Raw genomic sequence first — 60,948 nt, forward strand, 5'->3', positions numbered from 1 at the left:
TCTTTTTGGTTCACTAGATGTCACCAGGTTTGTCTGTCAGTCCCAGGTGCTGGGTGGCATGGCAATGCACCAGGGAGGGAGGTGGGAGAGCTGACACGGGCAGCTGTGTCACCCACAGCCCCGCATCGGCACCCGCACACGTCCCCACTGGAGAGGAGCTGGCTGGTGGCACCAGGCTGTGCAGCCAGCGGGGGCTGGACGGGGAGCAGCCGGACACAGTCAGCTCCTGCCAGTGTCACTCCCACTGGGTGGCAGAGGTCGGCAGCTGGATCGCCTTTAAAGGAAAGGCATGTGCCATCACCCCGTGCTCCCATGTGGGCTGGTCTGTGGGGACATGCAGGCGGCAGAGCCAGGTCCTCGTTCAGCCCACCCTGTGCTGGCTGTGCCTTGGTGCCGAGACACCAGGTAGCAGTTGGAGTCACTCCCGTAAGACCAGAAACGAGTCCCCAGGCTGGAGCCCACTTCACTTTTTAACCTGTTTTACCTGTGCTCTTCTGCTCACAGGGCTGGAAATCAGGTTTGCTAAAGTCTTTTGTAAAGCTGCATGTAAAATCATAGACAATGGATCATCCCCGCGCCATCTCCAGTGGGTCCAGTGGTCTGGAAGTGGCACGGGACTTTCCCACCATGAACAAACCCACCTCCCTCCCAATTCTGCACAAAAGCTGCGCAAGGAGCGGGGTGCCAGTGCTGCAGGAGTGTAATGTCTCGCTGCCCAAGGAAAGCTCGGCAAAAGCAAAAGCATGTAGCAGTGCGAGCACAGCGTGATTTGGCTTGGCCGGGAGGCAGGGAGCCGCAGCCACTCGCCGTCTCCCTGGGAAGACAATTATACCTCTCCAATCAACACACAAATTTGCTGCTGTTAGAGAAATGTCAAGCCTCTGCCTCGTGCCTGCTGCTGAAGATGTGGTTCATCCTCCCTCCTGCTCTCCCTGGAACTCTGCTTTTTTAGCTGGTGACACCTGCCTAGAGCTGTATCCATTAAAAATTCTTAATATAATACATAGCTGCCCATCCGCCTGAGTGCACGGCAGCAGGAGGGGCACACGCTGTACCTGCACTTGCTGCTTTCTCAAAGAGCTGGGGGAGCTGTACCCGGGGTTGAAACGCAGCCGGTGCTGGGGTGGTGTGAGGAACTGCCTGACACTTCCCATCAAAAACCAGTTTAGTACAGCTCTTTAAAAAACAGTGTCTAGCTGAGATTGCAGGGGGAGTGAGGGGGCTGAGTGCAACTGCCCACATTAGACCCTGGCCAGGACACACATCAGCTTGGTCCTGTTTGTCCTGCAGTAGATGTCTTGCCGGTCATGCTCCAGGGCTCACCCAGCACCAATTTAGCCTGGAGAAATGGAGGCTGAGGGGAGACCTTATCGCTCTCTACAGCTACCTGAAAGGAGGTTGTAGCGAGGTGGGGGTTGGTCTCTTCCCGAGTAATAGGCAATAGGACACGAGGAATGGCCTCAAGTTGTGCCAGGGGAGGTTTAGATTGGATATTAGGAAAAATGTCTTCACTGAAAGTGTTGTCAAGCATTGGAACAGGCTGCCCGGGGAAGCGGTGGAGTCGCCATCCCTGGAGGTATTTAAAAGACACGTAGATGCGGTGCTGAGGGACATGGTTTAATGGTAACTTGGCAGTGGTTGGACTTGATGATCTTAAAAGGTCTCTTCCAAGGATAGTGATTCCATTCGTAATGATTCTATGACTTGCAAGCGGTTGTGCTTTTATCACACCGCACAGTTGCTCCCAAACAGCACCTTGCAAACCTGCCATCGGTACCCGAGCGGGGACCCCCGGAGCGGCGGTGCCGGGGGGTGCCCCTGCCCCGGGCTGGCTCCGGAGGGGCTCCCGCGGGTGCCCCGCGGCCGCTGCGCGCTAGAGGGAGACTGTCCCTTCCCGTCCCCTCCCGACCCTCCCGTCGGGGGTGGGGGCTCGGCCGCTGGAATCGGGGCCGCCCCTCTGCTTCCCCACCTTCCTCTGAACTTCGCGGTTCTCCAGCAAGAGCCCGCCGAGCGGCTGCACCCCGCGGGTACCAGGCTGTGTGTCCCCCCGCCTCACCCCCGGCAGGAGCATCCCGGGACGGGGAAGGGGTTAACGGCGGGGGCGGAGGGCCCGCACCGCCCGGCCCGGCCCGGCCCGGCCCTTCCCGCCCCTACTTAAGGCGGCGGCGGTGGCGGGGCGGCTCCGTGCGATGGCGGCTCCGCGCCGGCCGAGCGGCGGGGGGCTGCGGCGGGCCCCGCAGGACGGGCGGCTGGAGGAGATCAACAAGGTGGGGCTGGGGCCGCCTTCCCCCCCACCCCCTTCGTTCCCCACCGGACCCGACCTCTGCGGGGGCGGCCCCGCGGGGAGCGGGCGGAGGGCTCCGAGGGGCGGGATGGGGATGGGGGCGGCCGCGGCGGGGCTGACCCGCCGCCCGGTGGGGATCGGGGCTGGGGTGGAGGAGAGGGGGGAGAAGGTAGGGTCAGGTGGAGCTGCCCCCCTGCTTGTCTCTGCCCCCCTCCGAGGGGAAGGCGGGTGGAGGAGGCAGGCGGTGACTCTGGGGGGGAGGCTGCTCTGCATCCCCTTTGCCCGTGGGGTTGCTTCCCCCCCCAGGCGGCTCGTCCTCCTTCAGCGCCCCGCAGCCCGGGCAGGTCCCGGGGCTGTGGATGCTCAGTGGCCGGCTGCCACGAACGGCCCGTGGGGAACGTGGTCCAGCAAGAGCAGGAGCTATTGTTCTCCTGGAGGGCATCGAGCTCCACTCTGCCTTACCCGAGTGCTTCAGCCTCTTCTTCCAGGAGCATGGAGTGTCTGCTGCTAAGGAGACCTGAATGAAGCCTTTCTAGTTTTTAATTGTAGTAGTTGAATGGGAAGTCCAGGGTGGTTGGATGTCTTGCAAGCCTTCGGCAGGGGGGATGGCAGCTCCTGGATTAGTGCAAAGTACGCTGGGCTTTGTGCCCTTCATGCCAGGGTCAGGCAAGGTCCTCTCGCTGGAGCTGCGGGCTTGCCCCGTCCCTTGCTTGGCATGGCCTGTGGGGGCAGCTCTGTTGGCATCCTTCCCGGCCAAAGGCAGTTCTGAGGGTGGAAAGAAGGTTTTAACCTTGAAATAATCAACCATGGGATTTCTAGGTGTGTTTGGTGGTCACTTGCAGATACAGCCAGAGGCACCTTGGTGTTACAGGTGGAGAAATCAAAGAGCTGCGCAAGATGAGAGCCTGTAGGAGATGGTCGTCTTGCCTTTCCCTTGCATCGACTGGGCAGTAAAAAGTGCCAATATATTCTTCCAGGCAGGGGTGAGGTAGCAGAGGTGAGGTTTATGTAGGTCACTGGAGAGGGAATTACGTGATTAGAAACCAGGTGGTGCTGGGGAATGAGAGTGGAAAAAGAGGTGCTGTGGAATAAGGTGTAGAATGAGAAGACTTGGCTTAAAAAGGACCCTTTGAAACCTGCCATGGAGGCGCATAGGTGGGTCTAAAGTGTCCCCCACAGCCAAGGCAATGTTGACCCTTGGGTTGGGGAGGAAGGGAGTGTTGTACCTATTGCTGCAGCTTCTGCAGAGTTGTCTCCAGCATCACTCGGGCACAGGATGGATACGTGATCCTTCAGCTGGTTGGAGCTGTGGACACTGCTGAGGTGCCAGTGCTGTGCCCTAGTGCTGGGAGCTGTTCTTCCTCCCCTACAGGGGAGAGGCTCCCATCTCTCCCCTAAGTAGCCATCACTTCTGGCAGGCTTTTTCTCTGGGTGAGGTTTGGTTGATAAAAATGAAACGAGCTACATCCTGCTAATGGAGGTGGAAGCTGCTTGTTCGTGTTCTTGCTGCCCTGTGGGCTGGCTCAGTGCTGGGAGAAGGGATTTGAGCAGTTAGAAATCAAGCCGCAGATTGCACGGGTAGCGGCTGCCCACGGATCCTGAGCAGCCGTTGCGCTGTAGCAGCTCTGGGCAGCAAACCCAGTGCTGCTGCGCTTCTATTCCTCCACCAGCTCTGCACGGTGATGGTGGGGGAGTTTGCTGTGAGAGGGCACGCAGTGAAGTGGCTCATGCTTCCCTCTGACACGCAGCTGATACTTAAACCTGGGCTGATACTGTGACCGGAGCCAGGGAGGGGGTTTCCCAAGCCCTGAAGAGTCCCAGGGCTGCAAAGCAGTAAAGTGCTTCTGATAAAACCTATCAGGCCAAATTCCTATCAGACTTAATCTCATTGTCTCATCCTAACAATTAGGTCCCTCCCAGCCCTGTTTTCCTGGCTGGTTTCTACCCCAGAGCTCTCAATGGGATAAGGGTCTTTGGCAGGCAGTGTCCTGAGTGCACACGTGCTGCTGAAGGACAGCTGAGTCCTACCATTGAATTCTCTCTTCCAGCCTGAAATGCTCCTCTGGGATCCCCTCTTGGCCGCTCCCCTCATTCTGGGGAACGGCAATCACATTGTTCAGCCTCGTGCATCAAGGTGGCAAGTCTAATCCAGCGCAGATTAGTTTCAACCTAGTTTTACCCTCTAATGCGCTGGGCTGTGGGGAAGGAATTCTTGCTGCCGGAGAGCAGGTGCCTGATTGTCCATCCAGGGCAGGCACGAGCATCCCTCAGCCCCTTCCCAGACCATCTATGCAGGGAGGCTGGAGTTAGGCACCTAAACAGCCCGGTGAGAGCTTGGCCTGCTAGCTGGAGCTGCCTTTTTTGGGGAGCAAGGAAGGATTTGGCTTTGCTCACGTTGTCTTGCAGGTAGCTGGGACTCGCGGGGCTGAATTTATTGGCTTAGAAAAGTCTCTCTGCCCAAGAAAGGCTGTTCAGGGCAGGAGCGGGGGAGAGGCTGGGGCTTATTAAGCAGTTCTTATTAATAGAACATGCCCCTTCAAATGGGAGCTTTAGCAAAGGACTCTAAGAGGAACTTCAGCCACTCAGGCTGAGTCTGAGTCACTGGCCCTGGGGACTGAATTCCTGTGCACCATTGTGAGTGTTTGCCTTATCGCAGTCACAGCCGGGCTTGCATACAATGTGGAGGGTGGAATGCCTTTGAAATGTGCCCCCCTGTTGCTTCCTTCAGTCTGGAGCAGAGCTGTGACACTGGTGGGTTGTCCAGCTCCCCTCCAGTTGAAATGCAAGGGGACTGGATGGTGGGGGCGTGTGTGTGCACAGCATCACCCACCCTGCACCCCTGGACGCACGTCCCTTAGCCACCCTGTATGTATGTAGCATTTGGTCTTCACCATTTCTGTGCTGCTTCTTGTTTCTGGAGAAATACAGCACTCTGCTTTCACATCCCCTGTCCTGTTGGTAGGAGGAAGCTGCCTGCTCTTCCTGCAGCACAGGAATGAAGCTGTGACTCGGTGGTAGGAGATGCCCCAGCCCTGTTTTGGTTCTCGCTAATGTTCGACAAGTTCCTTCTACGGCAGCTCTTCAGTGGCAATGGCAGTAGGTAACACTACTCTGTTCTCTGGTGACTTCTGCTGCTGCCTGAGCCCAGGTCTCAAAGCTGAATTGGGCCCTTTGTGTTGTGCTGGCAAACGATACCCCTGGGTAGAAATAACTGAGATAAATGAAATTGAGTTGGCAAAGGAGAGCGAAAGAAGGAACTGGGAACATTGCTTTTCACCACAGTTCTCAATTTGAGTTGGTGTCCATGGTGATAAGGGAAGTCCATGTCACGCTGGTTTAGTGGGCATGGTCTTGGGTGTCCCATCTGGAGTTTGTGAGATGGGAGGAGGGGATGACAGTCACTTCTGTCTTAGTGGGCTTCCTCCAAAACCTTAATTCAGCTACACAGAAAGGACTCGCCCAAGCGGTGGCTAACTGGCAGTGAAGGTTTGAGGCACTTGGACTCCTTGGGCAGGTCCAGGCTCCCCTGTCTTGGTGAGGAAGGAGGGAGCCACTGCAGGCGCATGGGCTGGAGGGGACCAGAGGATGTGCTGCATTGTTAGGGTGGCAGGCAGTGACTGGGCATGAAAGGCTGGGGCTGGGTAGGGGGAGGCAGAAATCAGGCATCGGCTTGGGGCTGCAGTGCTGCCAGAGCTGGCCCAGCAGCTGGACTGGCACAGCTCATCACACCTGGGGATAGCTGGTTTGTCTTCCTTCTAGAAGAAATGAGAAGATGCTCTGGAGGCTGAGGGCATTTGGGTTACTGATGGCTGTGTGGACCTCCTGCAGTCCTGATGCCCTAGTGCCTGCAGGTGGGGCTCCTGTGGGAGATGTGCTCTCAATCACAAGTGATGCTGCCCCAGTACTACCAGTTCCAGAGATCCTATTCTCTTGGTGACCTACTCCGGCCTTCCTTGTGAGCGTGGACAACAGTGGTGAGGAACACACGCCTCAGCCCTCCATCCACTCTAAACCCTAGAGGGGTTTTTATCCTGGACAGGCCGTGCACAGGCTGTGCAGATGTTAATGATTTCTACGCCGAAGAATGTGGTGTTGTTGCTGAACACAGACCAAGCCATTAAGCTGTGCTGGGCTCGCTGGAGCTGGGCGGAGTGGGAGGGCAGAGACAGGAGCGAGACCCTGCCGCTCGCAGCTGCGGGGGGGGGACGTTGCTGGCAGGGCATAGCGGTGGAGCTGGCTGGGCAAGCTGTGGTCTGTTCTCTCAGGTACCTGAAGGTTTTTGAGGTGGGGCTAGGGATGAGTGACCAGAACTGACCTGGGATTTCCTTTCCAGCCCGAGCAGGACAGGGGGAGAATGGATAGAGAGTTTGAGAGAGTGGGAGCCCTGTTTCTTCCCCCTGCCTATCCTTTCTTGGGTGCCTGATGTTCTGAAATCTTTCCCTGTTCTATTTGCCAGCCCTCAGAGTTATCCAAGAGTTTGAAATCTCCAAGATCAGAGTGCTTTCTGCAAGGAATGGGAGCCCTTGCTGGGAATAGGTGCCTGATCCATGTGCTGTGTGTGCTTAAGCAGAGATGAGGGGAGCTGAAGGCTTGGCTGAGCAAGAAGAGGGGGGTTTCATGCAGTTATTCCAAAGGCACATGGGGTCCAGTCCTCCCTCAGGCTGTTGGTTTCCTCCCTTAAGCTGTTGGTTGTAAACCTGAGACACCAGAGGCATTCCCCTTGCACTGGAATGTTAATGACAAGGTGTGGAGGGATTCAACCCATTTTCAAGTCTCCTGGTGCTGTTGCTCAGATGTGGTTCTCTGGGAATTGCATAGGTCTTCTGGGTGATGTTGCATTCGTACGTGCCCTCTAGGTGTTTTCCTTGATATCTTTAACCTTGGGGATACTTTTTTCTTTTTTTTTTTTTTCTTTAGGAATTTCTCTGTGATCCAAAGTTCAGCGATGAAGAAGATCTGGAGACGAAATTGGCAGTGTTCAAAGGTGAGAACTGGAGGGCTTCCCTGTCCTTTCAGCCCGACTCTTAGCTCTGAACAGATTCTTTTCCTCAGCATTTGGATCTTACCAGCCTGAGATTCTCAGCCAAATAGAAGTGACTGAGCTGGGAGGGATGCCTCCCCCTTGCTTGTGGGACTTTGTGAAACTCCTCAGAGAGGTGGTTTTCCCACACAAGCCTTTGTGCTTCCCCCTCTTGCAGGGCAGGGACGTGTCACCCTGCAGACATTCTGCCTGGAGGCTGCTATTACTGCAAAACCTGCTGCGTGGGCAAAACCCAGGGGAGCAGCAAGGGAGGACAGTTTCTGTCTAGATACCTAGACGAGCCAGCTGGTACAATGGGCGAAGCAGTAGCTGAATTCTTTTTTTTTCAGGGAGGAGGAGGACAACTTCCCACAGAGCAGAGGTCTCAGCTGCTTCCTGAAGAACTTGGGGACTTTCTCTCCCCAAAAGATTCTTCAGTCTGATCTGGTCCTTCCCAAGCCCCCTAGTGTGAGAAGAAACGCGTTACTGCTGTTGCTAGTCCTGGCCAAAGCCTAACTCCAGTGGGTCAGCAGATCTTAGGGCTTAGGTTTGGCCCATGTGCTGGGATGGGGGACAGAGAAAAAGCCTGGGGTCCTCTGCAGCTTGTCCCCAAAGTGGTTACAGGACAAGATTTGGCAGGGCTGTTCTTTCTTTCCAAGCAGTGGCTGAAGGCGGTTGAGAAAACATGCCTTCTGCGTCACGGTGCCCTCAAGGTTTGGCCTCAGCCTGGCTCTAACCAAATAAAGCCTGACCTTGCTTCCATTTCGGGCATTGTCTGCTATGTCCCTTTTGAATTTTGGCTTTGCATCCAATCCAGCATGGAAGAAGCCGGCTGGGGTTTTGCGGTGCCTTACCCTGCTGGCCACAGAGGAGCCTCCTGTGCTCCCCGTCCTTTTTCTGTTGCCTTTTGTGAGGCTTTGGCTTTTGGCTGCAGCCCCGCATTATTTTTCCCGTCACAATCGGGGCTCTTCAAACATTGCGACTGTAGGTCACAGGCGCAGAATTCCCTGTAACGAGAGCCTTTGGCATCTCCTCCTGCTGCCTCGTGAGTTTGCCTCCGTGGCCTGTCCCACTCTCCAACGCCTCCTCTGGCTCCTCCAACAATCAGTTCATTGTGTGATGATGGGGGGAGCGTTTCTTCTCTGCCATCCTTCCCGCTGTCCTCCCCAGCCGGGCCTGGGGAGCCCCCGTGCAGTGTTTGTGTAAATGCATTTGTGAGGGGAGGGACCACGGGTGGTTTTGCCCCACCAAATCCCTGCAGCTGGGATGGGAGGGAGAGATGAATGTGTGAGCTGAGGCTCAGAGCACGGTGATGTAAAGCTGCCTCTGTTCTCTGCGCGTTTGGCTAAGCGTCAGCTGAGAAGAAAAGAAAACGTGCTGGGCACGGACACAGCAGAGCAGGGTGTGTGTCCCTGAGCACATGCTGAGGTGCCTGACCCCTGCCCAAGGGGGTGGTGGTTCATTTGCACAAAGTCTTTACAGATGGGCAGAGTGTGGGGAGAGCCAGTTCCACATCAAGCATGACTTTGGCCCCTAAACACACATGTGACAGCCCCAAATTCATCTAGGATCGGTTGCTTGAAGGGAGACATTTATTCCTGCCTGAAGCATGAACAGCTTCAGCTTGTACCTGCTGCTCCTGTAGGTCCATCCTGGTCAGCTCATGATGGTCGTAATCCACCAGCTGAGACCCAGGTGAAGACATGCCAAGCCATTCCTCTGCCTCCTGCCTGGAGCTGCCCATCAGTCCAGTTAACCCAGCACCTTCCTCCAGAAGCACAGGTCCTGGGAAGGCTCCGATGTGTGAAATATCCCCTCTTCCCTTTGGCTCCTTAAATTAGCCTGCCACTTCTCTGTTCACGCTCATCTGCTTGCCGGTGTCCCGGGAGCAGAGGCAAAAGGTCTTTTCCCTTGGGGGAAAGGAGCAGCCTGGGAGCTCTCACTTATTTTGAGTCCTCCGAGGCTGTTCTGGGGAGTGAGTGGTAACTGCAGGGCAAGTGGAGATTTCTCCAGCTCAGCGTGGATGGATGGTGGCAGCAGGCATCTTGCTCTTCTCATTTAGCAGAACTTGAGATGATGGGGGCCCCCCTGCGGCGCTAGGAGCTGTATTGTCTGTAAGACAGACAAATCCTTGCCTGAAGAGCTTAAAGTCTAAATAGGGAAGAGCTAGCAAGGGAGGGGGGGTGAGGAGTAGGAAGCACACAGGTATGCCATTCCAAAGGTCAGAAGCAGCATAGGACTGAAATCCTGATTTTTTTCTAAATCAAATCAGTGTTCTGTCTGTTGCAGCATGTGAGCTTTTATCTTGCAAAGCAAACCAGACCTTCTTGAGCAGGCTCTTACCTTTCTTTGAGGATGCTGGAGTTGCCTGATTGAGCAATGTTTGAGAGCAGGCTGAAAGGGCAAACAACCTGCTCCGGCATAACTGCTCCTGGGCATGTACTTGGCTTCACCCTCTTGATGTGGTCCTTGAGCATCTCTGCTGGCAGGTGCCGCTCTGGGTGCGCAGCACGGCGTTGGGAGGACCGTAGAGTCTGTCCCTTGCTATTGGAGTCAAGTACGTCATTTAATCCCCCTCCTAATCCGATCAAGCTTCATCTTGGGAGCGCTCAGGGGTTTGTTTTCCTTGCTACTCCTTCTGGGAGGCTGTTCCAGAGCTTTGTTTTTCTGGCTGGAAACCTTTTAACGCTACTCACAGCGAGCTGATACCTTGTTCTCATGCCAGTGTTTTCCTTCAGCTTAAATGAAAAGCAGCCACAATTAAAGAGCACTTAACTCTAGAGCCCTGGAATTGAGATAAGAGTGCTAAAAACAGGTCTTGAGATGGTCTCCCTCTCTGAACTGTTTGTGTTCAGCACTATAGCAATAGTTACAGCATTAGGGGATAACCTAATCTTTTATTTCATCGCTCTAAGCAGGCAGCACTCCAAAGCCCCACACACCCCCTGCTCTAGCGTCCTGCTAACTTGCTTCTGTGTCTTTTCCAGAGAAGTACATGGAGTTTGACCTGAACAACCAAGGCGAGATTGGTGAGTGACTCAGGGATGCTGGTGTGGGGCTGGAAGAGCGAGCAACTGCCTGCCGAGGCGGTGTCTGATGCTATATCTGCTGCTTCCCTCTGCACTCCTGCTGCTGGGGAGGAAAACCCATGGGCTGCTCCTGTCTCCAGCCTTGCCTGGCTCTTGATCCCCAGCCAGGCGCTTCCTGGGCTCTCCAGCTCCTGCCTCTCAGCTTTCTCAGTCTCTCCTCACCTGCTTTAAGATCTGAGCTCTTCTCAGTCCTGTTCTCTTCCCGACTCTCTGCTTAGCTCCTCCACTTCTTTCTGCTCTAAATGCTTTTTCTTTTTTTTCTTTCTCCCTGTTTCTCCACTGAGGCTGCTTTCTCAATCCTCAGCATTTCCAGAGCTGGGAAGCTGCAGGGCTTGGACAATCTGGGGTTTTTCCTGGCTTGAGGCAGAAGCTGTATAAACCCATGAGTGCTTCTAGTGCAGAGAAGCTCTTTGCTTTGCTGGGAGGGGAGCGGAGAGCAGCAGGGGACTCGGGTGTGAGTCTGGCTCAGCTGAGCAGCCCTGGTTTGGGCCCAGAAAGGACAGGTTACGTAAAGATCCAGCCTTCTCCAGGCCCGAAGTGGAATCACTCTCATGCTGCACTCTTCCAGGAGGCTGCTGCCTCACTCCCCTCCTCCACCGGTCCTCCAGCCGAAGTAAAGCCTGTGGGGAGCTGGAAGGGGCCTGACTCAGGGCTGCACTGCCTTTTCCGGGAGGGAAGGGGCCGCAGGTCTCAGCAGGCAGCAGAGCAATGGAAGGAAATGGCCTGTGGCGATGGGCAGGGGCACCCGCTCCCCACAGACTGTTTGTCTCCAGCTTTAACCCCGGTGTTGCTTTCCTCCTCCCAGTCTTTGTGATTCTTGGCACCACGCTCTGAGCTAGAGAGCAGTGTCCCCACGTGTCTCTGGAGCGCGTGGAGAGTTGTCCCTCTTCTGTGTGTCTGGTGCTTTTATCTTGAGCTGCACAAATGATGCTCTGCACTGGGCAGCACAGCAGCAGGTTGTACTGGGAGGCTTCTCTTGGCTTTCAGCAATGGCTTAGTGCTGTCAGTCTCCGGGTCTGCAGGTGAGGTGATCTGAGATGGGAGCTCATGCCTGTGTTCTTGGGGTTGGTCTGTGCTCAGCCAACCTCTCAACAGCACCAATTGCCTTGCTCTTGCAGATTTGATGTCTGTCAAAAGGATGATGGAGAAGATGGGGGCCCCGAAGACCCACCTAGAACTGAAGAAGATGATCTCTGAGGTGACAGGAGGGGTTAGCGAGACCATCTCGTACCAGGACTTTGTCAACGTCATGCTTGGGAAACGCTCTGCTGTGCTTAAACTGTGAGTGTCCCTGGGTGGGAGCTGGGGAGATGGAGGACCTGAGCTGGTGTCATGTTGGGGGAGCCGGGGGCAGGGGGCAGAAGCTGTTCTGCCTGGTGGAGGTGGAGCTGTGGAGGCTTGGTGTTTGTGGAGGGGAGACGAGGATCTTTGTGAAGGGGGAGTTTGCAGAGAGACATGAGAGGGTGTATAAGTTTGTCTGGGCTGAGCAGTGGAGAGTGCTGGCAGCGGAGCTGCCTGCTGTGTGTTAGCACAGGCTTCCTCCCACGTGCTCTGAGCGGAGCGATTCTCTCCCTTTCCCTGAGGGTGTGCAGGCACTCGGCACTGCGGGGCTTCCTCCCGTCTCTTCCCTGTGGCTCCTGCTGGCTTTGGGGACACAGGCTTCCTCTGTGAATGGTGGCAGGACTTGAGCAGTAAATGATGGTCCTGCCAACACCAGTTGGCTGGCTCCTGTTTCCCGCAGGATGCTCCCTCACTGCCTGATTTCGGAGAGATGGGCAGTAGATGGAGACGGGACGCATGCTTGAAACAGCTGGCTTGTGCCGGGAGAGGTTTTCTGCAGTACAGGCTGCCAGCACTAGCCTCCCACGGCCCCCTCTGCCCTCTCGACAGGGCTCTGAAAGTCCTGCTGTAACAAATGGCTTCTGAACACTTGCTTGGCTCCATCTCCACCCCATTGAAGCCTGGCTTTTCCTTTCACAGCCACAGAGGCTGCCCTTGCTTTTGTGTCTGTAACCACCATGAATAGGAGCGGCTCCTCTTCATCCCCCCCTACCCCTTTTTGAAGGCAGCTTTAGAAGCACAGCCAGCTTCCAGGGCAGGTTGGGGGAAAGATCTTGCTCCCACCTCTCACGTGGTCCCTCTAAGCTGGTATGTGCTTGCTGGCGATGAGTCTCACCTCTCCCCACTGGGTGCTCTCTGTCTGCCTGTTGGGATGCTCCTCTTCCAGGCACACACAGACTTCTAACATCCCTGCTCCTCCTTTCTTTCTCCATGGAAGCAGGCTGAGCCTGCAGCCTGTCCCGTATCTTCCATCCTTCCTCCCAACTGCAGCAGCTTTCACAGATGGGTCCCTTCTCTTGCTAACAGACACCCCATTGTCTGTTGGACTCTTTAGAGCAGGAGCAGAAATGTAAAACTCGTCCTAAGAGCGGTGCAGTCCTTTGATCCAGCGTGGCAGCTGGCATTCCCCGCGTAGCTGCAGTCCTCAGGGAGGAAGACAGTGCTGGTGGTTGCAAAATGCTTGGGATTCCTCTAGCCAGTGCTTTGCTCCTTGTCTCTGCCCTCTTCACTGGCTGTAGTTGCTGTTGCTTGCTTGATGTTGGCTTTTGACTGTGCTGCTCTGTGGTTATGTGCAAGGTGGGCCAGGGAAGGTATTTGCTCTTGCGCATCAGGAGCACTTGGCATGCAGTGTGTGCCCAGGGGATTTCGGAAGTGGCCGTCTAAATAAAACGTGCTAATCCTCTGGGCTCTGAGAGGAAAACCACTTTGGGAACCCACTCCTGGAAGCTGCTGGAAAAGCAGAGCTGCTGCCAGGCTGGCAGCACTGCCCTCTCTTGGCTTTCCCTCTGTTAACTGTCAGGTGCCCTTTGCATAGAAAGCAGATGCTATTTTTCAGCCAATAAGATAATTCTCTCCCCCCAATGATGGGTAAAAATGCAACCTGCATTTCTCATTGCTATTATCTGTTTTATTTTGCAGGGTCATGATGTTTGAAGGAAAAGCCAATGAAAGCAACCCAAAGCCTTCTGGTCCACCTCCAGAGAGAGACATAGCCAGCCTCCCTTGAAGAGGACGGGCTGAAACGTTGGCACTGTTTGCTTTGCTGGTCTGTAACAGAGGTGACCTGTGCTTTGTTACTCTTTACTGTGGACAGTCCTAGTTTTCAACTAACCTGCCTTAGAGGAACAGCAAGGGAAGCTGGAGACACCCAGCTCGTGTCTTTCTGCTGCATCCCTTAGCCAACTTGATTTGTTAGACAGAAGCTGTAGCACCAAGTGTAATGTGAGACCAAAAAAAAAAAAAAAAAAATATCCTGTGATTTTACTCTTTCCTCTGCCCTTCCTGCATCTCTCAGACAAGGAGCTACTTTCCTCCCAGCGTGTGGATTCAGAGCTGTGCTTGTCACGACAGGTTCCTAAAGGGCCTTGCTGCCAGACATTGGGCACTCCTCTGGCAAAGGCCCTGACAGCAGCTTCATGGGTGCAAAAGAAATAAGTGCCTTCTCTGCTCCGCCACGCTTCCTGACTTTGGACTAGTTCTTTCCCTCCTGACCTCACCAAAACACGAGTCAGGCTCCCACCTCTGTGGCCGACTCGCCTGCTAGGTGAATGTGTGAAGGTGTGTGGCCACCAGAGGTGTGCGTGGCCACCAGAGGTCTGCCTGCAGGGCCTTTAAGCTTGGAGGTGGGCATGGCTGACCACAGGCACAGCTTCTGCCCTCTCCATGGGTTCATCCTGCAGCCAAATCTCGGTGGGTCCAATACCAAAGTGAGGATGATTAAAGCTGCCTTAGCGGCCCCCTTCCTGAGAAATGTCTACTTCGAGCCCATCAGGGGGCCAACCTCTGAATGGGCGGTTGTCTTTCCTGCCCATCAAGTGTAGGAACGACCCTGCTGTTTTGTCTGTGCAGCCCCCCGGGAAGGTCTAGGGGAAATTCAACCTTCAGGTGAAAGGAAGCTGGGTGACTAAACTGTGAGCCCTGCCAGAGCAGTTGCAGATGAGGATCTGTCCTCACGCCACTGCTCTGTCCCTCTGATTTGTGCAGACCTCCCTGCACGTGTTTCAGCTTGGTCCTTTGGGCCATCAAGTGCATTTCCCTGATGGATGAGCCCTCAAGTCTGCAAAATAAGAACGGCTGTAAGTGTGGAGTACGAGCTGGGATCCAGATGTAGCTGGGACTGTGCTATCTGCACTCTGGTTACTGCGGGGATTCTTGCTCTCTACACAATTTCTGGAATCCAGATGTTTGCTCTTTGCCCTTTCCCTGCTCTTTTCTTAAATGTTCTTGGCAGCTTTTAACTTTTTTTTAAATCATGGTTTAATAAATAAATTTTTTAAAGGAAATACAGATGATTAACTCTACTAGGCTGATTGTTCCTGCCAAAGGCTGCACTTTTAAATAATAAAAAAAAAAAAAAACCCAAAAAAACAACATTCTGACTACTGTTTGCATGAAAACCAAAACTGTAATGGAGAGGAAAAATTATAAGCAAAAGCAGTACTAGTCTACTTTAAGGACTGAAAATAAATCTTCTGAAGCTACACTGTTGCCAGTGTATGATTGGTTGTAGATTAAGTGAGCTGGTCTCCAAGTCTGTTAATATAAACCCTTAAATAGATCCTGGAGATAGCTTTGGACTGCCTTGATCTGATCTTTATCTGTAATAACTGACCGAATGCCATGGAGTTTGTGTTATGAAATGCAGAGGCCGCCTCCTGAAAGCTGTCTTTTTTTCCTGACTTACTGAAAGAAAGCAGGTGGCGGTGCTTGTTTTAAGGAATAACTTGTTTATCAAGAGCAGGCACTTGTAATGCTTCTCTTGAAGGAGGTTGGTTGGGTGTTTTTTTTTTTTTTTAACCTCTTTGCTCGTGAAGCAATTGCCTGAGGTTCTTGTCTGATATATCAAAATGGAGACCAGGCTCTCTCGGGGAATGACTGGGTATGCTTTTTCCGTGTGTTCCTCAAAAGGACAGAATTGCCCTTAGATCAGAGCCCTGTGTCTGCCTTCTGCTGCCTGTTAGTCTCTGGGAATGCACCTGCTTTTCTGGGCTGTGCATGTTAAAGCTGTTGTTCAGTTAGAAAATAAAGGGAGCGCATTACATGAGGGGAAACTTGGACGTGGTTTGCCACAGTTCAGGTGACTGCCCAAAGCCATCACTGCTTTTGGGGCTGTGGAAGTCCTTGTCCTTCTGGTCCTGCAAAAGACAAACACAACCTGCTGGAGCTGGAAACAGCCTTTCTCAACGTGTCCTTGTCCCAACAGGGCTAAGTGCTAAGGTGATGCACCCTCTGTGCTGGCACTTGGAGGTGGGGCTGAATCCCTGAATTTGCGGCAGGAGGGAACAAGGGAAGAGGAGGAGAGGCTGAGGGGGCTGGGGGGAGACCTTATTGCTCTCTACAGCCACCTGAAAGGAGTTGTAGAGAGGCAGCGGTTGCTCTCTTTTCCCAGGTAACAGGCAATAGAATAAGAAGAAATGGCCTCAAGTTGTGACAGGGGAGGTTCAGATTGCATATTAGGAAAAATTTTTACACTGAAAGGGTTATTAAGCATTGAAATGGGCTGTCCAGGGCAGTGGGTTGAGGCACCATCCCTGGAGGTATTCAAAAAACAGGTTGACATAGTGCTTAGTGACATGGTTTAGTGATGTTTTTTTATCAGTTAGGCTGATGGTTGGACTAGATGATCTTAAAGGCCCTTTCCAACCTGGACAATCCTATTCTATGAAATCCAGGTCCTGCTGGCACCGAGAAAACACACGCTGCTTTTGTGTGGCCCTGGAGTACAGTAAGGCTGTCCCTGCTCACAGAACATCCTCGTTTCAGCCCACCAACATGTAGTTGGAGGCCCTGAGCACTGGACCCAGTGCTCCCACTGCAGCCCGTGCTGAGGGAGTGGGGTTTGCTTGGAGCTGCAGTGACACTGGACCTCTGCTGTGGAGACAGCATCGAAGCGCCTCACCGAGGGGCTGATGGACAGGGTGGAACGGGGGCCTGCCAGCCCCCACCATCGCACAGCAGGGAGAGCTGGCTTGCCGGCAGCCACGGCCCATCCCCAGCGGGGTCTCTCCCCTCAGGGTCTCCGGGGGCAGCCCCATAGGGCTGGATCTCCTCCAGGCCGGAAAAGCTGTGGCCTGCAGCACCCACCGCGGCCGGGTCAGGTCCCACCTCAGAACATATGGAAAAAAAGGGTTTATTAAACACAGCCGGTTGCTCAGCCCCGCCGTGAGATGCAGCCGTTTATCCCTCAGTCCCCGGTCCCCGCCTTGCCGCCGCTCGGCTCCAGCGGGGCCCGCGGGAGGACTCAGGCCGCCACGGAGCACCGAGAGCAGGGGCTAGAGCGGCCCCCGCCGGAAGCGGAAGTGAGCGCACTGGCGGGCGCGCGGGGGTTTCCCGGCTGTGCGCAGGGCGGCGGGGACCGCGGGCCTCGGGGCTGCCGGCGCCGCCATGGGGGACGATATGGACGTGATCCCGGAGCGGGAGATGAAGGTGAGGGGCGAGGGGAGAGCGGGCGGACTGTGAGGGGCCAGCCTGCGGTGGTGGGGGTTGGCCTCGGGCGGTGGGGGAGTTTTGACAGGCGGTTTGGCTCGGGTCGGGGGTGTTGGTTTGGGCCTTGAGGGGGGCGGCAGGCCGTGGTGGGGGCTCGACTTGGGCCGTGAGGGGAACGGGGCTTGGGGAGGGCTTGGCCTGGGCTGTGGGGGGGTGGTAGGCTATGGGGGGAACTTGGCTTGGGCCGTGGGGCCGACAGTCAGGTGTGGGGTGGTGGTGTGGGCTCGGGTCATGGTGGGGGCCTTTTGAGGCATCCGTACAGGGCTTCTGAAGCACCTGTAGACTTTTCAGCACTCTGGTACAAGCCTGTGGAGTGGAAGAGGGAGAGCCTGGCATGGCCTGTGGTGGAGATCGGTCTTGTTAATGCTTGGAGGGAAGAGAGGCAGAATATGAGAGTTGGAGGAACCTTATTTTTGGGACTCCTGTCAACATGCCTTGTGCTGGGAATCTCGTGCTTTTGGCAACAATATGTGTGGTTGTTTCCTGTTGGATGGTGTAGACTGGAGTCTTACTGTGTGGTGCTAGCCTAGGCCATTGCTGTGTCTCCCTGAGTGTTATTGCGAGGCTGTATAAGCAGGAACGTGGAGGGACAGATTCCTGAAGCCCATCTGAATCTTTGTGCAGCTGCTTTCTGTGCAGGCACTGTCAAAACCAAGGGAGTTGGGCTGTTTGTTTTGCAGAAGTCTTTGACTTCGTGCAGCCTCCTCAGGTTGCAGGAATGTACTTACTCAGTGTGTTGGCAATAATTTGGAAATAAAACGCGGGTGCTTCATTTGAGTTTCTGGCATTAGATCCAGTGCTCTGTTCAGTAATTTGCACCTTGGGAAGAGAGACTCATTCCTAAGGGGAACCTCAGGTTTTGCATGGCAATAGTGCAACTGCTGTTTCTTAATTCAGTTTGTGTTTTTTGCAGTTTTTCTCTCTCACACTGTTCCTCCTTTTCTTCCTCCTTTTACAAAAGGACAATGTAAATTATGAGAGAAACAGGCAAAGAAATAAGTCTGATTATGTAAAGTAATTACTGGGGCTGGGTGGAAGGAATAACCATATCTGTTCTGTTTGTCGTAAATTACAATAGCAAAGAAAGATGCATCTAAGCAGATGTATCCTTTGTAGCTTTGTGGCAACAAGTTTTGTTCAATCGTTGTACCTCTGCCTTATTCCCTTTTCTTTCTTTCTTCTGTATCTGTTGACTAATTTTGGTATGTTTCTGAGAAAGTTAGATGTTCCGGACACATTCAGCTCCTCAGGTTTTATAACCATAGGCACTGGGCAGAGGAGAGACTCAGCTAATGGAAAAAATGTGGTTTGATCTCAGTCTTTCGGAGATGAGACAGAAAATGTGATGGGATGGCCGGTGACAATGTGGGTGTGCTCTCTGCCTTGGCAGGTGTTTTGCAGCTCTTGTGGAAAGGCTTTTCAACTTACCATCTTAGAGAAACCGAAGTAAACTATTCCTCTTTGCCAGTATATGTACAGCTACTTCCCAACTCTCTTACAACAGGACTTTCAGTTCAGAGCACTGAAGAAGGTCCGCATCTTTGATGCTCCAGATGATCTTCCCAAAGAGCGCTCCAGTCTCCTTGCAGTCTCTAACAAATACGGGCTCGTCTTTGCTGGTGGAGGAACCAGCCTGCAGATCTTCCACACCAGAAATCTTCTCATGCAAAACCAGCTGGGAGAAGATCCCAATAAAATCGGTAAGGCACACTTACGTGTCATGGTCTTTGCAGAGACAGCTTTATATGGGTTTTTATGATATGGAGCTCTTGGCTTCTGACAGAGTCCTTGTTATGCTCTTTCGTGCATTTGAAATTACCACGTTTTCTTATGTGAGAAGGCAGGAACAATATTTGCTGTACCTTTAGCTGAAATGGAGTTGGGAACATGTCATCAGGACGCTCTGTGCTAGCTTCTGTTCAGGCGTCATTCAGGTTTGGTCACCTGTGTCCACTGTCCAGTGAGGGTGATTTTTCCTGCTCCTCTCCTTGCAGCTACACACTGTTTTGGTAGCCAGTCTTTGAGCTGTGAACCTGTGCTTGTGTCAGGGATGTGTGTGAAAGGAGGGACAGTCTCTCGCACTGAGTTATCCACTCTAAGCGACTGTTCTGCAAGGGAGAAGGCAGTCACTATTCCGCCACCTAAGTGCAAAATGGTTTTCCTTCTCCCATTGTCCTTAGAAACTGTACCTGAGGTAGTCATGTGCATGCATAAGTAAAACCAAAAATCTGTCCACTTATTTTTCCTCTAGGTTACTGAGGAATGAAAGTGGAATTTTCTTAGGAATCTGGCAACTCTAGAGACTGTATTGATAGAGATGAAGGAGGTTGCTGTCACTCAGTTTTTCTGTGTCAGCTTTGACAGCTGCTGTTAATAGGACTAGTGATTTTTGCATAAACTCACTCTAACGGTATTGTTTTACAAGAACAGTTCTCACTATTTAAATTTGTCCCCTTCGTTTCCTTTTGTGTTTTAAGTGGAGAACGTTCAGAGTACTTTAGTTCCCATGAAGTTTCCTGTGCAACACCTGGCTCTAAGCTGTGATAATCTCACACTGTCTGTCTGTATGATGTCCAGTGAGATCGGTTCCTTCATTGGCTTTTTTGACGTCCGCACATTTTTAAATCAGGTAAAGCATATGCAAAGAGTTCTTTTAAATTCTTTTTCAAGTTACAGCTGGAGGAGAGGCATGCCTTGGGTGGAGTTTTGTGTCTCATTGTGGGAGGTGTCTTGCAAAGGATTTGTTCAGTAAAGTCAAAATCTGCTTATTTTTATCAGTCATTTATTTATAGGAGGGTCAAAACAGCTTTGGATTATGACTTCGGGAGAACTTGGGTTTGTGCTCAGCTTCAACTCTCTCGTGTATTTGTCTTTCCTAAAAGGCAAAACAGCAGAAACGTGCATTTGCTTATCACAAACTGGCGAAGGACTCGGGCAGCGCAGCAACGGTCAATGACCTGAAGTGGAACCCCACTAGTCCTGCCATGGTGGCCATCTGCCTGTCCGATGGCAGCATCTCTGTCCTGCAGGTCACGGACTCTGTGAAAGTGTATGCCACGCTGCCTTCCTCTGTAGCTGTCACATCTGGTGAGTGGCAGCCTCATGATAAGAGTCATCATCTGTTGGTTTTTGATCTGTGCAGTCTTGCTTTGTCTGTGACTGGATGACTCCCTGTTTGTTTAGTTGAGATCATGTTTCTTTGCAGGGGAAAAATATGGGGTTTTAAATTTATCGGTCCTGCTTTTGTGGGGCCTTGTAACTCTCCAGTTCCTTAGCGCTAATGAAATTCTCTTTTTTGCTTAGTATGTTGGAGCCCGAAGGGAAAACAACTGGCAGTAGGGAGGCAAAATGGCACCGTGGTGCAATATCTGCCTGTAAGTATTGTTGCTAGTAAGGCTTTCTGTCTGTTTGGTAGTTTGCAATATGCTTCATTATCTCTGCATCACAAACTACAGAATTTGGTCAAGTGATGCACAGTGTGAGCCACATGAAACTGCCCAAGTGCTTCAGTAATATTAAAGTGTCTTAGACCAATGCTGGGTTTAGTTTAGGGTTTGCACCTGCCACTTAAATATCATTTCAGAGTGGCACATGATGAGTATTAAAGGGTGGGTGAGTTGCTCTAAACCACTTCTCTGGGCTTTCTGCAAAACTTGCAATTGGGTTTGTTTGGAGTCTTTTTCTTTGTATTTAAGAGTGGTTTTATTTGCAGAGTCTGCAGGAGAAGAAAGTAATCCCTTGTCCTCCCTTTTATGACTCTGACAATCCTGTTAAAGGTACATCTTTTTATTTCTTTTTAACTTGTTTACTCTTGTAAAATGTCTTTCCTCATTCCTCCTCATGTTGTTTATAGTTATAGCAGCTCTATACTATGCTGGTTACGTAATTACAGTGTGATTTTTAATTATGTGTAAAAAAATAGTTACATACTTTAGCTCTGGGTTGTGTAGAAAAATCAACAGTCAGCCAGAGTCCTTGTCTATTTCTAGAATATTTTAAATATGAGTTTTAAAAACTGTTTTTTGCTCACCAATGTGATAGACAGTACTGTCACAAGTAATGTCCCTTCAGCATGAAGATTTCTGGATATAAACACCATTCTCATATTCTGCGTGAGTTTCATCTTGTCATTTTGACTCTTCAATGAAATGTCAAAGAAGAAGTTTTTCTGCTTTTCTAAACTTACATTTGGATATGCCAGAGCATCATCCATGTTTGGAAACACTGGTGGTGTTTTGCCTGTGATATGGTCAAGCAAATCAAACCAAATCATTTGGTTTGTGTTTGAAATTTCCAGGATGAAATAGTTTTCCCCCTAATAACACTGCTGTTCTGCAGACAGATCACTGAAATTCTTTATCTTGGTAGTTTAGAAGTTAGTGATTCCTTATTTGCTTGTTTGTAGTTTAATTTTATGTGCTGTGCACAGTTAATATCAAAGATACAAGGAAGTATCATTCTGAAGTGTTTCTGACTGGAGGTATTTGTTCCCTTCTCTTTCAGTTTTGGATGTGCTGTGGATTGGCACGTATGTCTTTACCATTGTATATGCAGCGGCTGATGGGACGCTGGAAACACCTCCAGAAGTGGTCATAGCCATATTGCCTGTAAGTGCCGGCAAGTCACGATGACAGAAATGTTTGTTGCTTATTTTTGACTAGTTTATTACAATGGCAAGTTGCTTGTATTATTCACTTTGACATCATGTGGAATTCGAGTTTGGTACTACTGAAAATCATAGTTTTGGGGTTGGGGGAGATTGAGTGGAGGAAGCAGCATCTGCTTGAAAACAGATGAGTAACCTGTTCTCTGCCAAGAGATTATGATGTGAAGACTTTCAGCCTCTGAAGTAAACACTTGGGAAGAAGACCTTACTTGATGTGGAGTCCTGATACATTTTTCTTTGTTTAGGTTAGGGAGGTTTTTAGGCCTAATGGTAGCTCTTATTTAGTATCAGGTTATTTATTGCTGGGGGTGTGTGATATCTAAATTCCCTGGTATCCTCTTTCTTGTCCCTTTATCTTTTGGAGGAGGGTTTTGGTTTGTTTGCTTTGTTCTTTGTTTTTCAAGTAGTCTCATGATGCCTCTTCTCTCTTGAAGTATGTGGCAATTGTTGCTGTACCCTGATGTAGTCAGATTTCTGCATTGGGAGGTAAATTAGCAATGTTGGCCTTACAGAAAAAGGAAGAGAAGCGACCAGAGAAGTTTGTGAATTTCATGGAGCCTTGCTATGGGAGCTGCACGGAGAGACAGCATCATTACTTCCTCAACTATGTTGAGGAATGGTAAGTGCCAGGAATCATGGCAAAGTCTTTCTCTTGTTATTCATGTCTGAGCGATCAATGCTCTCCATGTATTGTGTTCCTCCCTTTTGTAAACTATAAAATACCTAAATGTGAGACAAATGAAATTGTCATTTTGAAAATGCTTTGCTTAAGTACAGCTAATTTCTCCTGCATGATATATCTCCATGCCAACATACTCATTTGTCTGGTGAGAATACATATTACCGTTTAAAATCTGTCATAACAATTTCCCTTGAGATTCTAAGTCATAGGTTGGGTAAAGCGTGACCTTTTGTCTCGCTTAATTGTGTATCTGTGTGAAGAAGCTGCTCCTGACTTTCCAGCTACCTGACTTGGGCCATCATTATTTATGATGATACGGTGGCTGTCAAATCACTGGTTGGCAAAGGGTTTCAGCCCCTGGTGACTAGTTTTAAATTAGAGAAGTTCTACAGTGACCTGGTGACTAGTTTTAAATTAGAAGTTCTACAGTGATGTAGCAGGTCATGTTTCCCTCCTCTTGAGAGGAAAAGTCAGTTTGATATTGTTACAGGTGTATTCCTAGTTACCAGTTTGTATAGATGATAATGAATTGTGGAGCTGGGGACCTGCTGTGAATTGTCATGTTGGTTTTAACCTATTTGTGTCCATGCTTACAGGGATCTAGTTCTGGCAGCTTCAGCAGCTTCCACAGAAGTCAGCATTCTTGCCAGGCAAGGGGATCAGGTAATATTTTTGTTCCTGTTGCATTTGTGCATATGTGTCTCTTTCTCAAAAATCTAAGCAAGCATGACCAATGTAAGGCCTGGAGTACAATGAGATGGTATATTTTTAAAAAACACCCCAAAACCAAACCAAACCCCTCTCTTTTTTACATCTTAAGTGTGCAGAATCTTAAGATAAACATAATTCTTAGGCGAACAAGAGATCCGAGTGACACAAAAGAGAAAGGATAATCAGAAACACAGTATGTTGTGAACCAAGTGCCCTAAGTCTATTTTTCATGATTCACTTGGCTATCTCAAAATTTGGTCAAGCTCACTATAATGAAGTGATTCATGTGAGGTCATCAGTTGAAGTTAAACATTAAAACTATCTGACCTTAAGTCTGACATGCAGTGATGTGTGAGAAGTCACACACACATCTGTGAAGGACCCTGATACTTCTGGCACTTGTTAATCTGTCAAATTTAAGAGGATGCTCTCTAGCTTTTTTATAGTCTTATCTTTCAACTGTAGTAGGCTAGAGTTCTGAAGAAGACTGATCACAGGAAAGCAGTAGTAAAAATAATGATCTTACTTTTTGCAGAACTGGGAATCATGGGTTTTGGAAGACTCCAGCAGGGCAGAACTTCCTGTGACAGATAAAAGTGATGACACTCTGCCTGTTGGCGTTGCTGTGGACTACACCAGTAACATGCCGATCCCTATCAGTAAGTCTTGTTAGTCTTTCTTGTGGAATAGTCCAATAATAGCAATATATGGGATATTTTTGAGGGGCAGCCTGGTTCTCAGGGTTCTAGATCGTTCTGAAAGGGACACCGACACAGGGGATCCGTCCTGTCTTTTTATACCAAGCCCACAGCACATGTGGGCTTACTTCTGTGTAAGGATTCAAATGGGAAAGTGTTAAATACAGTTCTTCCTCAAAGCTTTCAGCAGCCTGGGATACTACACAGACATGGCAAACAAAGCACCTGAGTTATGTCTATGTTTCACAGAGCCAGGATAGCAGTGAGTTTAAAGGAGTCCTATTCTAACACCGGGGATTTCAGACTGCCTGTGAGGTTTTCTTTATTCTTGTAGCTTATGTCGTTTTGCAGAGCTGTTGTGTACGAAGTACATTTGCACTGATCTAACGGAAAAGTGGGTTAGTTTCAAAGCCAGAAAAAGCAAAGATCATCGAGGTGAATGCGTAGGTTTTAATTCTACATTAAAGCACAGGGCCCGTACTGACTGAACCCTGCTGTGCTCTACATCCAGCTAGTTGCATTATTGCTGTACCTTCTGTGCTGCCTGAAGGCTCTTCAAAGCACCTTGTCAGAGACAGAAGCTGAAGATATATCTGAGCTATTGTGTTGTATCTTAGTGAATTCTGAAAACTCTCCCTTGAAACCCAGAGACAGATTGAAATAGAGATGCCTTCAGGCAGAGTGGAAGGTACTGCAGTCAAGGGTTACTGAAGAGCACAGGAGGGTGCCGATTAACTGAGAACTTTACCTGAATGAAAACCTACAGAAGGGAATTGAGGTCAAACTTTGTACTTGAATGTAAAATTGAATTTGAAGCATTTTCTCTGTTAATCTGTACAGTTATTGGATTAAGGAATCTGTCAGGACTGCTTTTTTTTAAGCCCAGGTTGTGCTGCCTTAGAGTTTTTAGAAAAATTTTTGGAGAAGCTTTTTGGTAACACGTTGTCTGTGTTCTCACAGAGGGCAATCAGCTTGGTTTTGGCTGCACATTAATTGGCTTTGCAGTTCACAGCGAATTTGGATTGCAAAAAAACCTCATTTGTCCTGGAGCTTATTCCCATGTGGAAGCTGCCCTTACTAGTGTGCTTTTCCTGAGGAACCAAACATGACTATCTACTGCGCTGCCTGACAAAGCACCATCATTATAGCAGATTTTTCCTGCGTCCTAGATTTGTTGCGATTTTTTTTTTTTACTTAATTAAGCACGGTTAAGCCATTACAAATTATTTTTTTTTTTAGAAATATAGTAGGGAGTGGTTTGGGGCCTTTAACTCTGCTGAGAATATTTGAACTGAAGCAGACTCTAGGCTCAAAGCTGTAGCTGCACAAAATTCAAGTAATTTATATCAGAAGTTCAGATCATCGGGATGTTTGTTTGATGTTGGCTTTCTTTAAAGTTAAAAAGCTTCCTATCTAGCCATTCTCTTTCGTACTGTATGTGTATGAATGTTAATGATGTGACAGGACCCAATGGAATGTGGGGATTGCTGAAAGGCAGAGGATTGAAGGAGGGAGCAGTTTATAGGTGAAGAAAAAGGACTGCTTCAGAATATGAAAAAGCTTGGCACAGGAATTCACGGGTGAAAGTTGGGCTTTGTCATTCAGGAGATGACATTTGATTGTCAAAATAACCCTTCATCTATGAATTTATGAAACATGAAGTCAGAAATAGGAAGGAATAAAGAAGGAAAAAAGAGAATTAGGCATTCATGGATAAGCAAGGGAACAAAGATGCCAGTGAAAGCAAGAAGGGGGAAATGTAAGAAATATTGTGCTGAGCAAGTCACACGAAGGTGCCAGCGCCAGCAGGAACAGAGCAGGAGACTTTGGCTGCAGGACTGACGTATGTGGTCTCTGACAGGTGATGAGAAGACCCTTCCTCCGGCTCCCGTTCTGATCTTGCTCTCTACGGATGGTGTGCTCTGCCCGTTTTACATGATCAACCAAAACCCGGGGGTCAGATCACTTATCGTCACCCCAGAGCCGTTGCTGTTAGTAGGGGAGAGAGTTCCAAAATCAGCAGGTAAGTACTTCAGTGGATTCAGGAAAAATATGCGTTTGTGGATCTTTCTTTATCTTCATCTGCGAGTTTGGTATTCACACATGTATGTGGTCACAGAAAATAATTATTTTTTTTCTTTATAATGATAATGGGGAGCAGTTCTTGAGTGTTTGCTGCCAGGACTGTTCTCTGTCTTGTACACATCAGTGTGAAATTATCTAGTCCTGTTCGTTATGCAGGATCTCAAGCACTTTGCAAACTGCACTTGGACTCTACTGTGCAATCACCCTGTGGGGAATGGGGCCAAAGCAATTTTAGGAGGCCCTTTGCCCAGATTTGGGGTGTATGACTGGAACTGCTGCAGAGAGGTGATGATTTTCCTCCCTATGTTTTTGCCACATGAGGCCATGATATGAACTAAGGTGTTTGGCTGCAGCAAAAGCTTATTTAAACAATAGCTTTCTGCAGCAATGTGAAAACGCTGTTAGTGGGTGAAGAGTAGTAGTTTTATCTGAGGTATAGATGTGTTGCCCTATGAGGTGTGAAGTAGGCAGTTTCCTGTGCTGGAGTAGGCAGGTAAAATGATTGTTTTGCTTCTCTGCATGCATCAATGATAATTAGAAACCCACCATTTTCTTCCCTAACCCCAAATTTGCTTTTCCTTTCCCAAACAGAATGCTTCTGTTTGGCAGCCTGCCTCTCTGTAGCACCGGCTGACTTGTTTGCTGGCAGCCTGTTTTATTTGAGATGGCAGGAACCTGATGAAAATCAATGGAGAAAGGAGAAAGGTGAAGCCTTTTCCCAGGAAATTCCAGGCAACATTAATCTAGCCTGTAGTATTGATCGTGGCTTGGACTTTGTGCAGTTTCTCTATCACTTACTGGGTTTGGGGACTGGAAGCCTGGCTCTGCCATCTCTCTTCCTCACCGTACTGTCTGTCCAGTGAGATAATGCTGAACTGTCCCCATCAAATAGCATTTGGCCTTGCAGTACCTTCTGCCATTAGTCAGTGTGGCCAAATGAGTCTCTTCCTTCTCTGTTTTGTCTTTCTGCAGGAAGTACTGCCACAACTCCAACCACTCCTCCAACTTCTTCAAAGTCTGACACAGGCCCAGGTGTTGCTGCTGCTGCGCCTGCCTCAAGTCAGCCTCCTGCAGGGAGTGGAGCAGCTGCTTTTTCCTTCATGCCTTCAGCTGTGAAGATGCCTGGCTCCACGGGCAGTGATCCTCCGCCTTACCCCTTCGCCACTGATGCCTCCAAGCAATCCCTGGCTCCCAGTCTGACTGGAGCAGCAACGTTCTCTTTCTCCTCTGCTTCTCCTAAGGCATCCGTGACTCCTGCTCCTTCTGTAGGCACCACTACAGCTACTACCACCTCCTTTTCGTTTGCGTCCATGAACTTTAAACCAGCTGCAGAGAGCTCACCTGGGCCACCGCTCTCCACAACACCTGTTGCACAGAAGTCATCTTTTGCCTCTGCAGCTTCTTCAGTCAAAGTGAACCTCAATGAGAAGTAAGTAGATATAGTAGTTAATGCAGTGGCTGGATACTTGTTAAATTGCTCCTGGCATGGACAATGTGTGGTAGTTCTGAAGATGGTTTCTGGCTTTTTGCCCTGACAGCGTTTCCCCATGTTCCCAAGAAAGCACTGAGGAAGCCTTTCTTTATCCAAGACGTAGCCGTCTTGGCTGTGAAAACCCTCAGTGCTTCTCATGCTACAGATCACACTCATGCGCAAAATATTAGTCAAGGGATGATGCCAAAAATTAGACTGATAATTTGCCAAATTGCCAGAGACCTAGTTTTTTTTCATACCTTTGCTTCATAGGCACTAAATGGTAATTCCATGCCTTGGTTTGGTGGGAATCATGGTTAAAGACTCTTTGGAAACACTGGGATTTGAAATCCTTTATGTCTGGGACTGGTTAGTGTGGTGGTGATAGCACAAGTTTCTTTGTTGAAGGTTCCTTACCTCCAAGCTAAAGAGTAATCACTGAGCTGAGAGGAAGCTGTATCCATTGCTGATGGATTTCTTTTCCACTCCTGTGTTCAGTGGAGAAGGTGCCAGACCTTTGGATGCTTGGTCACTGAACACAGGATCTGAAATCTTCAAAGCTTGTTCGTGCTGACTGAAAGAAAACTAATACTAATTAGGAACTACGTAAAATGGATTTGAGTGATGAGCGTTCTCAGATTTCATAGACCCACTCTTCCCTCCAACTCCTGAGACTTGCTCTCCATTTTTAGAAAGAATGGTTTAAAACACAGAGCCATGTAAATTGGAGCTGCTTTCTATGGAGAGCGATTTTCATGTAAATGCATCATAAGAAATTTCTGATGGTTCAAATGATTATTTTTTAATTAGAAAAGTCTTTACTACACCAGGATCTGATGGTAGCTCGTACGGCCTTTTAAATTTTATATTTTGTATATAAAGCAAATGATACACTTATGAATTGGCTGAATATTTAAATTGGCTGCCTTGAGGAGCCGAGTTTGCAGATGAATAGAAATTCATATTTTCTCACAGAATTTCTGTTTAAGCCTTGCTGCGAGGCTGACACTGAAAGGCAGCTCAGGTTTGCTACAGTTGGTGCTTTGGTGCTAAATGATGAGATACATTTTGAAGCAGAGTAGTACTTTTTGCTGACGTTTGGTTTTGCTCACTGGGTGGGTCTATGGTGGCAGTCTTTGTGGTTACACATGTTCAGAAATGATCCTGAATGGCTCCTTCCCACTATCTCCAGAAGCAACACTTGTAATTTTGTGTCTGGAGCTTGAGTTGTTGCTGATCCCAGAGGATGCTAATTCATCAGAACTTAGTGCTTCACTTTGGATGGAGGGAAACAGCCAGGACCAGTTCAAAGCTGAAAGATGTTCTGCTTTCTGTTGCAGGTTCTCTGCTGTAGACACCTCTTCTCCCACTAGCAGCAGTGGTCAAAGCACTTCCACTATGTTTTCATTCTCCACCACTTCAAAAACTGCTTCTGGAGGTCCTCTGAGCCAGTCCATGCCCCTCCCAGCCTCTCCTACCACACCACTGAAGGCTTCGACCCCTGTGCCTGCTGCGGGTAGGAGCCTGATGCGTATTGTTGGGAATAATGCATTATAAACAATGTTCTAAGAGTTCTAGGACATAGTGAGCTTCATTTGGCTTCTTTTTTTCTTGTTTTTCCTGTTGCTTTTACTGATGCGGCGGACCTTCTGATTTGCACACCGTAATGATGTGATGGACTTGGAAGAACTTTTTGGTTTCAATCCTATTTGTGTACTTTGTTCCCCAGAGAGCCATATGTGAAATGAATATATTCAGCTTCTTAAGTTGATCCAGGAGCTCTGGCATTTCCAGTGCTCTGTAATACAGCTCTGATGATGAATGTTTCTGGGCAGTCACACAGATCGGTGCCTTATCTTGCATCTGGAGCGACTAGAGTTCAAAAAAGTTTAAATTAGATATTATTCTGCTAACAAATGAATGCTGTTCCTTCTCTTGAGTGATTATGTGACTGGGAGTCTTGAGGTCTTTCCGGAGTGATACAGCCACATATTGGAGAGTGACGGTTGTTACTGTTAGCAGAGGCCAGATACTGGAGAGTGACGGTTGTTACCGTTGGCAGAGAAGTTGGATGGGAGTAAAACAGCACCTAAAGAAAGTGTGTTCTTGCACTGGGGCTCACACCACTGTTGCTTTTGGATTTGACAGCAGTGATGATGGTTGTGTGTGATCACAACCTGTTCTCAAGCTTTGTATAAGTTCATTAATCAATCTTCCTCTTTTTAAATTCCAGTGGCACGTCCCGCTCAAAATATGCCTTCAGCTTCTTTACTACAGAAGACAGCCAAAATCTCCCCGTCTGCAGCAAAGCCAAGCTCTGCCCAGGTAATGGGAACTTGAGTGGATTCTTTAAAGGGTGAATGTTTTACATGGCCCATGAATTGCTTAGAATACATTGGGCTGAATGACTATTCTTAGGTCAAAGAATTAGCTAGCTTTTAACATTAAGTAGTAGCAAATCTGTGGGACTAAAACTATGTTCTTTGCATGTCTTTAGAGAGCTGTGTTTTGATGTATGTTGCCATCATCAGAGTTGTAGAAACTAATTCTTCCTGTTGTTACGGAAATGAGGTTTCACAGCTTTCCCAGCTAATAAGCAATCAAGAGATGCCTTGACGGTGTATTAAGAGAGACATCAAGTTTGCTGGATATTAAAATCCAAGCAGTGATACAGAGCAGCACACAAAGATTTCCTTTGCTTTCATAAAGCTCTAGCCACGTATCTCCAGGTAGTTCACAGTCCTACTTCAAACATGCACATAGTGGTCTTAGTTGACTGTGGAACTAGTATTTATGCTTATGGCAATTGTCTCCCTGGTGACTTAATGGAGTTTCTAACAGCAGGCCTTTTTTGATATTCTAAGCTCCCTGATGCTAAGGATATATCACTAATATTGTTTTTTGGGGTTGTTTTTCAGGGCAAGTCAGCACTCCCCAGCACAGCTTTAGAGAAACAGGCCCACCAGTGGAAGGATTCAGACCCTGTCATAGCAGGAATCAGAGAGGAGGTGAGATTTTTCAAGCAGTTTTCTTCATTTTAGAAGCTGTAAGGCAACTGTATAGGTACAGAGACACTCATTTTCGATTCGCCTATGTTCTGGTGGGGTGTGTCAGTAGTTCAGGAATCAGAAGGGAATTTTTTCCGCAAGATAATCAGCCTGATTTGTAACTGCTGTTTGTGTGTCCTGTTCAGTCATTTTTAGTTTCAGTCACTGTGCTGGAAAAATTGAGTATTCTTTCCTGTTAATGTTCAAGAAGAATTTCCTGCTTTGGCTGCAAAGTGACAGCTGTTTATGGTGTAGCAGAAACATAATCCAAGAGCTTCAACATTTGTTCCAGACCCTGCTACGTTTCAGTGACTGCGCTTTCTTCCATTTGACTTTGTAGATTGCACATTTTCAAAAGGAGTTGGAGGAACTGAAGGCCCGGACTTCCAAAGCCTGTTTCCAAGTAGGTACTCCAGAAGAAATGAAGATGTTGCGAACTGAGTCAGATGATCTTCACACCTTCCTCTTGGAAATTAAAGAGACAACAGAGGTGAGCAGAGTATCTTCAGACTGTTTAGCTCCTCAGCAATGACTGTTCTTCACCTGATGTTCCTATTTAATCTGCTGAAGCTGAACTGGTGTAGATGGAACATCTGACTGTGCTGCTTTAATGTGGGGGTGACATTTGGATTTGTGCTCTCAGGCAGACACTTGCAGAAGCCCCTGTGCTCGAGATGGCAATGAAAAAAACGTTATTTTGAACCTTGTCCCATCTGTTCTATTTCTTTTTGCAGTCACTTCATGGAGATATTAGTATTCTGAAGACAACCTTGCTGGAGGGATTTGCAGGGGTAGAAGAGGCTAGAGAACAGAATGAACGGAATCATAGCTCGGGGTATTTACACTTGCTCTATAAGAAACCTTTGGATCCCAAGAGTGAAGCACAGCTTCAGGTATGACGCATGTCAGCCAACTTCAAATCTAGAGTTTTAAATAAAATAAAACAAAACTGGGGCTTGCATGTGCAAGTGCCCAGCAGTTTTGTTCTGCCCTACGTATTTGCTGTTTCAACATAGTCTAGTAGAGTGTGATGAGCTTTGTTTTCCTTGAGTTTGCAAGACATGCTGAAAATCCTCTCCTAAAGCTCCTCTGTGGTGTTGCCATTTGCAGTGATGACTCAAAACCCCTGCTGAAGGGAAGCAGTTCACCTGAGATCCAAGTCTATTCTAAGCTTAGAATGTGACTCTTGACATCCTGTTCCTTCTCAGCCTGTAGTGTTTGTTCAGGGATTTCACTTAAAAGATTTTTTTTTTATTCAACACTTTGTAGAAGAGTTCTTGGAATTATTTTTATCATCAGCAAGTGCCTTATGGAACAATTTGATGATTTATTATGACTTACAGAATTCTGTGGTTAATTTCATGGATGGCAGAGCATAAAACTAAATGATATTCTAAAAGCTGAGGCACAAAGGAAAATAACCGGCAGTATATAAAGAGGCTTTCAAAGACATGAAAGATACTAGGGGTGAAGTGCTCTTTCTGCTACAACTCTGGTGATGAAAGGACTATTTAACCCTAAGGAAAGTGGAGTGAATGTGCCCTACAAATGATACTTGGTCTTTTATACACTGATAAGTTCCCCTCAAGAAGTTTGACCAGCAGGCTGAAGACATAACTGAATGTCATCTTTGTTACAGTAGGTATCAAGAGAGTGCATGCAGACAGTTATGAGAAATCAGCTGACACAAAGTAATTTCTTTTAGGTCTGATCTCTTAATCTTCACCTGGATTCTGTAGATTGATTCACAGTCTTAATTGTATGCCTGCTTTGATGCCTCTTGCGTTTCTGTGATATTTGAAGCTTATGTTTGTGACTTCAGAAGGATGATAATCTTGAAATGCTTGTTTCACTGACCTAGAGGGAGGATCATGAGGAAAGAATAACAGCGGGAGAGAAGTGGAAGTGGATTGGAATGTAAGGAGAGAGCTTTCAGGTCAACTTTCTAAAAGTTTACAAGACAGACAGCTCTAGTCTGACTCTTAAATTTTGTTCAGTCTTTGTCATCCCCATTCTCCTGGGTGAGAAAAGCTTGCTTGGTCAACTTCGTTGATTAGTTTTCAATGAAGATTTAAAGATCCTGAGGCTTTGCTGATGTCCAGCCGTATCGATTTGCTGTCCAGAGAGTTGCTCCTCTATAATGCTCATAGCTGCTGGAGAGAGAAAACCTGTGCTTGGTGGTGTGTAATGCTAACCCCACAGTAGGACTGGATTTGGTTTCAGGTTGGGTATGTCACAATTTCATGCTGTACCTTGAAAACAGTTGCAGTGGAATTTTTCTCAATCTGTGTTACTTGAGTGCTTGATCATTGTATTTAAGTGAGTGTTTTGTTGAGATGAGCTGAAACCAACTGCAGTTTCCATTTCCATTTTATGAGATTGGAGTTCAAGACGTGTTCGTGCCATGACAGGCTGAAGGGATGACAGTAATGAGACCGAACGCTGGTTTTGTTTAGGGAGCAGGGCTTGTAGCCAGAGGTCCCTGGCTTAGTTGTGCCAGTTGTGCAACTGTGTGGTCGTGGATAAATCACTTCACTCTCTCTGTGTTTTGTTTTGTTTTGTTTTTTTTCTTTGCTTTCCTACCTATAAAAATGAAGTTAATTCCTTGCCTTAATGTGGGAGTTGTGAGCATTTGTGAATGCTCTCATGAATCATAGTCTGTGAACGCTGGTATCCTAGAGCTGCATGAATGGCCTGCAAAGCTTTGATCACCTATAATTGTTAGCAGTTTCAACATTGTAAAATGGGAGCAAATGACTCATATTCTGGAAATGAGATTTGAAATAAGGTTTGTTTTATATAATGCCTGATGTTTGTCAAACCCTTTCAGTAAAGACATGGCAATGTTTTGCAAACATTATGGAAAGTATTATTTCTGCTTGAGAGCTGGGATAAAATGTCTAAGCCAAGCCCTGTGGGTACCCCACTGGTTGATAAGTAGATTTTTCGCTGTGTTGGGTTCTGTTGTGCTGATAAAACTTTCCAGGCAGAAATATGGGAAAGTGCCACATGGCTTGGATTGAATGAGCGCAAAGGGTCTTCAGCTTCTTCAACTGAGAGTGAGCTTTCTGAAGTGAATTAAAAGCTGACTTCACTTTGTATGGTAGGAAATTCGACGCTTGCACCAGTACGTGAAGTTTGCTGTTCAGGACGTGAATGATGTTCTGGATTTGGAGTGGGATCGGCACCTGGAACAGAAGAGAAAGCAGAAGTAAGTAACTGAAATTGGAATACAGAGCAACTGTAAGGAACATGTTAATGAATTGGGTATTAATCTCTAGTCAACAGACAAAAGCCTTTTTCCATTTAACAGTATGATCTTTTCCAAGGGAATCTAGGAATAAAGCTTGACTAAGACACCTAATGGGAGCTACAGGTTCAAACGATATGGCTTCATACGTGTTACAAGCTTGTTGCATCTCTGTGTGCACTGTAACTAGTGCTTATAGAAAAAATATAAGCTTTGTAGAAACCAAATGCATCCATTGGTGGTAGCTAATGAAAGCTTTCTAATAAATAAAACATCTTGAAGTAAATGAGCTAAACAAATAAACTTGCAGTGTATTCAAAGGAGAAATACATATTTGAGATGAACTGAACTGCTTTGGTGTTCAAACCAAACCATGTTTGACCTCATGAAGTTTAAGTAACTAGAACCACTGGATTACTTTGTGTGTGTGTGTCTGCTTGTGGCTGGATATGTAAAATGGTTCTTATCCCTGTCTCTTGATCTGGTGTCTTAAGGCGTCTGATAGTTCCTGAGCGAGAGACTTTATTTAACACCTTGGCTAATAACCGGGAAATAATCAATCAGCAGCGGAAGAGACTGAATCAGCTCGTGAACAGCTTGCAGCAGCTACGACTGTATAATCAGACATCTCAGTGGAGTGTTCCCAGTGATACGTCTTCTCTTAGCAGTGCTCAAAGGTACGTGAAACACGGGTTCCTAAGTGGTGTTAACACTCCTCCTCTCTTGCCCTCAGCAATGTGCAAGGGTGCATCCTCCAAAGAATGATGTTTTGTGGACATGATATGGGAGGACAGGATGTCCTAAAAATGATATTAAACTATGCCCAGGTAATACAGAAACTCATTGGTTATATTCAGTGACACACTGTTCAATGCTTATCAGAAATTTCCCCTAAAAGTTAGGGGTTTTTATAGTAAAGAGGATAATAGAGCCTCCAGGCTGAGGTCCTGCTGGTTGTCTGTCTGAATTCAGGGGAAGAAGTGAATGGTTCTTAGAGTTTCCAAATTAGTTAAAGATGCATGTGTTTAAATAGCACAGTATCTAGAGAAGCCAGTTGTTCTTCCAGATAAGCCAATGGTACTGGTAGCTCCTTTGGCCGCCTTTTGTTCCTGATTTGCTTGGTTTCTTTCTGCTGACCATGGGTTTTCACTGCTCCGCCTTGTCCTAGTTTTGACAGTGACCTTGAAAGCCTGCGCAATGCCTTGATGAAAACTACCTTGGAATCACATGCCAAACCTCTGCCCAAAGTACCTGGTAATTTATTCTTTCTTACTGGCATTCACATCATAATGTGAATTACTTTTTTTGACTTGCAGTTTGATTATAGACTAATAACTCTCTTTTTTGTTTCCCAGCTAAATTATCCCCCGTGAAACAGGCACAGTTGAGGAATTTTCTAGCCAAGAGGAAAACTCCACCAATTAGGTCTACAGCTCCAGGTAAACCTTAATTACTGTAGAAGCCTGAAATACTTTCCGGGAGAGTGACTTACCTGCTGTAGGAATCGGTGCTGAAGTTAGTTTTTGGCTTCTCACTCCTCAGCCCCTACTTCTGATATCCTGTTCCCCCATCTGCTCTCAGTCACAATTTCCTTCAGATACCATCTTGTTGAAGCCTGCCTTTCCTGGCAGTTAAGAAGTCAAATCCTATCAATGCAGGATTAAAACAAGACAGTAGAAGAGCATCCTAAGATTTGGTGTCTCTGTCTTGGCTGTTAGGCTGGATGGTTCTCTCAACTTAATACACACACGAGATTTTGTTTCTGCTATTGCAGCAAGTTTGTCCCGATCTGCCTTCTTGTCCACAAGATACTATGAAGATTTGGATGAAGTCAGTTCAACATCCTCAGTATCCCAGTCACTGGAGAATGATGATTCACAGGCAGTGGACCAGGAAGAAGAGGCTGCTCCAGTCCAGATCCCTCGTCATGCTCCTGTGGTCCGTACTCCCTCCATCCAGCCTGGTTTGATGGCTCAGTCTCCGTCCTTTGGGAAACAGCCCCTCACCATGGGTACTTCACGTGAGTTGTTTTTGCAATGTCTCTCCTCTTTAGCATGTGTTCTTGTCGGTATCTTTAACTGCTGTATCCACTGTCAGTGCTTCAGATCCTGGAGAAATGAGATCGCAGCGTGCAGATTTACACTGCCAAGTTTCCAGAGGCCATTAGCAGAGTGGCATCGTGACCTCATTAACTTGACCTGAAAGTGCTAAAATATCTCATTGAATGTGTTTTTCTGATAGCCTGCTTCTTTCAGATAGTACTGAGCATAGGTAGCATTGTCTCCCTTTAGTAATTTGCCTTAAGTGTATGCCATTATTTCTTAAAATAATGCCCAAAGACCAGGAAACTGAAGTATTACTGCACTTGGTTGGACTGGCCAAGGTTAGGAGTTCTGAGCCTGGTGAGTCAGAGTAAGAACTATATTTGCATACACTTGATTTTCCTCTCTTGGTGCGAGAGTTTTTTTTTAATCTCTGTAGCCGGAGAGAAAACTAAGGTGTCAGCAGAAGTGTCTATAACAGCAAACTGAAAGTCATCTAATGCATTGGAATAACGGCTATTGAGACTTACTTGCTAAATTCATCGGGATATACGGAAACTGCCAGGGACAGATTGTGTTGATTGTTTAAAAGACCTGTGTGTCAGTCTGGTCAGAAGGAAGCTGTGTACTTAGAGGAACTAGTTCAGCAAATCTCTGATTTGTAGAGATACAGCAATCTGTAACATTTTTTTCATTTGTTTTTTAGTGCCCACATCTTCAAGCAGAATCATACCACAAGGCGCTGACAGTACAATGCTTGCAACAAAGACTGTGAAACATGGGGCCCCTGCTCCTTCTGTCACTGTTCCAGCACCACAAGCAGCTGCCGCTGCAGCTCTGCGGAGGCAGATGGCTAACCAGTCCCCAGGTAAAAGGATGGCTAATTGCCCAAGTGACCTCTGAGCAGCTGAATGTGACTTTCACAGGAATTTAGTGCTCTCAAAGGAGAAGATCATCAAACAAAATGTGACGCAGATCTGTATTTGTTGCACGTCTGAGCTATCCAGTGTTTCTTTGTCTTCCTTTTTCCCCGTAAGCTACTAGTACAAAATGCCTGAAAAACTCCCACCTCAGGTTTCTTTGTCCCCTTCTCATCTGTGTAGTGGCAGAAATGTCAATACCTCTTAGGAGATCCTGGCGTGGCCATTGATCTGTGTGCAAGAAACTGTTGGAGAGCAAAGAGAGGCTGTCACTGGCCTATACTAATAACTCGTCATTATTAGCTATGCAATTAAAAGATCTGAAGAATTTTAATATTGAAAAGTTAAAGGTGAACTATTGAGTTAAGCCTTGGATCTGCTTGTAGGGAAGGTTTTGAGTTGACAGGAGAAAGGTTCCCCAATTTAAGCTTTTCTTGTTTGGTTTTAGACATTTCTCAGTGCTTCCTTAGTACTACAGTGTCAGTGCGGAAAAGACGCAAAGTTCAGTTCCTGGTAGAGGAGTTGGATTAGTTTATTTTCTTTGCCCAAGGAGAGTGTAAGTGCAGAAAGTGGACTAGTGACATGAATTCTAGCGGAGGCTGGTGTGTAACTACAAAGGTCTGTTAACCTAAGATGTTACAATGTAGATAAGGGAAGGTTGGTAAAAATAATTAGACTTGGTCAGCTAACAATGAAAAGTGTACCAACTATATAGAAAGCTGTCCATTTGTTTGATGTCCTTATTGAAGGCTGGGATACCAAACGTTTTGGGCCAGTTACACCACATACCTTCTAGAAATTTGGGTGGATTTCTTCTGGAGTTATGCATAGGCACCGTATTGAATGAAATGCTTAATATGGACATCATCTTTACCTCTTTTCCCCCCCCCCCCTTTTTTTTCCTTAAAGCTGTAAGCACCTCCTTGACTGAATCAACTCTGAAAAACGTTCCTCAGGTGGTGAATGTGCGAGAACTCAAGACTGGTGCATTGACTCCAGCTGTCTCTGCAGTAATAGGGTGAGTGGGGGCTCCCCTTCTTTCTGGTAGCCTTCAGTAGCACTTGCAATAGAGCACATCTGCCAATGGGGAGCAGTAGTAGTATTTTACATAGTCTGACTGTGTAAGACCTAAAGTGGATTCATTTAGAGAAGGGTTATTGGGTTTCTGGAATGAAAAGAAGAAATACTTTCTTTCCAGGTCATTCAAGGATTTGCTAATGGCTTGTCCTGAACAAACGACGAGACCTGTGTTAACCTCTTTCTCCATTAGTCTGTGAAACGCATTTTAGTGCATCCTCTCCTTTTGGGATCCAGTGGTTTTACTGCCAGTATGTACTTTGGATCTGGTATCTCTCCAGTCACTACCTCTGTTCTGCCTCTTTCTGTGAGGGAAGTGTACATCTCTGTCACTGAGTGTGGTCTGTGGCCTTAAACTGTCCAGATGCTGTTCCTTCTGCTTCGTCATCCATTACAGAGAAAACCTTCTCTGGAGTTATGCCTCTTCTGCCTGTTCCCAGATCCACCCCCTGAGGGAGGGAGAACTGTGCTCTGGCTTTTCTGGAAACTTGTCTCAAATTCTTTGACATCAGAATTTTGACTGAGAGATTGGGTGTCAGTAGGGGCTGATCACTTTTTGGAATAATACAGAGGTGCAAGGCTGTCTTCCTCATGAGTAAATTATGAATGTTGTGTTCTGGTATTTAACCTTGAATTTATTAAGATTTCTTGTGAGTTAGCTGTAACGCTTGGGTTTTCTACTTCTCTGCCTCCTACAGACAACAGCCAGCTCAGCTCATTCCAGAGATCTGTCTTATCACCAGGCTCTGTCACCAGCCACAGAACTAGTCCTTTTCCCTGTCATTGTAATGACCTTGAAACTCTATCTGCTTGATGTTCCTACCATTGCTTAAGACCAAGATAATATTGGCTGTTTCTGGTCTGGGGAGGCAAGGTCACTACTGAAAAGCCTGAGCAAAGTTGAGTTTACTGCATAAAGCAGGATAAACTCACCCACATACCTCAGATCATAAGTCCACATGGAGTTGCAAATGTTTTATCCATATAACTGTGGGCTATACCTGCAGCTCCTGGAACAATTTCCATTCTTGCATCACTTCAGTTTTTCATACGTATGTTCTTCACTGTCAAAGAAAAAAGGTAGAATTCCTCTGATGCAGCTTTTCAAAAAGGAAACAGCGTTTTACAGTGGTGGTACTCAGCTGCTGACCTTGAAATTTACATCATGGTTCTGCATTTTAATTGGGAAACTGTTTGGCAGCTTTTTAGTGTTTTGTTTTCTCCTGAAAGTGATAAACTGAGAGGGGGAAAGGCAGTGCTACATCTTTTGAAAGTAAAATTTGCAAATGGCTCTGCTTGGGAAATTTTGCTAAAAGCAGTGTTTTGACCAGGAAGAGTTCTCCACCCTTTGTTCCATCAAAACTGTGGTGAAAAATATAAAGGGTACTGGCTGTACATAGACAAGGACATGAGCGAGTGATACATATCTGAGATTGGTTTTCACTTGAACTGTAGTTAAAGACCTGTCTTACTTTCAAGTAGTTTCAGACTGGCAGTATTGATTGATCTCTCTAATTTATAGAGCACCAGGCAGAGTGATATCTTGAAGGCTTTTTGCAGTCTTATTTTATAGCTGACCTCATAAAAATGTACTCTCTGAAAATTCTACCCAAATGAACCTGTGCCTGCCAGTCAGATTCAGCACTAAAATAAAGAGCATTCACCCAGCAAAGTTAATTCATCAGTTTTTGCTACTTCAGATATCCTGGCTCTTTTGCCGCCACAGCACACTCTTCGGGTTGTTAAGCAGTAATGATTTTTCAGTTGTTATCAGTTGTTCAATGGCCTGTGGCTAGGTGCGTTGGTGGTCCCACTCCAGTTACTCATACGTAGTTTTCAGTGCAAAAAAAAAAACCCTCTCTCCACAACTGAAATCAAAGCCAGCATTTTAATAGCCTTGTCAGAGAAGCTGTGGGTCAAGTGATCTTGAGAATTTTCTGGGGAAAAGGTCCCACCCTATCATGAATTTCACAGACCTTCCGTTGTTTTCTTTTTTGTTCAGGGTTTGTATGAACTTGAATTTTACAGCTGCGCCTTCCCAACATGGGCTCTTTCCAGTGTTAATTTGAAGTTTTCCTTGTTTGCTTTGCCCTCCGCCCAGAGGCCATGCAATGTAGCAAAAGAGGGGCACGTTGCTGGAAGGAAGGTCTTACTAGTAATGCAAAGCTGTTGAAGGCACAAAACCTTATCCAAGACCAAATGGCTATGCAAAACTACTGTTTCATGCACGTGTCCCCTTCCTTTGGAATATAATAGGAAATTTCTTTGTGTTTGCCTGTAGCTGACCAAATAGCAAAAGCAGTTTGGGAGTCCTCATGCTTTAGGAGATACACAACTTTTGATGCCCGCGTTCAGTTACTGTCTGGGATTTCCAGCCTCAGCCCTTTCTGTAATATATTGATTGCTTATTGCCTTAGGGACCACCTGGCCTGAGTCAAGCTGGAAAGAGCCTGCTAGGCTAAGAGAAAGGTGGCTTTTGCCACCAAGAGAATGCAATCAGTGTTGATTTAAGCTTCTGAAAGCTTCTAGCATTGGCCATTTAAGCTGTTGAACCTGGTGAGCCACAGACTTGAGATGCTAAAACTAGATGGCTGTTCCCAAGTTACTGTGATTTGGTGTGTTAGTGGCCCACAGGGTGTAGGTAGGAAGCTTCGCCCCAGAAGTAGCTGCTGTTCTGCAGCAGTTGTCTGTGGGCTCTGATGTACAATTTATTTCATGGTCAAAATTCCCAAACTGAAAATGTAGAGTATAGGTTAGTTTTATCACTGTTCTTGCCATGACTTCATTAATGTTCATACATGAAGTGCTTCCTCCCCACCCCCAGCTTTGTCTCCTTGCTCAGCATTTCTGAGAGTTGCATGTACTTGTCTGGGCTCCACACTATAAAGGAAGCTTCTTAAATTTGTTATCCACTAGGCATAAAATTGTAATCCCCTTACCTGCTGATTTTTTATCAACTCCCTGTAAAATAGAAGGGCCTGACTCTCTTCAGAGACAAGAGTGTATGAAGACGACTTGATCGTTTAATTCTAGAGCTTTAAACGCATTTGCAGACTTCCTTTGTTAAATGTGGCTGATTCATTTAAGAGGTTTACTCCCTAATCAGATTTGTTCGTTTGGAGTTGTGTGTGGAATCTTTAATAGCGGTGGTTGTTCAAGACTTCTGCAAGCTGTGCTTTTTGAGAGGTGAGGAGGTCCTCTTTTACGCTAGTCATTCATTTAACATTTTAATTTTTCTTTTTAAGATCATCTGTACCTCACTCTGCAGCCCAGGCAGTCCACCAGGTTTTGGCAACTGTTGCTACAAATCAAGCTAAACAGGTATCTCAATATAGAACCCTTTCCCTGTGGAATACTGTGCCTGGGCATGCTCAGCTCAGTTTGGGCTCAGTTTGTTTAATTGTTGGTGAACAGGTCATCTGAAAAATCTCTTTTCAGAGCTTGCCCTGCGTTCTTGGCAAACCATTTATTTATCTGTGACCTCGACAGTGTGATGCCAGGCATATCTTTGTTATGTCTTGCATTTTATTTCTTTTGAAGACTTGCAGCTTTCTAATGGCCACAGCTTTGCAGCTGTAAGGGTTGCAGCTAACAACAAAGGAAACCGTATTGGGTAGATACACCTAAATTTCACCCCAAAAAAAAGGTGCTAGGCAATCAAAGGAGAGAGTAGTTTGCCTATCTTATTATTCTACTGAAAACATTTGTTACTGGTCAGCAAGGTGATAGATTTTCTGTCCACACAGCAGTCTTTCTCACCTGCAATCATTGAGCTGTTGCCCATGGAGGCTTGGAAGCCCCTGCAAGAGACTTGTTAAAAAAGTTGAGTATTGACCCTGTATTTAAGTGTCAAGAAATAATGGGCCCAACATTGAGGGGCACTTCTAAGTGCTTCGACCACCTTCTTCTAGGTTGCTTCTAAGTCATTGCATGACTTTCATCATACCAGGCCAGGGTTAGAAGGATGTTTGTTAATGGACAGACTGCACTGACCTGAAGTGGTATTGTGTTTTTAGACACCTCTAACGAGCTCGCTTAAGGGACAGACTCCACCTTCCTCTGTGTGTGCACCATGTCCTATGGCATCTACGTCTGGTCCAACGTCATCTGGCAACAAAGTATCAGGCAAGTTGTCTTTAGTTGAGATGGAAATTAGGCCTAGATGTCTCTTGTCACATTAGGGTGTGCAATCCAGAAAATGAAGACACTGAGGAAAAAAGACCTGCCTTCACCGAGAGGCTGCTCTCCTTGAGGGAGAGAAATTGGAAAACCAAAGTACAGAAGAGCAAGACGGTGGTTTTGTATCCAGCCCTATGTTTTGTCTCTGCCTGCATCTAGAATTCAGTGGAACAATTCCTCATTCAAAGTTGATTTGGAATGTATAACCCTTAACAAGAAATGTTGGAAGCACATCTACCAAAGACTGCTGTGGTTTGACAGCAAATCGAGAGCAGACACCTTTGGTTTGCTTTTGAAACATGAGATTCTATACTATAGGCTGCAGCACCGTAGCAGTACCTGAACTACTTTGAAATGAGCTAATTTGGGTACTGGGCCTGAGCACTGGGCTGTATGACTAATTTCAAAGCCAGTTCAGATGCTGTGGTCTGTTGCGCACAGTTTAGAAGCTTCTAAGGAAAGGAATCCTCGGTTTACATCATTCAGTGCAAATGGGGTATGAGTAAACTCTTAGGGAAGGAATTGATTTTTAATGTGTATTAGATAATAATGCTTGCATTGGACATGGTTTTATAAACCTCTTGCATAAATGTCTGAAATCCATCTCTGTTGGTCTTCTGCCTTTAATCCGTGGATGTAGGTTGCCTCTTAGCCAGGGGTAAGAAGCAGTAAAAATAGCCAGGAATCATATTTGACTTGGCAAATGCTTCTTAAATTTTGGTTCATTGAGAATGTCAGCTCCTGAATTTGATAGCACTTCCTTTTTATTTGAAATGTGTTTTGATATATTGAGGAGAGGATTTACCAAGGATTTCTTGATTTTATTGTTTAGTTTTTAAATTGTCAGACAATTAGTTTTAAACTGTCTAAAATGTAATTTTAATTGTCGAGATGGTGACACCTATCTTTGCTCTAATCTGCTATATGTTATTGCCTTAAGTCTTTGAAATAATTCATGTGTTCTCTGACGTTGTAGCAGTAGCAGGAATGTTTCTGTGTACAAATATCAGACCTGGTATCAGTGGCAAAGAGGCTTTGTTTCCAGTGGATAAAGTTGCAGACTGTGTGTGTGTGAAATATTCCTTCCTCTTTTGATAGTTGGATGACAAGGTGCTTTTTTTCTTTTTTGTAATGCTTGTTCTTGTAACTTACAGGACAAGGGACAGTGAAAACAGTTACAGCTGTGACTTCTTCTGCCGTGACATCAGTACAAACAACAACTGCACAGCTTAACAAAGCGTTCTCCTTTTCTGCTATGGGGTCTGTATGAACGTTAAGATTTCTTTGTAGTTGATGTTAAATACGAGTATCAGCTGTTACAAGCTGTGTAATACTGTAAAATGGCACCTGCAAATGTTAGATTGGGAGGGCAGGGGTTGTACCAGAGTTCTTGGAAGACCTTGTTTGTGGAAGCCAACCTGAGTGAGGGCTGAAGCTCTGTGTGAATTTGACACAACATTGTGTTGCTTTGAGACTTTTTCAGTCTGTAACTAACCAAGAGTAAATAATGACTGGCTTTCTTTTCATGCTTATCTACAGTGGGTTATTGAACAATCATACACTGTATGTACTGGTATTTCTCATCATCAGGTGATGATTTGAGATTAGAGCAATATGAGTGTGGTTGAGACCCACTCATGGTCTGATGCGCTGGGTTCACTGATGGTCTTTGAGGGCATGTCACCACTTCTCATAGAGTCAGAGAACATTTATGCCGTATCTTCTATACTGGGGTTAAGGAATAGGAAACGGAGGCAGACTGTAGCTAGTTTAAACCTTGTTCTTTATGTACTGAACAAAGAGCAGTAGCAGGAAAATCATCCCTAGCAAGTTGTACAGAGACATGTGAGAATGAGCTTTGGCTTTACAACAGCAGCAGCAGAGGTTGAGCACTGGAAGCTTCTGCTCCCAGAGAAGAAGAAGAAAGAACCTGAACTTGGTTATATTAATGCTCGTCACCTCTGAAGATGTATTCCAAAGGGAATGATGTTGGGTTTTCTAACCTGAGCATACATATACGAATTTCAAGTGCTGGCAGGGGTTTGAGAGACAGAAGTGCTGGAATTCCTGATTAGGACTTGAAATTCATACTGATGGTGAAACTTCCTGAATTACTTATTTATTTTAGTACAACAGAAAAAATTCCATGTTTTGGCTTGAAAAGTAATCTGCTCATGAAGGTGACTAGAGTCCCTATGCCATCTGGTGATCTCTGTTGCATAACAATAACACAAAGCAAGGCACATGTTATGAACATAGTTACTATGAAATCTCTCTTACGGAATGTTGCTGGTTTGTTTTTTTTCATGGATGACAAATACTTCTTTGATCATATCTTATGTTTGGGGGAGAGGGACAACTTCTTGGAAATGATTATTTGAAATTCTGCATGTTTACCTATCTAATACTCGAGTGAATTTCTCTTTAGGAAATGGGTAACACTAAGTATTTCAGAACACACATACTTTCAAATGGCTGGTTTCTTTCAGTCTTAACCATTTCTCTGCAAGTTTGTCAAGTAGATGTTACCCAAAAGCCTTGTGCTCTTCAAAGTGCTAAAATAGGCCTTTTGAGACATGGAAATTCAGATTCAAAAAGCAAACAAACCCTGCCTTTGTCCCAGGCTGCAGTGCCTCAGTCTGTAAACCATATGCTTAATGCAGTGTTGTTGTCAGTGGTGTCTTAGCTACACGGCCTGACTTCTGTATCAGCCGCTGGTCTTTAAGAATCAGAGAAAGCTTAAAAAGCCCCAGGGAGTGAAGGTTTCTGGAGGACCCTAGTGCTCATGATGAAAGATTTTTGCAAGACAAAGTATTTTTAGTGTGAAATAGTCATAGAAGCTTTTAATTTCTGTCTTGCTATGAGTGATCTCCTTTTTGATGGGTGGTAGTATCCAGTTATTCCCTTTTGTACACGCACTCTTACCTTTTAGCTCTTTAAAGAAAGTCTAGTCGCCGCTGTGGCTTCTGCTCTTGCTAATTTCCCAAAAGCTATCAGGATTTGGTGCATGGTGTTCAGCTGCCGAGCAGAATGGGATAGAAATATACAGCAGAAAGGGAAGAATACGGTAGGATGAGGGGTGGTCAAAAGAACTTCAATTCTGATTCTTTTTAACCCTCTACAAGCCTTGTCAGAGGGGAAACAAATGGAGCCCAGTCTGTGTACGTGCTTCTCTGCTTGTTTGGTTGTTGGAGAAGCTGTTCTTGGGCCTGACTTTGTGCCAGGCTGTACTGGAAATCTGAGTCTCAAAGTTGTGTTAATCATGGGGTTGGAAGTTTCAACGCTTTGAGCTAAGTGTCGTTCTTTCTCCTTTTTCCTCCCAGGTCTGGATTTAATTTTGGTGTTGTCACATCAGCTGCTTCATCACCAACACTGTCCAGCCTTGCTTCCTCACAAGGTTGGTTTGGCAGAGCGTGCAAACATCTCTTCCCTGCTAAGAGAATCCTTACTCTTCCTAATTCGTGTGGTTCTTGTTTTATGTTGCAGTTCTGTTATTAAAAACCTAGTAGCTGCAATAACATGTACGTATGCTGGATTATGGCCTGTAATGCACAGAAATCTAGGCCACCTGCCTTTCAATTAAGAGTAAGCAAAATATTTGCTGCCAAAGAACATCTAGGTTTATGAAAAGGATAACATCTGTAGTCATTTCCTCTGCTGTCTTTCATCTGTAGATTTAAAGTTGCTGAGGTGATCTGACACAGAAAGCTGTCATTAAATGGAATGAGCATTTAGTAATGGGAGGGGAACGCTTGGGATGGCTTTGTGCTGCTTCTACAATTAAGTTGACAGTATATAGGCTGCCTTTCTGTTTCATAGGTAGACCGTATTTGCCCAGTCTGGAAAAGTGGGACTGATAAACCTGCTTTATAATATTCTTGAAGTATTCTGCTTCTAATTTTAGTCTTGCAAAAGAGATTGTATGGTCAAAAACTTGCTTCTGATGTTATTGGTTGCTCCAGCAAAAGATACCACCTCTTCTGACAAATCTTGGCTTGCTTATGTTGTTGGACCAGCCACAACAATGCTACTAATACTCTGTTGACGTAAGCAGAGAGAACTAACTTGGCTTAAAACTTGAAGATTCAGTTAATGTAAAAGCTTAGGTAAATAACACTGATTAAAGGAGGAGTGGGAGGTGCGGGAGACAGATTTGTAAACGACAGTGTTGTGTGAGCACAGGTACCTCGTGCTGCTCCGCTAAATGGTAGGAACATCTTTGCCTCTGTTAGCTGGTGATGGGAGGAAAAAAGAAGGAATTTCAGTGCCTTGGGAGGAAACAAACGCTACATTGTTCAGTGTCAATTACTAATATACTTAAATACACTTAATAGGGTAAAACACAAAGATAATACCAGCTGGGCTAAGAAGCTTTTGCTCTTTGTTATTTGATCTCCATGCAGATTTTCTGTACTTTGTCCAAATCAACCCATAGTCCAAATACCAATGCATTGTCTTCCAAGTCAGAATTTATATGTGCTTGGTGTTCAGAAATGAAATGACAATGCATCAAATAAGTGAGACTGGACTGGTTTTAGAACTTCAGCGGTTTCACAGTGTTAGACAGCAGTACATCTTCTAAGTGCAGCTGTTTTGGCAATTACGTTTGAGAGCTTTTCTCTAGTTTTTCAAAGCTGAAAACAGGCTGCATAGAAAATGGTTGGTGGTCTATAAATAGTTGAATTTGTGAAGAAAGACTTGATTCTGTAGAGGACTTTCCAAGTGCCAGAAAGTATTTTTATGACCCAAACTCTATTCTGAGCCATTGGTTTAAACAGAGTTCTGTAGCGAATGTCAGGAATTGTTCAGCTGAACCAAGTAAGAAGGGATGAAAATGGTGTTAACAGCAAATGGCTTGTAGTAACCAGGTCTTTTATGTTTTTATCAAATTCCTGAAAAACAGATAGGAGCCAAAGGCTGAAATTGTCTGTACTCAAAGAGAAGGATGGTTAAGTGGAGGCTGTGACATGAAAGTAACAGTGGAGGCTGTGACATGAAAGTGTTTGTCACTGCAGCCCTTTCCATAAAGGCTTCAGATGTCACTGTTGTCTCCTGAATGCACGTGGAAGTGACAGTTACCTGATGGTCAGAGGCTTTATAGGTTTGAGGCAAGAGCCCTGTCTAACTGTGAAGCGCTAAAGCATGCTAATATTGTAAGAATGATAAATGAGCTTTGCATACCATAACTTAATTTGTAACTTCTGTCCCTCTCACTGACAGCCCCTGCTAAAGAGTCCACCCAGGCTGATTCATTTTCGCTTGCTGCGGGTTCCAAATTTGCAGTAGTCCCTGAGAGCAACTTTGCTTTTGGGTCCCTCAAGCCAGCAAGTGCTCCAGGAATCTTAGTAGGAAATAACTCCTCAGCAGATGGCACGCAGTCAAACAAACCTGCTGCAACAACTTCTTCTGCACCCTCCACAACCTCTGGCAAGCTGGATATCCCTCCATCTAAACCAGATCACTTGTTTCAGAGCAATCTAGCTGGGGAAACTCTTGGGAGCTTCTCAGGACTACGGGTTGGTCAAGCAGATGATAATGCCAAGACCACCACTAAAGCACCATCAACCAGTGTTGCAGGAGCACAGTCAACCAAAGTATCTACGATACCTGCTGGGTTTAATTTTGGTGCTCCCCTGTCGCTAGGAAAAGCTGGAGAAGCTGCTTCTACGTCAGCCACGTCAGCTAGTATGGCACTCCCATCCATCAGCACTAGTGCCACAGGCAGTCTCTTTGGCAACGTCCAGATAACCAGCACAGGGTCTTCTGGGGTATTTAATCTTGGAGGCTCTAGTGGCAACAAACCCACCTTTTCATTTGGTGTTCAGCAAGCAAACAGTATGAGCACGTCCACCTCTACCCCTTCTACTCTCTCTGCTTCAACGTCCCTCTCGTTCGGAAGTTTCTTGAGTTCCTCACAAACTGCTGTCCCTGCTACAACTTCTAATAAGGTTGCAGGGGATACCAAATTACCGCCTGTGTCAGAAAAGCCATCTGAAAATGAAGCTGTAGCAGCTGGGTCTTCACCTCCAATGACGCAGTCACCACAGCCACAGGTACAGCTTCCAGAGTCCATTAAAGAGCCCGCTTTACCCCAGGCCACAGCTGGGGACACCACCTCTGCGGGCTCTGTCACCACATCAGCAGCACCTGCCCCTGATGCCATTGCTGCTCCTGCTTCCACAAGTGATATGAAGGCACCGGTGCCTCCTGCTGTCTCTGCATCTGCCCCACCAGATCAGAATGTCTCAGCAGCAACCTCCACAGCAAACATTGCCTCTCCTGCAGAAGCCACAAGTGCATTGGCTGCTACCTCTGATGTTACTACCTGTGTTCAGAGCCCAGCTGTTGGTGCCTCTGTGTTTGCCCCCACTTCTGCAGGCTCCTCAGTGTTCGCTCAACCTCCAAGTTCTAGCTCTTCTGGCTCAGCGTTTAGCCAGCCTGCTGGTGACACAACTGCCACTCCTTCCACAGCACCCGTTTTTGGACAACTACCAGCAGGTACCACAGCATCCTCTCCCTTTGGGCAACTTACCACCAGTACCTTGTCCACTGCCACCGCTACCACGCAGGCTGCCAGCTCGGGTTTTGGTACTTCTGCCTTTGGCACCACCACCACCGGGGGCTTTGGTCAGCCAGCCTTTGGACAAGCACCAACCTTTGGGCAACCAGCGAGCAGTTCTTCAGCTGGCTTTACCTTTAGCCAGTCTGGGTTTGGGACAATGCCAGCCTTTGGCCAGCCAGCAGCTTCCACGGCAGCCTCCAGCAGTGGCAATGTTTTTGGAGCCTCAGCCAGCACCAACAGCGCCAGCTCCTTTTCCTTCGGACAGCCGTCTGCCAGCACTGGGGGTGGGTTGTTCGGACAAACCAGCCCTCCGGTGTTTGGGCAGAGCACCGGCTTTGGGCAAGCGGCATCCGTCTTTGGTAGCGCTGCTGCCGTGACTACTACCACGTCCTCTGCTGGGTTCAGCTTCTGCCAAGCTTCAGGTAAGAGCAAACTGCAGGGAGATGCGATTCCCCAGTGGTGCCGTCTGGCTGAAGTACAGAGAGCAGGATATCACTGGGGAAAGTAGGATGTCCTTTAGTGCCTTTTTTTCTTTTTTTTCCCCTGTGGCACTTGATGGTTTTTGGATTGGTTTTCCAATTAATAAGAATAGGAACTGCAGTGTGTGTGAGGGAGAGGCTAGTGTCGGAGACCAAAGAAGTTTTTGCTGTGCTTCGCTATTCAGTAGGCCTCTGAGCATAGCCTTTTCAATCCAATCTTGCATTTGTTTTATACTTATAAGTCTACTTGACTTAATTTTGAATTATGTACCATCCTGCCTGTTGCACAACAAGTGGGTTGGATTCAGCATAGTGTAAAAGATCTTAAACTAGGATGTTGTAAATTGTTACGCCGAAGTGGCAAGGCAGCTCTGAGACCTTAATCAAGGCAGTGAATACAGCTGAAGCGCTTCCCTCCGTGGGCTGCACTGAGTACACGCGACAGCGGGTGTATAGCCAGGTATAGTATATCATCTGGGATGGCAGAAGAACGTTAAGCCCTCGAAGTGATGGGTTAGCAAGGAACTAACCTGTTAAATCCGCTTTTGCATTTGGAAACATCTCAAAATTAAATACAGCGGCAACGTGGCCATCGGCGACCTGTCTGCACGGTTAAATTGTGTACTTTCACAGACCGAACCTCCTTTGCCCGTCTCCTTTTGTTCTCCACATTGCTACAATACACTGTTTTTTTCCCCAAAGCTTCGTCTGTACAATCTTCAGAGAGCTCCTAGGAAAAAGTGAAAAGTACACAGTAATAATAGAGAACATGTATTTCCAAGGAAGAAAAACTAATTAGGCTCATTTAATTAAAAATGATGGCACTTTAGGCAAACTGCTTGCTCGTTTTAACTACAGGAACAGAGAATAGTTAAATTGGGGGAAGTGAACTCTGCTTGAGAAAGGTGTTCCTAATTATAGAAATGCAAGTTTTATTACAAAATGCACATTTAAGTGAACTGGGAAATAGAATGGGGAGTTCTTTTTTTAATCAAAACATTTCATTATCTATAACGGGAATCTTTAGGTAACAAAGCTCAGATCCTCCCTACACAAGGGAAATCAGAATGCTACAGTGCTTGTTCATGACTTGCAGCATTATTATAGCGATGGTAGCAGAAATCCAATTCTCTTATATTGTTAGCAACAATCCCACAGGTGAAAAGGCCTTTTATTTTCTGTTTGTTTTTTAGTTGGCCAAGGAGAAAAGGAGAATGACTTTCAAATAAACTGTCAATGGAATTTATTATTTGTGTGCTGGCATATACTTTAAATTTGTCCATCCTAGACATACTTGGTAACATCATTTGTATCCCTGTTTTGGCATGGGAGACCTGTCCTTTCCCTGTTCTGGACTGGTGTCACCTCCCTCCCTTAGTTTTATCCCCTAGTAATACTTCTGGTTGTTTATTTTCCTTTCTTTTCTTAGCAGGTTTTGGTTCAACTAACACGGGTTCTGTGTTTGGGCAAGCAGCTAATACTGGAGGCACTGTCTTTGGCCCGGCAAGTATTTATTGCTTTTGTAGGAAAAAGGGACTGTTATGTGTAGTGGGACTTGTTCAGGGCTCCCTACCTATTTCTGATAGATTAAAAAAATTAAAAAAAAAAAAAAAAAGATAGAATTTTATACGTTCAGTAGAAAGTCTCCCAGTCTGTACTGAAAATATTTGCCATTGTAGTGGGCACCAAAACAGCATCTGTGTGAATGTTTTCCAAGGGGTATGGAGAGAACAACGTTTTATCATGTGCATGATAAAATAGAGATGTGGTAAGTCACCTGCCTTTATTCCATGCTAAGTGGGAAGTGGACACTGTAGGGTGTAGGACAAGTTTCAAAGGCATTATTCTGTAGCATAGGCAAGGTTTAAGACAGACTTAAATAAATTTCATTGCATTATGTGTTGGAAGGTAATTGCTTGCTGGTTCATCAGCCCCTTCATACATCCAGAGGAACAGGCCAGAGAGAAGAATCAGCCCTGGGGGCATGTGCTGCTTTGACTTTGCTTATCTCCTTTTTTTTTTTTTTTTTGTCCTTTCTGTGTTCTAGCAGCCATCTTCTTCCAGTGGAGGCTTATTTGGAGCTGGAAGCGGTGGGAGAAGTGGAGGCTTCTTCAGTGGTTTGGGAGGGAAGCCAAGTCAGGATGCGGCCAATAAGAATCCCTTCAGTTCCTCCAGTGGAGGATTTGGATCTGCAGCTTCCCAGAGTAAGTGAACAAAACAAGAATACAGAATGTGCTGTGATTTCCATCTGCTTTTGTGACCCCCATCTGCATTTCTGCCATTAGTCATCTTTGAGTAAATTCTGTGTTAATGTGGAAGGCTTCGAGGGGGTAACAGAGACAGAGTATGCCTAATGTGTAATCCAGAATTTTTCTTTTAGGTTTATGGAAAACAAGTAGGAAAGCCACTGAAACAAACAAGCAGATGCCAGAAGCGTGAAGAATATCTATATTCTGTAGGGAATTCTTGGCCCAATGCTTCTTAACAATTGAATAATCTAAATTCTTGTCACTGAATTTGTGCTTCCAGCTTGGTTGGAAGTTAGCAAGCTTTCGTTATTTCTCATCTGCCCTAACACTGTGAAAATTCAGAATCCCACCCTCGAGAGAAACCAAGTTAGCAAGTGTGTGATGGATAGCAGTTTCCTCAGCTTTGTCCTAAAAACGGCGATGTGTTTTAGCTAAATCAATCTGCACATGAGGTGTCACACCAGCCCTCCCACGTGTTGCTTCTTGCCCAGCCAACCAACCTAACAGAGGCATGAAAAGTTGTTAAGAATATATTAAAGCTACCCATACGTTCCTTTGCACCAGGGACTTTAAGGGACTATTAGGAATTTTTTCTAGAAGCTATAAAAGATTATCTATAAAGGCAAGAATCACTCACTATTAGTGTAAATATTTATATATGTATTTTAATGCCAAAGTCAAGTTGAAAACACATTAGTCTTGAGTTTTCTGGGCTAATAGGTCTTGGTAAAACTTGTAAGATTTGAGCTGAGATGTGCGTTTGCCATTGTCTGGTGTAGCCATTACTAGCAGGCTCGCTTGCCCCTTTTGTGTGCAGCTATCGCAGCTCTGCGCTTGTTACATACATTTGTATGTCACAAAAGCTATTCGTAATGATTTCTTAACTGTGGCTTTTATTTAATGACTGCCCAGCTTCGTTATTTCATCACTTGTGACTTGGGTTTGGCAGAAAGGGAAAGCAGGAGGGTGGAGTCCAGCAGGTAGAAGGCACAAAGGACGGGAAGCAGTGGCTACGACGTAAAAGTAGAGGGACAAAGGAAAGCTGTAAGATAAGCTGAAAGTGGCTAGAAGTAGCACTTCAAGTCTTGGGAGAGCAAATGCATTTATTTTATTACATCTGTAATGATCCATTTGGATTAATGGTTGAGGTTAATTCTCTAACCTTGCTAATTTAGTCGTCCTTCATTGTAGTGCTGGGTTTTGTGATGAAATAAAACAGATGGTTCACCAGAGCAAAGTTTTGGTTATTCTGTGTCCTGCCACTAGATGCTAAAAATCTGAGTAGCCTTGTGAAAGGTGAAAACTTGAGAGCCCTTTCTCAGTAAGGCTGGAAAAGTTTGGTTCCTACTTTAAGGTCCCATCAAATAGTCATGTTAAGAAATACTGGCCATTGCCACAGTAGCTGAGAATCTTTAATTTGTGGTGGATTGACATTTGTGTTGTCAAGAGACTGATTCTAGCTGCTGTGGTTTCTCACTTGAGGGATTGTCTGTTAGTGACTGCGGCACAGGATGCAGCTATACAAATCATCCATCACTGTGATTTGCTAGATTGCAGCAATAAAGGGTTGTTAGTGGTCTGTCAGACCCAGAATGGATCTTGGTGGAACTACAAAGGCCCGTAGGAATAGGGGAGAACTCGGCTGCTCTCTGCAGGTGCTGTTTTCAATGTGTTTGTTTTGTGCTTGGGACTTGAGGAAGTGAAAAGGTGTTTCCTTTCTCCTGATCCAGTTAACGAAGTGTAACATGGAATATTGTCCATTATGAGCTTCATGACTATTCTTCATCTCCCCAGATTCTTCTAGCTTGTTTGGAAACAGCGGAGCAAAGACCTTTGGATTTGGCAGCTCATCTTTTGGAGAGCAGAAGCCTACAGGCACTTTCAGCTCTGGTGGTGGAAGTGTGGCATCTCAAGGCTTTGGGTTCTCCAGCCCAACTAAAGCAGGTACTTTATTGACCCCCTATGAACACCCATGCTTATCTGTGGGATATTTAGTAGAGTGTTCTACCATTTGGACGTCTACAGCCTGGACTCAGTACATGTACAGGAATGGTCTCTGAACAATAAATAAAAAATAATTAATGGCTTAATGAATGGAACTGGTGGATTCAAAGCAGAGATTTATAATCTCTTGTGCAGAAAAGCATCCAGTAAACTACATTTTCATTCTAGAAATTCTCATTGCAGTTTAGGAGCAGATTGCTGTTTGAGTTAATTCTAATCTTATGTACCATACAATGAAGAGTACAGAATATGAAACTGAATAAGTTTTTCCTACTTTGTTTGGTTCCTTGGAATATTATCTTCCAAACTTCACTCTGGGTTTTGTAACCCTTTCATTCTTTCATTCACTCAGTGACTCTTTCCTTGCTTTTGATTGTTTTGGTTTGAAAATTCTGGAGATAGGATTTTCAAGAGGCTTCTGCAGAAGGCACATCCACTCACTCAGAGCCCCTCAGATCCTTCCTTCCTCTGCTTATATTTGCTAAGTATTGAAATGAATGATGTCTTCCTCTCCCAACTGCAGTGGGAGGGTGTACTTGATTGAAACCCTCTTTGTCCTGGTTTCACTACTCGCATGTTTCACTTTCCTTTCTCCACTATTTGTTTATGTGCATTGCAAAAGAGAGTGTATGCCAAGCAAAGCTTCAGCCCCTGGGATAAATACTTCTAACTTCCTAGAGATAGAGGTAACAAGACATCTGATCTGCATTTAAATAATTCAAGCCTAGGATTTATTTTTTCCAGACCTTTTGTGTTTACAGCCAAACAGTATCCATTACCTTGACATGGACTGGAATTTCACCCAGGGTATTAAAATGTGTGGTGGTATCCCAGTCCTCAGCCCGAGTCAAACAAAAGAGCAGGTGTCCTTCACGTTCCACAGTGTCAATTAGACACAGGGCAATAATATCAGCAGATGAACGTAGAATAAAATAATCTGGGTGGAAGTCCATTCAGAGCTGCAGAAGGCAGCTAAACCTCAAACAGAAATTGCCAAGAGCAGAGTTTGGTTCTTGATTCCCTGTGGGAATCGCGCAGTTCTGCTGACCTGGAATTTCATCACTGCATTTTAGTTTCCACCACTTAAACCAGGATTAGATAATACCCTCCCTCCTGAATCTTTTTGCATCACTGGAGCACCTAAACCCCAAGCTTGCAGTCTACTCTCTGAGCTTAAGAGATGGGGGAGACTTGTCCATTGCACTGAGGAATTCTTCCAGTTCAAGCCCTTGCATGTGTGAAGTGTCCACAGGACATTTGTATGTCCTTCCAGAACTTGGGATTAGAAATCAGGATAAAATACTGCAACCAAACCACAGCAAAGCTGGCCTTTACAGGAGACCTTTCCATTCTGCATTGTTATATGCAATTCCTTTGGAGAGTAACTTCTTTAAATGGTGATAAGCAGAGCTTTACTTTAAAACTGACTACATAAGCTAAGCTTTTTTTCTGGTAAGGAGCACTAGTTTTATGATGAAGGATGGATGTATCTGTTTAAAATAATAATAAAAGCATCTGTCTAGCACCTGTTTTGTGTATTTTTACTATAACTTGGTGGTTGTGCGTGCTTGCTATCTCACAGTTAAGATACTGGTGTCTTTTATATAAAGCAAGTAGAGATTCCATCAGGGTGTGCAAACACGTATGATACCTTGCCACCTTTCTGTACAGCTCTGGGGATTGAGTTGATCTTGTGCTCAAATGCTCAAGAGAACCCAGAATGTTGTTTTCTTCTGGATAGTCTCTTAATTTGATTGCAGATTTTTGCACGCGTTCGGGCACTTTTCCTATCCATGTCTTTTGTAACAAAATGCCCTACAGTTTGGAAGCTTTGTGGCAGTTAGTTTTATAAATAATACTGTGTCCGTGTGGTAAGATGAGCAGCCCCATTATGGAGATTACCTATTTGGAAATCTAGTTTTTATTTTCTCTTTCTGCATTATTGTTTACGTGATATGCTTGTCCCTTTTTTGCCTCTGTTTTGCTCAGGTGGCTTCGGTGCTGCTCCAGTGTTTGGCAGCCCTCCCACTTTCGGGGGATCCCCTGGGTTCGGAGGGGTGCCAGCATTCGGTTCAGCCCCAACCTTTTCAAGCCCTCTGGGCTCAACGGGAGGCAAAGTGTTCGGCGAGGGTACAGCAGCAGCCAGCGCTGGAGGATTTGGGTAAGCCGACCAGGGGCCAGGGCTTGGGAAAGCAATATTCTTGCATGACAAAAACTATTACGCTTAGTTACCTCTGCATTAACGTAACGAATGTATTCTGTGATTGCTAAGCTCAACGTGCCCTTGGTTTGGTTGGTTGTTTCTTTTTTTAAAAAAAAAAATTAAATTAAAATAGGTATAAAGCAAAGGCTTTAACCCCAAAGGAAATCATGTGTATGATCTCATTTTAATGCTGAAACTACAATGTTGAATCTTTAGCTTTAGAGATGGGGAGGGAAATGTGAGTCATCTTGTGAGCATCTAAGGGAATGCAGGAGTATTTTCTGTGTGCACACTTAACGACTTCAAATCTAGGCCTACAAAGCATGCCTGGCGAAGGCAATAATAAATATCATTACCTGTGATTCTGTCTAGCCACCTTATCCACTTGTGAGATTTGGGCTAGAGATACTGATGAGAATTCAGTCTGTTTTCTCACCTGTGGGGGTGGGAGGAAGCACTTGTAACAGCCTGCGCTCCCAGAGTGATTTGTGTTTATCCCACACTGATTGTTTTTCCCTGTTTCTTTACCCCTTAAGCCTGTGCTTGGCACCAGAGCAGACAGCACTTTATTCCTTGTTTTGTTCAGCAAATACAGAATTTCAAACCCTGTGAAGCAGCTTCTGCAATAGGCAGCAAATGCACTCCTTCAACATTGTGCTACCGGCAAGCAACTCTCCTTCACGCCCTACAATTATATTCAGACTAAATAAACCCAATTAAAAAAATAAAAACTTCCAGTGAAGAGAGGAAACTGGATCTCTTCCCAATCTTAGTGTTTACATATTTCACAAGAGTTTCTTTAGTTTCAGGAGGAACTGCCTTTTCATAAAGCACATTAGAATGCCCAGAAAAGTAACTTGTTAATTCCCCATGAGGTTAGAGAGATACCCATCTGCCAGGGCACCCCTGAGCTTCAACGAGGCGGTTCTGCTGTGTCCTGACCTCTGGTGCAGCAAATTGGTGAGGCCCTTTGGAAAGGGTAAAAATAGAGCCAGCTTAATTAAATCCCTACAAAGAAGGATGCGCTTGTACGGACGATTTAGTTTCAACTCGACTGATATTTTGTTCAGTTCCAGCTTTCAGCCATTGTGCTCCTGGATTTTGTACTGAAACTGGATGCGCTCAGTGACAATGTTGGAAGCTTAAAGATAAAATGGGATTCAGAACGAGCAGTGAACAGAGGTCTTCCATGAGCAGCCCACAGACTCAAGAAAGATAATTCAGTGGTTTAACTTGTGGGAAGTTTTCAGAATTTCTTCTCTGTTAGAAAGGTGCAGACTCAGTCTGATACTTTCAGTTGCCTGAGGAATTTGATTTTGATTTTTAAAAATTTGAAAAGAGTGCACAAAATTCCCAGGCGGCTTTACAAAGCTCCAAATCTCACCACAAAATTTTGAGCAATAGTTTAATTTTGCAGTGTAAGGTCGCTCCTGTGCAGGACTTCCTTTCTGCCTTTCTCTTGAAGTAAAAATTTAAAAATCTGAAATCAAGAGAAGTTACTTGCCAGGACATTGTGCGGTATTAACTCCGAGTTCCTGAGAACACTTTGCTAACTTAAATGCATGTGATTCATTGCTGCTTCAATTCTGAAAAATCTGCACCATTTGGTAAGTGCCTTAAGTATCAAAAATAGAAACCACTATACTTCTCCCAAGTCTGCAATTCAGGCTGTTTGTGAGCAAATAATGTTTTGCTTTCATAAACTACCCTCGAGTGCCTCTCAATTCTGGTTTGTAAAGGAGCTTTACAAAAGACCTGAAAATCTGGGCAAGATAGGTTTGATTAAATTATTATCAGGCAACAACTGTATCTCACGTCTTTTGTATATTTAAAAAAAAATAATCTGTCCATAGCTTAAGCTGTTCCTACTATGCTTAGTGGTTTTCAACAGGCGTGTACTTCTAGTTACAACTGAAAGAAGCAGTTTGAACCACAAGCTTCCTTGTCACTATTTTTACCTCCCCTTCCTTTCACCAGGCAGACATGATTTGTGTGTTTAGTAGCAGGGTCCCGAGGAGACAGAGCCCTGTAAAAACCCCTTCTTCTCGAATATATCACCCCATCTTGCTTCTTTTAAGAAAAGAACTACAAAACCTTTTCGGCCCTTGCTGAGAAAAACGTATTTGTGGTTCTGAGCTGAAGTTGTCTGCAAGGAACATGGGTCAAGAGCCGAGGCAGAGGGGATGGTTTTAGGGCCAAAGGCGCACTTGCTGCACATGGAAGCAGCGTGCGCTGTTGGTGGTGTCTGGGACAGGAGATTTGATGTCCTTTACCAGGTGAATTGTTTGTCACAGTGCTACAAGGGTTGTCTTTTATCTGGAGCAATACGTTTTGATGTGGTGTTTTGTTTGGTGGTGTTTTTTTTAAAGTCTGCTAGATCTGGATGGATGGAGAGGCGGGTTAACGTGCTGTCAGTTCATATTTGAAGTCGGAAAAGACAGGAGCTGGTGTGAGGCACAGACTTGCAAAGCTGCCACGCTGTTTCACTTGGCCAGTTCAGGGAAGGGCTGGTACTGGCTTGGTACCAGTACCGTTGTGCGCTTGCAGAGCTTTAGCAGAGCTTGTCATTTGAAAATTTTGTGTCTGCATTTTTGCCCAGTTTAAGTTAGAGAAACACTTGAAGCTCATTTTTTGAATGCACCTCTAAGGGTCAGAATTGGGAGAAGTGTATGGGGGGGGGGGGGGCAGAGGACCATAATGCATATCATGGTCTCATTAGTGTGTCACGCTGATAGCTCTACAATGCCTGGTTGGACAGAGTGGGTGGAGAAAGGAGGCTGATTTCCATATATAAAAATATTTCTTATTTCAGTCCCCAAAAGCAGTTAGGGAAGTAATCCAAAGGTGGTGGGGAGAAGTGCCAGGTCAGTGCAGATCTTCAGGAAAGCACTGGAACTGTGTGTGGTTCAAAATGGGCTGGGGAGAGAAAGGATAGAGAAGTCTGCAGATGGTTTACGTGGGCAGTGGGTAAGGTCCCAGCTGAAAGTTGGGAGTCTGTGTTCTGTATCTGAGCTCCGCTTTGTGTTCTGGCCGTGAGCAGCTCGTACCAATTCTGTGTTTGATGCCCTGTTTGTGAAATGAAACAATGCTGTAATTTTGAGCTTAAAGGGCAAAAACTACATAGAGGGGTGAATTAATATATTCCATTTGATGGCTGGAGTTGGTATTTCCAAGCATTTGAAAATGTACCCTGTGTAAGGATGAACATATTTGCCTTTCTGCCTGGTTTACATTAGGAATGGGAGCTGAACACATGTGCATATGTACAATCATCTTTCCCAAACCAGAAAATCAGTTTCCCAAGATGAACAGTTATAATTATTCATATCGGGTGGTTTCGCTCGTTTGATGTATCCTTGTTTAAGGAGTGCATTGTTGTTACTGCGGGTATGGGGATGAACTTCCAGTGTAAGTAAGAAGATTCTTGCAAACACAAATTTTCTGTTTAAACTGCAGGTTTGGTGGTACCAGTAACAATACAGCATCGTTTGGCACGCTAGCAAATCAAAACACCCCGACGTTTGGATCACTGTCACAACAGGGTACCGGTTTTGGCACACAAAGCAGTGGATTCTCAGCTTTTGGGACAGGTGGAGGAGGTAGGAGAAGTTAAAATATAATAAACCTAACAGGCCTCATGTCTCCAGTTTTCCGTGGAACTTGGGTGTGACTCCTCAGCTCCTTGTCAAAAATCTGCCTGGTCATGGTGCTGTTACAGGGAAGGCACCACGACCTGGAGAACTGAGGTGCAGGGTAGGGTGTAGCGTCTTCTCAGACTTTATCACATAATTCGATTACTGATTTGCGGTGTGACACGTCAATAAATCCCTCTTCTCCTGCACACCTCATCAGATCATTGCTTTTCACCCCTTTTTGTGGAGTTGTTCTTTCTTCTCAAATGGAAATATTGAGAAATAATGAATATCTCTACAGTCCACAGTACTTGAGTATCTGTTTGTAGGTACTTAGTGTCAAAAGAATGCGCATGGCAAAATTGAGCTAGAACACCAATAGCCAGATCCTTATCTGATGTAATTCCGTGAAGCTGCAGTGATTTACACAGGGCTGAGAGAGCGCCTGTGGGAGAGGATACCGTCATTGGTGGTCTCTCTGTCACCACTGGCTTGCTTTAAGCACAAACCCCATCTTCAGAAAGCAGCCCTCTGTTTTCACGGGGAGGTGGATAAACCAGGCACATTGTCTGCAGTCGCTACTAACGAATGGACCCAGCTGATTAGCAGTGAAAGCAAAGCCCTCTTAAGAACCCAGGCAAGTCACTTTTCTTCTAGATGGAGATTTGACTTTCTTTGTTTGCCCATCGCTTTTTCCCTGGCCTAAGGCAGGAAAGAAATGTTTTTCAATCTGTGTGTGAGAGGGGATGTTTACTAGACATTTTAGGCACTTGTTTTACCTTTTAACAATTGTTTTTCTAATCTTGTATTTCTTTCAGGGTTTGGTTTTGGATCATCTAACACGTAAGTACCATTTTGTGTCTAACTCGTCATTAAAAATCCAAATAGAATCAGAATAGAAGAGTTGACTGGTTTACAAGAGCAAGCTTTGAAAGTAGCAGTAACATGCTAGTTCTGATTTCCTTTTTAATGGCACTGCTATAGAGCTCTCTATTATAGAGCTTAAAGTCCAGGCCCTGAATGTGTGCTTTCCAGTGAGCTTAATCTTTTACATATGAGAGAATTTTCAATTAGATCGTGCTCTTTCCCCACCTCTCAGGCACATGATGTGTGCGCTCAAGCTGTGTGTGTGAATCTAATATCTACTCCATTTGCCAGGTTGAAACAAGGAGCGAAATAAATCGGTACCTTCCTGGCTGAATTGAGGTGCTGATTTACAGTAAAAGAGTGAGACTAAGAGCTGAGGTTACCTCTGCCATCCACTCTGCCCCTCGCTTGCTGGATTACTTCTAGCAACTTTCTTTTACTCTATTTCCCTGTCAAGTAGAGAAAACGTATGTATCTCCAGATGGTAGGCTCTAGAATAAGCATAATTATATGTAGTTAGTGTGTGTTGATGCAGTCTCAGGTAGAAGATGCTGGAAATACCGGTGTGTTCTCATAATAAGCTTCTGATACTAAGGAGACTGGAAGCTTGTTTGAGAGATCTGCTGAATTAATATTGCCTGAGGGAGACTCTACCACTCATTGCTGTGTTGGTTGTTTTTCTTGCTCCACAGATCTTCCTCTGGATTTAGTGGCTGGAGAAGCTAAGAACATCCTGCACTCTCCTGTAGAACTGTGTTCATGAGTCACCTCCATGATCAATATCCAAACAGCTTTTCTTTTGAATATGAGTTCTCAGACTTTTTTTTTATAAGAAAAAGAATTTGCTTATTTTTATGCAACACTTGTTCTCGCTCTATATTAAACTATTTTATCTGTCTTGATATTATTTGTGTTGGAAGGGTTTATCCCCTGGGTCTAGAAGAAATAGAAGGATGCTGCGGTTACCAGCCCTGTACTGGACTTGGCTTTCGGTTGTTCATCCCTTGCCTGGGCAAGGGAGAAGTCCAAGTTAGTTCCTGATACAAACCAGCATGTTTTTCATTGAAGAGAGTGACCAATTATCCGAGGCCCTTAAGAAGGGGCTGAAGTTTGCCCTGCTAATTTTAAGTAGAGAATGGGGCACATGCTTATTTCACTGAAGTGCTAAAACTGAGTCATGTGTGA

At 45.8% G+C, this 60,948-nt stretch overlaps 2 protein-coding genes across 3 annotated transcripts; both read left to right on the forward strand.

Annotated features, from left to right (window-relative positions):
* The first annotated feature begins 2,187 nt into the window (after positions 1-2,187).
* Positions 2,188-14,933, forward strand: AIF1L (allograft inflammatory factor 1 like). Its single transcript, XM_074161092.1, has 5 exons — positions 2,188-2,267; positions 7,202-7,268; positions 10,292-10,333; positions 11,512-11,674; positions 13,373-14,933. The coding sequence occupies exons 1-5, from the start codon at positions 2,190-2,192 to the stop codon at positions 13,458-13,460; spliced, it is 438 nt and encodes a 145-aa protein (XP_074017193.1). The 5' UTR covers positions 2,188-2,189; the 3' UTR covers positions 13,461-14,933.
* A 1,904-nt stretch (positions 14,934-16,837) lies between these two features.
* NUP214 (nucleoporin 214) lies at positions 16,838-60,489 on the forward strand. Of its 2 annotated transcripts, none has more exons than XM_074161082.1 (36): positions 16,838-16,879; positions 18,444-18,639; positions 19,417-19,568; positions 19,822-20,026; positions 20,243-20,313; positions 20,652-20,715; positions 21,443-21,546; positions 22,118-22,224; positions 22,884-22,950; positions 23,534-23,657; positions 25,558-25,719; positions 26,754-27,210; positions 28,593-28,768; positions 29,486-29,577; positions 30,171-30,260; positions 30,640-30,789; positions 31,034-31,192; positions 33,407-33,510; positions 34,044-34,226; positions 34,718-34,803; positions 34,905-34,988; positions 35,324-35,569; positions 36,298-36,459; positions 37,421-37,529; positions 40,834-40,909; positions 41,605-41,713; positions 42,922-43,027; positions 45,091-45,164; positions 46,988-48,751; positions 50,241-50,311; positions 50,856-51,012; positions 52,852-53,001; positions 55,051-55,222; positions 58,721-58,863; positions 59,715-59,739; positions 60,456-60,489. In XM_074161082.1, the coding sequence occupies exons 1-36, from the start codon at positions 16,838-16,840 to the stop codon at positions 60,487-60,489; spliced, it is 6,273 nt and encodes a 2,090-aa protein (XP_074017183.1). The 2 variants fall into 2 exon arrangements, with proteins under 2 accessions (XP_074017183.1, XP_074017184.1); XM_074161083.1 differs by having other exon boundaries at positions 35,324-35,560.
* Positions 60,490-60,948: the final 459 nt, after the last annotated feature.

Source organism: Numenius arquata, chromosome 19, assembly GCF_964106895.1.
Source record: "Numenius arquata chromosome 19, bNumArq3.hap1.1, whole genome shotgun sequence".
NCBI lineage: Eukaryota > Metazoa > Chordata > Aves > Charadriiformes > Scolopacidae > Numenius > Numenius arquata.

What these genes read in the sequence shown, in the direction of transcription:
- AIF1L (XM_074161092.1), top strand. Translation starts at nt 2,190, where the DNA reads ATGGCGGCTCCGCGCCGGCCGAGCGGCGGGGGGCTGCGGCGGGCCCCG. An exon ending in GGCTGGAGGAGATCAACAAG is followed by an intron (nt 2,268 to 7,201) that starts GTGGGGCTGGGG and finishes TTTTTTCTTTAG; the next exon opens with GAATTTCTCTGTGATCCAAA. An exon ending in CGCTCTGCTGTGCTTAAACT is followed by an intron (nt 11,675 to 13,372) that starts GTGAGTGTCCCT and finishes TTTATTTTGCAG; the next exon opens with GGTCATGATGTTTGAAGGAA.
- NUP214 (XM_074161082.1), top strand. Translation starts at nt 16,838, where the DNA reads ATGGGGGACGATATGGACGTGATCCCGGAGCGGGAGATGAAG. An exon ending in GACCCCTGTGCCTGCTGCGG is followed by an intron (nt 28,769 to 29,485) that starts GTAGGAGCCTGA and finishes TTTAAATTCCAG; the next exon opens with TGGCACGTCCCGCTCAAAAT. An exon ending in CAGCTTCTGCCAAGCTTCAG is followed by an intron (nt 48,752 to 50,240) that starts GTAAGAGCAAAC and finishes TTTTCTTAGCAG; the next exon opens with GTTTTGGTTCAACTAACACG.